Below are 72,089 nucleotides of genomic sequence, written 5' to 3' on the forward strand. Positions count from 1 at the left end.
CATGGAAATATTTTAAGTATAGGAGTTTTTCCCTAGGGGACTAGAAGGGGAATGTTTCTGTGATTTGCTTTACTGCCCTTTCTTGTTTTGCATAGGGAAGCAAGGTACTAGTAATGACTTTAGTCTGATTTCCTGTTTGTACAAGGTCTGGAAAAAACTGTGTTAGGAAATGTAGAATGTGAATGGGCATGGGATTTTCTAGATAAGCAAGTTGCAAGAGACATTCTTTTCATATCATGTCAGTGAGAAAGGTCACAGGCAGTCTGATGATGAGTTTATGATGTGTTGTTACATCATAACTGGATGAACCAAAGCAGTGCCTCCTATTTTCCTTCAGGCCAGGCTCTAACTAGGAGGGCCCTGGAAGAGCCTCAGAATCTCTAGGAGTGATGTTGTAGCAATTGCTAAGTGTCTTATCTCACAAAACTGCACAATGCCAAGGGATCAAAATAATCTTAGTGTTAACTTAAACCAACTTTTGGTTAACTCCTAATCTATTTTGTCTGCATTTCCAATCTTTGTTTTTGTAGGCCTTTCTGTTTTTCTGTATCTTGTGTTTATCTTAGTTACAGTGTCAATGAGATTACAAGCCATTGACCCCAAACTTCTCAAATCGATAATTCTTTAAAGACGACTGCTCATCTGCAAAATAAAAACTCTGGTGAACACTCTTTGAAATTCACAGCCCAACATGAAAATTTCAGTCTAATGTTGGTGGCAAAAGGCAGCTTTTAGAGTCGTATATTACATCTCCTAAAACAGACCGCCAAAGCAAGTACTTCTGATGGAGTGTCAGATGTTCAGTTTAATCACATGGAAAGCTACCTTTGTTGTGGGCAAGAGACGTCTTTGCAGTGATCATTGTTATTCTGATACTTTTTGAGTCCAATTTCTGACACTTGTATTTAAGAGTCCTGTGATCACAGGACCCTTTTTAATTGTAGAAATGGTGCAAAGCTCAGTATCACTGAGATTTCCCCAAACAAATAAAATACTCAGAATGAAGGCTTTGGACACAACTAGCACTGACCCTACTTGTCTTTTCTACATATCTAGCTATGTCTAATGAACCTAACAATTCCAGGCCTTAGTCATATACTACCTCATCCTTAGGGTGTCTGCGTATTCATCTGGCTAGTAAGGATCCGGTGCTCTCTTCTGCATTATTTTGCTGCTGGAAAATACAGGTCTTAGGGCCATTTGGAGGCCCACATTAAGAAGTAGAAGTTTCTCTTTGCCTATGGGAAATCTAGATGAGTGGACAATCAAAGGCAACCAGAGGACACATATGGAAGTAGCTCCAAAGTTGGACTCTGGTAAATTCAGAAAGTAGGAAAAACTTTTCTGTTAGCATTTGCCCAGTTTCCCTTTTGGTGTACTCCTGTCTCTCTAAGATGTACCTAGTGCCCTAAAGCTGTGGTCTGGCTTTCCAGTTGGGCCTTGTAGATTTGCCTACAATGCAAAGTAAGAGTGTGATAAGATGACCACGATGGAGAGTATGTAAAATTGAAATGGTCACAGAGAACCACCCTGGAAGACAAGATCTATGAGGGGAAAGTCTTGTCTGTAGAGTTCACCTCATAATTCTTAGCACCTGACCCAGTGTGTGGCACATAGTAGTTGCCACACAAAATTTGTGGTTTTAGTGAATGAACATATAAAGTCAGGATGTATGGTTCAATACAAATGCCATTCAGCCAGGTACCTCTTATCCTAGTAGGCTATGAGTTAGAAAAGAGTAGATATCTAATGCAGATGACTTAGTGACTGGTAAGAGCTGCAGTGCCTCAGACAAGACCAGGAGGAACTCAGGAGACAGCCACTGATGGAGAATGAGATGACTTAGGGCCTAAAGAAAGGAAAGCACATGTTTGTTGAATACTTGTTTTGCTAACTGCTTTACATACATTATCACTATTGCTTCTTGCAATAGTCTTGAGAAGTAAGTCTTAGACTGTGTGATGGTAAACTAAATTCAGACAGGCAAAGCTGTAGGCTAGGATTTGTACTCAGATCTTTTGGATCCGAAGCTAATCTGGATTATATAAATTGATAATGGAGAAAGGGTTGTGGCACCTCCTTTGTTAAAAGTTTGATTGTAACATGACATGAATTTATGATAGCATCTCCCATGCCCCCAATATGACTCTACAGGACTTTATCCACACCTGTCCACAGCTCCCTGACTCAGTGTTTTAATTCCTAATGATAATCAAATCCCTTATGATTATGCAATGGAAGTGACAAATATATTCAAGGGATTAGATCTGATAGAGTGCCTGAAGAACTGTGGATGGAGGTTCGTGAAATTGTACAGGAGGCAGTGATCAAGACAATCCCCAAGAAAAAGAAATGTAAAAAGGCAAAATGGTTGTCTGAGGAGGCCTTGCAAATAGCTGTGAAAAGAAGAGAAGCGAAAGACAAAGGAGAAATGTAGAGTTCCAAAGAACAGCAAGGAGAGATCAGAAAGCCTTCCTCAGTGATCAGTGCAAAGAAATAGAGGAAAACAATAGAATGGGGAAGACTAGAAATCTCTTCAAGAAAATTAGAGATACCAAGGGAACTTTTCATGCAAAGATGGGCACAGTAAGGGACAGAAACAGTATGGCCCTAACAGAAGCAGAAAATATTAAGAAGAGGTGGCAAGAATACACAGAAGAGCTATACAAAAAAGGTCTTTATGACCCAGATAATCATGATGGTGTGATCACTCACCTAGAGCCAGATATCCGGGAATGTGAAGTCAAGTGGGCCTTAGGAAGCATCACCATGAACAAAGCTAGTGGAGGTGATGGAATTCCAGTTGAGCTATTTCAAATTCTAAAGGATGATGCTGTGAAAGTGCTGCACTCAGTATGGTAACAAATCTGGAAAACTCTGCAGTGGTCACGGGACTGGAGAAGGTCAATTTTCATTCCAATCCCAAAGAAAGGCAATGCCAAGGAATGCTCAAACTACTGCACAACTGCATTCATCTCACATGCTAGCAAAGTAATGCTCAAAATTCTCCAAACCAGGCTTCAACACTACATGAATCATGAACTTCCAGATGTTCAAGCTGGATTTAGAAAGGCAGAGGAACCAGAGATCGAATTGCCAATATCTGCTGGATCATTGAAAAAGCGAGAGTTCCAGAAAACTTCTGCTTTATTGACTGTGCCAAAGCCTTTGACTGTGTGGATCACAACAGACTGTGGATAATTCTGAAAGAGATGGGAATACCAGACTATCTGACCTGCCTCTTGAGAAATCTGTATGCAGGTCCAGAAGCAAGAGTTAGAACTGGACATGGGACAATAGACTGGTTCCAAATCAGGAAAGGAGTACATCAAGGCTGTATATTATCACCCTGCTTATTTAACTTCTGTACAGAGTACATAGTGAGAAATGCTGGACTGGATGAAGTACAAGCTGGAATCAGGATTGCCGGGAGAAATATCAATAACCTCAGATGTGGAGATGACACCACCCTTATGGCAGAAAGTGAAGAAGAACTAAATAAGCCTCTTGATGAAAGTGAAAGTGGAGAGTGAAAAAGTTGGCTTAAAACTCTACATTCAGAAAACAAAGATCATGGCATCTGGTCCCATCACTTCATGGCAAATAGATTGGGAAACAGAGGAAACAGTGGCAGACTTTATTTTTGGGGGCTCCAAAATCACTGCAGATGGTGACTGCAGCCATGAAATTAAAAGATGCTTGCTCCTTGGAAGAAAAGTTATGAACAACCTGGACAGCATATTAAAAAGCAGAGACATTACTTTGTCAACAAAGGTTTGTCTAGTCAAAACTGTGGTTTTTCCAGTGGTCATGTATGGATGTGAGAGTTGGACCATAAAGAAAGCTGAGCACTGAAGAATTAATGCTTTTGAACTGTGGTGTTGGAGAAGACTCTTGAGAGTCCCTTGGACTGCAAGGAGATCCAACCAGTCCATCCTAAAGGCTATCAGTCCTGAATATTCATTGGAAGGACTGATGCTGAAGCTGAAACTCCAATACTTTGGCCACCTGATGTGAAGAACAGATTGAAGGCAGGAGAAGAAGGGGATGACAGAGGATGAGCTGGTTGGATGGTATCACCAACTCAATGGACATGAGTTTGAGTTGGTGATGGACAGGGAGACCTGGCGTGCTGCAGTCCATGGGGTTGCAAAGAGCTGGACATGACTGAGCAACTAAACTGAATTGAACTGAATGATAATCAACTGACCCAGCTAGAAGAGAATATAAAACAATCAGATATGAATGTGGCTTCTCATTATGACTGAAAATGGTACAAGATTCTTTTAGAAGTGAATGATTTAAGAAGACAGTGATCAGCATTTTTAGGACAAGCAGGAGTAACCAACATTCACCTGTAACCTTCTTTCTTCTTTTGTTCTTCCATGAACATCTGTCCCCATTTCCTTGCCAAGAAGAAATGCTTCTACTCTTTTTTCCTGTTGGTAAGCACAGGTTATTTGATTCTTTTGTCAGCTGAGTCATAGGTGACTGATGCATGTGAAATATTACATATATATAAACTGTGCTAACATCTGCTGCCAAAGAAATGACACCTTATGGCAGTTAATGATAAAACATGATAAACTCTTTCTTCATTCATCTTGCCCTCTAACCAAACAAAGGCCACTAGCTTATGAATGAGGAGACTAAGTTCTGGAGCTGGCCTTTACTTTTACTATAGCTGTGCTGAATCAGTCACTGCAAAAGTTAATGGCTCAGTTGTGGCCAACTCTTTGCGATACCATGGACTGTAGCCCTCTATTCATGGGATTCTCCAGGCAAGAATAGTGGAGTGGATAGCCATTCCCTTCTCCAGAGGATCTTCTCAACCCAGGGATCGAACCCAGGTCTCCCACATTACAGGCAGATTCTTTATTATCTGAGCCACCAGGGAAGCCCCATGAGTCATTGCAAGGAACATGGTAAAGGTGAAGGATGTGTGGCAGAGCCTCACTCAGATCTCCCTTCGACAGAGAAGCGGCTAGGAGGATCATCGTGAGCCAATAGCCTCTGCTACACACCTTTACGACCTGCTCTAACACTGGCTCATGCCAAATCCATGATGTTGCCAAGCTACTCCCAGCCAAGGGCCAAAAATGCTAGGTGTATTCAAGCTGGGCTTTCAGTCGGGCTGTCCGGTACTGACTCTTCTGTCTTTGCTCTGGGGGTTCTCACTCACCTGGCCAAAATATCTCAGAGATGTGTTACATTCAATTTTAGGATTTTCCTCCTCAATCCTCCTTCATTCCTTCTTTGCTTTCATAGTGTCTCACCTACTCCATGGTCTGAAGGTGTCCTCTGCTTGCCTCTTCTCACTCTCCCTTCTACTTTCCAGAGTCATTTCTCAATAAATCTCTTTCATGTCTAATTCTGTCTTGATGTCTGCTTCTTAGAGGATCTGAACCGACCGAGGATAAGGGGAAATTCATGGTTCCCAATTATAGCAAGTAGAGCTGAGACTCTCAGGGAAAGACATTTTATTCAAACAGCAATAGAGATAGTTTCTCAGATTCATACTAGTCCCTGAACTTGAACTGTCATTAGTACAGGCTAAGTGACTCTCATGCAGTACCTGTATCCAGTCAATCTCAATCCTAAAGAAAATCAATCCTGAATATTCATTGGAGGGACTGTTGTTGAAGCTGAAGCTCCAGGACTTTGGCCACCTGATGTGAAAAGCTGAGTTATTGGAAAAGACCCTGATGCTGTGAAAGATTGACAGCAAAAGGAGAAGGGGGCAGGAGAGGATGAGGTGGTTATATAGCATCACCAACTCGATGAACATGAATCTGAGCAAACTCTGGGAGATGGTGGAGGACAGAGGAGCCTGGCATGCTATAGTATAGGGGGTCACAAAGAGTCAGACATGACTTAGCAACGGAACAACAAGAAAAAAGTGACTCTCATTTGTAGAGGTCAGAATGACTCTAATCTATACTGTAGAGTTTTAGAATTGATGCCTAGTCAAACAATTATGGGACTAATTACATTTGTAAACTAAATAATTACATTATATATAAAAGAATTAATGGAACTTCCAAAGGTGCCTAACGTAACAAAGATGTTGAGAGAACAGGACAGTTTTAAAAATTAGGTCTCCATATCCTTGACTTAATAAGTTCCTCTAGTCTCAAATGAATGAAAGGCCCCTTTCTAGTAATTTCTTCTGTTGTGGGGGAAAAAAGTCCTTGGGATGTTTAGGCCGAATACAAAGCTCTGCAAAGGGAGCCCTAAACGGCTTTGCCACACCTTGTCCCATGAGACTGGAAGTTTTCTTCTATTTTTCTCCCACTTATAGTTAAGATGGAGATTGAAGGAAAGTTTGTGTGCTCTCAAATTGTGGATTTTTACTGCAGAATGATCTGACTTAATTTCATTAGGGAACACCCAACTGACCGAAGTTTTCTTTCAGGTTGGGGTTTTAGTCTGCTTGTGGCATTGTAGGCTTTTCTAGTATGCATGTTCTTTAAGCCTCTACCCTTTAGCCAGCATCTCACGTTTTAGGTCTTTGTTATAGCAGCACCCTTCTTAGCTGGATCTACTACAACAAAAGTAGCTTAGACTGGGTGGCTTATAAACAACAGAAATTTATTTCTTGCCGTTCTGGGGCCTGGGAATTCCAAGATGGAGGTGCTGGCAGATTCTGTATGTAGTGCAGGCCCCCTTCCTGCTTCCTGGTTCACTGATGACTGACTTCTCACTCTATTCTCACATGGGTAAAGAGGCAAGGGCACTCTTTGTCTTTTTGGTAAGGGCGCTAGTCTCATTCATGCCATCATGATCTAATCAACTTTCAAATGCCCCACCTACAAACACCATCTCACTGGGTTTAGAATTTCAACATATGAATTATGGGGGGAGACAAACTTTCAGTCTATAGCAGATGGTCTATTTTCAATAAAGATGAATCTCTCAGATCTGGGGCATATTCTGAGAGTCATGTGTGGAGATGGGGGGGAAGTTTTCCCATTTCAGTAGTTAGACTTTCACTTAATCCTTTGTTTTCTGTATGGCACACCTTCTCTCAGCTTTGTCTGGTGTTCCTGAATCTGTGTTTCTCTGGTTCATTTCCTGTAATAGCAGAAGTGTAGAGAAAGTTCTCTGTTTTAGTTTTCTGCTCAGATAGGGAAGAGATTGCTGCTTGTAGTAAAGAATGGAAAAAGAGGACCTGTTTGTCTAATTTCGCCTTAAGGAAACTTCAGTGAAATTCATTGTCTACTTTCGATTTCGGAGACATTGCTATCACCCATTCCTTTTAAAATTTTGTTACAGTTAAATCCCCTTCTATTCTCTGTCTGTGTTTATGCCTTCTCTCTCCCCTCACCCCCATTTTATATCAGGTTTAAAGTGGAATGGGAGGTAAATGCATGTGTTCATTCTGTCATGTTTAACTGTAAGGCCCCTCTGAGGAGCTCTGGGGGGTTTGCTTGGCAACAGTTATTCCTTTTGGTGGGGATGGGGAGTTGTAGAGAGGAGTAAGGTTTTAAACTCTATGAATCTTTGCAGGCTTTGGAGATCATACCTAACTCTGTGATTTGACCCTGAAGAGAATGGAGAACCTCTAGAATCTGCAGAGTATGAGTAGAATTAGCTCCAGACAGCTTAGATTTCAAAGCACTTAACCTTTTGTATTGTCACTGAGTTAGTTTTTTGAGTTGCTTAAGGTGAGATTACGTGGAATATATTATAGTAAAATGATCAAGAAGCTATCCTAAAAAAATTGGCTTTTTTTGGGTGTATAAAAATCTCCTGAAAATTCAGTTGTCCTTTAATAATTAGTATCTTACTGATCTAGTTGAGTTGGCAAATTGGTTACATGTGTGGGATTAATCAGGGCTTCCCAGGTGGTGCTAGTGGTAAAGAACTGGCCTGCCAGTTCAGGAGACGTAAGAGACTCAGGTTTGATCTCTGGGTTGAAAAGATCCCCTGGAGGAGGGCATGGAAATGCATTCTAATATTCTTGCCTGGAGAATCCCTTGGACAGAGGAACCTGGTGGGCTGCAGTCCATAGGGTCACATAGAGTAGGCTATGACTGAAGTGACTTAGCAGGCAGACAAGAGATTAATTAAATAAGTAAAAAGTATTGAGAATTAGGGATATATAGAGCAGGAAAGGTAGATTGAATCTTACGATGTTGGATTGGAATTGGCAATACAGGCATGAGTTCATCATGATTGATATACAGAGCTAAATATGTAGGTGCAAATCGATATGCACACTGCAGTAATGTGGAGAACTAAATTTCAGTGTAATTCTCTGGTATGTGTGTATGCTGTGTGCTGTGCTTAGTTGCTCAGCAGCTAACTTAGTCGTGTCCAACTCTTTGCGACTCCATGGACTGTAGCCTGCCAGGCTTCTCTGTCCATGGGCATTCTCCAGGCAAGAATAGTAGAGTGGGTTGCCATGCCCTCCTCCAGAGGATCTTCTTAACCCAGGGATCGAACCCGGTCTCCCACATTGCAGGTGGATTCTTTACCATCTGAGTCACCAGGGAAGCCTGCATATGTGTGTATATATACATATATTTGCTAGCTCTGTTTAATGAAAGGGCCTGGGAGCAGCAACATTGCAGTAGCTAAGGGATACCTTGGACCTGTCTTGGCTTTTTAAATACCATGCTCTGTTAGAAGCAACCAAGTCTCTTTGAGTGAATGGTTGATCACTCATCAGGCAGAGGAAATAAAAGAGTAGCTGTTTTTTGACATCAGAAAGTAAAGAATGTTCAAGAAATACTGGGACGTACAGAAAGGATATGGAAACTGGTTTGAAGTGGCTCTCACTGGCCAACTCTGGGATAATGTGAGCATCAAAATACAGATAATAATAGATTATAACTCATTAAGTAGAACGTGAATCTACATGTTACACTAATGAATAATGAATATATAGATAGGAAAAAAAATCTTACAGTAGAATGGCAACTAATGTAGAAGGAATGACAGAATTAGAATCATACCATTTGGCAGCTATCATAATGATAGTCAACTCAGGCAAGAAGCATCAGTGGATGCTTGAAGTAGTAGATAAAATTTTGATGAGAGAGAGGATATTAGTGTCAGAGTATCTTCCCATAAAATAATTTTAAATTACAAAAGGAAAAAAAATAACTTCAAGTGGAGAATCCTGGGAAGGACCACCTTAATAACAAAGTTAATATCACTAGTAATGAGACAATTTAAGTCATGTACCAACCAACAGGATACAACAAGATGAACATTTTTCTGATATATTCCTGCCAAAAATCATAACCTGATTCTAATCATGAAGAAACATGGGGAAAATTCATGCTAATTGATGGCCTATAGAAAAACTGGCCTTTGTTCTAAAATTGCAAGATCACGTAAGTCAAGGAACAGTAGAAAAATAGTCTCTATATTAAAGAAGACTAAACAGACATGATAATTAAATACCACATATAATCTTAGATTTATACTTTTGCTATAAGGCAGTGGTTTTCGAAGTGTGATCCCAGGACCAGAGCTTCAGCACCACCTGGGAACTTGGTTAGAAATGCAAAACTTTGGATTCTATGCCTAATCCACTGAATCAAAAGCCCTAGGTTTGGGAGCCAGTAATCTATGTTTTTAATGAGACTTTCCATTAATTCTGATGCATACTAGGTTTGAGATGCATTGGATAAAAGCAGATTGTTGGGGCACTTATTAAAACTGTAGAGCAGGTGAATGAAAGATATCCGTATTATTTTTCTGCTTTCATGTCACTGTAGGGACTATATACTAAATTTATTCTTATATAGTTCAAGAATAAAAAGTTCTTTATAATATATATGCAGCTTTTCTGTATGCTTTTAAAAATCTCACAAGTTGTAAAAATGGGAGGGGCTAAGCTATGTATTTATCATATTAGGAAAAAAGTCTGATTCATTCATTCCAACTGCCTTTATTTAATCAAATGTGGCACTAAATACAAAGGATATATATTCCATTACATGTATGGTTAAATCTGCTATGGAAAACAGTTTGTTCTCCAAAGAGCCATCTGTGTTTATTTTCAGGTTGAACCAACCCTAAGGTTGCTAACATTCTTTAAAACCATGTTGATGAATGACACAATCTCTGAATCACATCAAAGCCAATATGGTTTCTTTGGGGATTCCATATCAGTGGAAAAACATTTCTGCTGAATAGCATCTGCCTATCCATATGTAGAAAGAGTCAGTACACAAAACTGAAAAATAATTATTTTCAAATAATTGACTAATGACATATACAGCCCTTCTTTCTCAGCTGCATTACTAATTGCCTGAATATGATCCATGATCTGACTTTTTTTCCCTTGCTGTAGTTCTTTGCAAGACTTTCCATTGTACACAATTAAAACACAGCAAGAGCAAAATATAGCCTGAGACAAGTACGTATGTTGGATTAGATTCAAATATGCAGGGTTTTATCTAGAAGGAAAAATCCTTTTAGAGTTAGAAAGGAAGTGAATCAGGCCCATGGACCTTGGCTAACTGACCAATACACAAACATTAGTGGTTGGTGGTTGTTTTTCTACTTTTGGTTGTCTACTTTGAAGCCATTGTACAACATCCAAATTCCCAACTCTCTTCTTCCTGGCATTTTGGTGGTCACCCATTTGTTCTGAGACTGTGAATGGAGAGTTCTCTTCCAACTAAAAAGTGTTCCTTCCCCAGCCATAATCCTTTAGAAGAACTGAATCTGATCAGTTATGTCACAACTGAAGAAGACTACATTTGTTTTAATGGAGTTTATGTAGAACATCCTGCTGCTAATGTCAGCACACAGATTGGGCAAGTTCCACCAAAATAACTTTCAGACTATTTGTACTCAATTAAATGTTTATTTAAAATTTCCTTTTGGTTTTTACTGTTGTAAATGTATTGTTCATTTTTCACATACCAGGCACTGTTGTTTAGTCTCAAGGGCATTACTTGTTACAAATTTAACAACTGTGACATATTAAGAACAACATTTAGGGAAGAAATTAGGGTTGAGAGGATGTGACCAGATGTTTCCGTGGTGTTTAGCCAAAATGTCACTTAAATGCCAACAAGATTTTAAAAGGAATTTTTCCCCAAAGTCTCTTTACCCACTTGACTGATCCCAAAAGATGTTGCTATCACAGTTGTACTAGAAAATCCATTTAATTTTCTTTTTCATCACAGTTCTATTGAGGATACTTAAAGTCTTTTCACTGTCATTTTTTTCTTTTATAATTTTACTATGACAATAAAGATAATTATGCTATGTCACATGCTACCTTTGTGACTCAAATTTTCTTATGACTGAAATAGGGATGCTGGTACCTACCTTTTATGATTATTGTGGAAAATTAAGTGAAGTAATTTATGTGACACTCTTAGCCCAGGACCTGGCACATAATGACACATTGAATAGTGTTATTATTATTACAAACAGTGCTCATTATTGATATAAGCAAAAACCCCCAATGACTGCCCTGCTGCTAAATTTTTTTTAAAAGAAAGGTTATCTTTTCCTTAAGTTTCAGTCTTCTATTGAGATTGTCAAGTCATAATAGGAAAAAGATCCCATAAAGAGGCAACTTCAAAAGAAAAGTCATTGTTATTTTTAGTTAAATCTGGTGGTAATTAGATTAGACCTCTCTTAGCTGATTTCTAAACTCAAGAGCATTTAGAGAAGAAGCATGCAGGTAAATACAAGAAAACAAAGAGGTTGTATGCACCCAAGCAGAGGATTCTGGGTTTGCTCTCCTTCTGTGGGTGTTCTGTTAGTGTTGGAGGGTTAATAGAGCTTTAGACTTGGGCCCCTAGAGTTTTCATGATATATAAAAATATAAAAGCCAGTGAAGCAAATGCTGTACAACAGAGGTTTTTCAGGGAAAAGGGATAAGCTTGATCCAAAAATATTTTGGAGGGTGGAGACATTCCAAGCATACCATTCCATGACTATGCCAATGGAATGTGGGCACAGCACAGGAACAATGTCCAAGGCTGGAGAGCTTTAGAGGATCAGGGAAATTCTAAGTGAAAAACACAAAGCAGTGAAGAACATCACTGTCTGCTCCCCACCAAGTTTCCCTGTTTACAGACTGAATTGTGAATTCTGAGTGAATTTTATGTCTGTGAACTATGGATTCCAAAATTTGGTGCCAAATAATTATAGATACATTTTGCAAATGTACAGTTCACTCTAGTCTTTCTCTGTTTCTCTCACATACACACACATACAAATTGAATTGGAAGGAGAGATTGTTGAGTAAGTTCCAGTTGTTATATTTAAATCCCAAACTGGAAATAACATTTTCTTTCTTTCCATTATCTTTGACTCAAAGTGAGTAAAGCTACCATAATGGAAATTTATCAATTTAAAACATAAGCATTTATATGGACTGCTTTTCCATATTAATCATGGAAAGGAAGTTATTTCTAGACATGGAGGAACATATCCTTTCCTGTTCTCAAATTCCTTGTATAAAGTTTATTTTTTTGCTGTAATGAGTGTAGATTTTTTTCATCAGTGTTTGTGATCCTTCAAGACATGAGAAGATTTTGTTTTGGGGGGTATTTTATTCTTTTTTTTAAAAATTGAAGTACAGTTGATTTACAGGATTATGTTAATTACTGCTGCATAGCAAAGTGATTCAGATCTATATCTATAGATATAGATATAGATATATACACATTTCTTTCTTTACATTCTTTTCCATTATGGTTTATCATTCAGTTCAGTTCAGCCACTCAGTCGTGTCTGATCTTTGTGACCCCATGGACTGCAGCATGCCAGGCCTTCCTGTCTATCACCAACTCCTGGAGCTTACTTAAACTCATGTCCATTGAGTCGGTGACACCATCCAACCAGCTCATCCTCTGTCATCCCCTTCTCCTCCTGCCTTCAGTCTTTCCCAGCATCAGGGTCTTTTCCAGTGAGTCAGTTCTTCACATCAGGTGGCCAAAGTATTGGAGTTTCAGCTTCAGCATCAGTCCTTCCAATGAATATTCAGGACTGATAGCCTTTAGGATGGACTGGTTGGATCTCCTTACAGTCCAAGGGACTCTCAAGAGTCTTATCCAACACCACAATTCAAAAGCATCAATTATTCGGTGCTCAGCTTTCTTTATAGTCCAACTCTCACATCCATGCATGACTACTGGAAAACCATAGTTTTGACTAGACAAACCTTTGTTGGCAAAGTAATGTCTCTGCTTTTTAATATGCTGTCTAGGTTGGTCATAACTTTTCTTCCAAGGAGCAAGTGTCTTTTAATTTCATGGCTGCAGTCACCATCTGCAGTAATTTTGGAGCCCCCAAAATAAAATCTGTCACTGTTTCCATTGTTTCCCCATATATTTGCCATGAAGTGATCGGACTGATGCCATGATCTTAGTTTTCTGAATGTAGAGTTTTAAGCCAACTTTTTCATTCTCCTCTTTCATTTTCATCAAGAGGCTCTTTAGTTCTTTGATTTCTGCCATAAGGGTGGTGTCATTTTTATATCTGATGTTATTGATATTTCTCCCAGCAATCTTGACTCCAGCTTGTGATTCATCCAGCCCAGTGTTTCTCATGATGTACTCTGCATAAAAGTTAAATAATCAGGGTGACAATATACAGGCTTGACGTACTCCTTTCCTGATTTGGGGTCAGTCTGTTGTTCCACGTTATTTTAATTGTTGCATCATAGGAAATTGAATATAGTTCTCTGTGCTCTACAGTGGGACCTTGCTGTTTACCCATTCTGTATGTAAAAGCTTACATCTGCTAACCCCCAGCTCCCATTGCATCCCTCCCCCAACCCCTTCCCCTTGTCAACCCCAAGTCTGTTCTTTATGTACATGATTCTGTTTTGTAGATAATAGGTTCATTTGTGTCATAGTTTAGATTCCATGTATAGGTGATATCATATAGTATTTGTTTTTTTCTTTCTGACTTACTTCATTTAGTATGGTAATCTCTAGTTGTGTCCATTTTGCTGCAAATAGCATTATTTCTTTTTAATGGCTGAATAGTATTCCATTGTATATATGTACTACGTCTTAGGTTGCTTCCATGTCTTGGCTGTTGTGAATAGTGCTACTATGAACGTAGGGGTGCATGTATCTTTTTGAATTTTAGGTTTGTCTGGATGTATGCCAGTAGTCTGAATTTGGCAATAAGGAGTTCATGATCTGAGGGAAAACACCCTGATGCTGGGAGGGATTGGGGGCAGGAGGAGAATGGGATGACAGAGGATGAGATGGCTGGATGGCATCACTGGCTCAATGGACATGAGTTTGGGTGAACTCTGGGAGTTGGTGATGTGTGGGAGGCCTGGCGTGCTACGATTCATGGGGTCGCAAAGAGTCGGACACCACTGAGCAACTGAACTGAACTCAACTATACTGATGCCCAGTAGTGGGATTGCTGGATCATATGGTAATTCTATGTTTAGTTTTCTAAGAAACCTCCATACTGTTTTCCACAGTGGCTGCACCAACTTACATTCCCACACACAGTGTAGGAGGGTTCCCTTTTCTCCATACCCTCTCCAGCATTTGTTATTTGTTGAGTTTTTAGTGTTGGCCGTTCCAACTGGTGTGAGGTGGTACCTCATTGTAGTTTTGATTGCATTTCAAGACATAAAAAAATTATAATTTGATAAACCTCCATCATTCTCAAGAACTATGTTAGCGCATAGTTTGTGGGTTTAGTTGTATTTGTTTGCAGTAGTTTGTCTTTGTTCTTCTTTGTAGATAAACTGAGCAAATGAGGAGACACATTTGGGTGTCCAAAAAGGACTGAAGATTTTTCAATATAAAGTTTGGTCAAATGTCTTTCAAAAAATACTTTGCAGACTGTTCTACTAAAGAGGCATACCCCCACCCCTTTTATAACCTAATAATCTATTTAACAGAAGAAGAGCAGTGCAGTTTATGGCAAAGAACTGTTCAAGAGGTTGCTTGGAGGTGGGATGGCTTAAGTGTTTCTCAGTGGTGGGGCACAGCTCACCTCTATCAGAATGCCCTGGAGAGCTTTAGAAACTTCACATTCCTAGGCTCCAATCCATCCCTACTGAGTCTGGGTGGGGACCCAGAAGCTGCATATTTAGTGAGCTTTGTAGGTGATTCTTTTGCATCTTCAAATGTAGGTGATCTCTTCAAAGTGGATATTAGTGGTTATGTCATAAAACCCAGTAGTGCCTTCTGCGCTGGTACTTTTCTAGCTTTGAAGAAAGGGTCAGTGGTACATTGCCTTTGAAAAAATTCCAGTCTGAGCCAAAGAGCAAAGCTTTTTCCCTCTTCTCAATGTTTGTTCTTAACTCTGTTTTCCTTCATGGGCTCTGTTGACCAGCCTACTCATGGAGAATAAGAATAGTATTTGGAGTTGAGCAGCTCCCCAAACCTTGTTTTTCTTATTTTTGGTTCTTGTTTGTTCCTAATATCACTGCATTGCTGATAGGTGACCATGATCTGCATTTTTAGGCAAGAAAAGGAACACATACTAGCAGCTGAGTCTCCTGACAGTTACTACGTATGAAGTAGATCCTAGTCTCTGACAACACCTTCTATTGGGAGTGGTCTTAAACTTGTGTACATGTTGGAACTATCTGGGAAAGTTTAAAACTCCTAATGCCTAGGTCATACCCTTGGCCAATGTCATTAGAACCTCTGAAGTAGGACCCAGGCATCAGTACTTTAATAAGCTCCCTTGGTGATGTTAAAGTCACTCAGTCATGTCCGACTCTTTGTGACCCACGGACTGCACAGTCCATGGAATTCTCCAGGCCAGAATACTGGAGTGGGTAGCCGTTCCCTTCTCCAAGGGATCTTCCCAACCCAGGAATTGAACTCAGGCCTCCCGCATTGCAGGCGGATTCTTTACCAGCTGAGCCACCAGGGAAGCCCCATGTCAGGGTACAAATTAGACCAAGAACCACGATTCTGGGGAGATCTGTATAAAGTGCATTGAGGTCTTTAGAGCACCTGAGGCTGATCATCAACATTTTTCTTTACAGATGAAACCTTTTCTATTTGCGGCACATCCTAAAGGGAAGAGAAAAGTTAGGAGATATTTCTTACAGAAATCTCTTCCTGTAATAGAATTTAAACATTTCTTCAGAGTGTTCAGCCACCATTGCAAAAGCTCCAGTGCATGTGCACAGTCCCCCCCACCCCCGAGTGTGCCCTACCAAGTGCACCCATGGGATACCCACACCAGCCTTCACTTGTTTGTTTCAAGATAATCTGTGAGATTTATCAGTTTTTGGCTCTTTGCTGTCTTCTCAAGAGCCAGTAACAGATCTCCAGTGAGCTGAAACAGGGAAAGTTGTTTTAAACCATTGACTGCTTAATAAATTAGCACTGGACGTCTCTTAGCCTAATTTATCTTTGAAAGCCAGTTTCCCAGGGTATCAGAGCAATACCACAAGAAAAATTATTTCCATTAAACACCACAAAAATGTCTTTCCTGTGATACTTCACTGAAAGGGTGACATGTACGAGATTCTCAGTCACAAAACAGGAAAGAAATGTTTGAAAGTTAAATTAAAAAGTAAAGCACAGTTAAGATTTTATTGAGCTTAAACCCCATTCCTACCCCCTAAACATATAAATCTGTTCTGTGTTCTTTGTCTCCCACTCAGATGGGTGATAAATTTTGGATGCTGAATTCTTATGTCTCTAAAAATAACGTTTACCTAAAGTGAAGTGCAACATCTGGGTCCATTGAAGGAGCATGAAGTGGCCTTTCAGGTTAATTATTTGTGTGGCCAGGTTAGGTTTCTCAGCCCTGAAAATGATACGGGTTTTGTTTCTCTTGGCCCCTGCCCACCACAGGTAAAGAATCCTGTCCCAGTGACTTTCCCATAGACCTGCTCCTTCATGCAGAATGTAGCCATCAATGCCCTGACATTGAAGAAATGGAATATTTTCCATCTGCTGCCTTAGCTGAAGGTCTCTTGGTTACACGGTTAGAAATAGGTTGAAGAGAGTCCCCACAACACCCCCCACCCCCCACCCCTGCTGCCATTGCTGTCATAATGGATGCCATCAGAAGAGGTCATGGTTCTCTAGTATTCTTAAAGGAATGTTTCTCTCCGCTATCCCCATCAAAGGGCATGTCTACTTGTCTACTCCAGAAAGTGGATTGAGATGGTCCATATGTCTCTTTAAACACTGTCTGAGTATGCCGGCATTAGATTGATCATACTGGGAACTCTTCATCCCCTGTATAACACTCAAGTCCATCTTCCAAAACAGGCTAATACCATGGAGAAAGAAGCCTTATGAAGGAATGTGCCAAGAGCAACCAGCTGTCCAGGGTGATCCTGCGAAATTATGGTCTTTCTTTCCTTTTCTAAATGGATAACATCACAGTCTTGAAATAAATTTTTAAAATCTCTGAATCTTTGTGTAAATTTGAGTCCAAACATTTTTATCCACAACATAAATTTTTCCGGGCACTGACTCAAGACCTGGGAGTTATCTTTTCATTTTTCCCCCTTTCCCTACCAAGTTATGTTTGTTATTTCTTCTCTTCTTTTCCATTTTCTTGGCCACTACCTCACTGTAAGTCTTATTGCTTCATCTTTGTCTATTATAAAAGACTCCCAAACTCATCCACAAACTTTTAACCTTTCAAAATTAAAGGCCATTCTATACACCACCACCAGAGCAAGCTTCTTGGATTATTGTTGGCTCAAATCACTTTTCTATTTAAACTTTTGTAATGATTCTCCCATTGACTACTGAGTAAAATCATGGCAATTTATCCTGGTGTTCAGGATCTTTTAAAATTTGCTTTCAAATTATGCTTCCTATGTTCCAGCCAAATGACACCTCCATAGCCCTTCATTTTTTAAACTCATCTTTCTCTTGCTTACTTCTGACTCATGTCATCTGGACTGTCACTTCCTCTCATCTGTCCTTGATGAAATATTGTTTTTCCTTCAAATCCAACTCAGAGGCTCCCTCTTTCTTTCATAAAACCTTTTATGGCCACTTTATTCAGAATTTTTCTTTGTTTTCCTGTCTTCAAGCATTTGATTAGGGCTACTCTCAGGGCCCCTAACAGGCATTGTGTTGTGTCATACTGTAGTTATTTGGGTACCTAGTTTAGCTCTCTCAATGGGTTTCAATTTATGGAAGGCATAAACATGCCTTGTACATATTAGATGATGAATGAGTAACTGAAAAGAATCAGTTAAATGCTATCTCCTTCCTTTACTTATCCGTATACTGAAAAAGTGTAGTCTAGAGGACAGGCCCTGGAGAAATCTCTAGTATGTCTAGTTTGAAGATAGTCATTGCACCTAAGGAAGTAGATTCATGGTGAGGAGACCTTGGCACATCTGAATGTAGACTAGTTTCCAGGGATCATCTGTGTATTCAGAGGCTTATCTGACTGAACAGATCCTCCCAGATCTTTGGAATGTCAGGGATGCAAGGAGGCAGAGGTGTGAGCCTTTTAAGTCATAAAATATGTATTTTAAAAAGTTTAACCAGAGATTGCATAACTTTTTGAAATTTTGAGGCTCAAAGCTGGCAAGTATGTGGTGCAGATGGCTTAGAAACTGCTGAGTGGGTTCACCTTTGGCATGCTTTCTCTGGAAACCTGGCTACAAGACTTCGGCAGATCATAAGTTTACAGGCCGAAAGGCAAAAGAACTTAAAAAACACTTCAAAGGATTAAAATGGTGCAACAAATACCCAGTCCTGGTCAGCCTGTTTACATCACAGCATGGCTTAATACCCAAGAATAGTAGACCCTTAAAAATAAACTCCTCTTTATTCGAGTTATTTTTGCAAACAAAGATTCTGGGTGTGAGCCATCACATTTCGTACATATTGTTATGTATAATTGTTTATATATAATAATGGTGTAAATCTGATTCTCTGTTTCTCTTATTTGCCACAGTATTATGACTGTTAACATTAATAAAGTGAAGAAATCATTTAAAGAGCAGAAGTGAAGGTGAATAATACCACACCCCCCTCCCAATTTTTCCCTTTCTTCAATAGCAGGTGTTGAGATCTGAGCTTGCTGATAACTTACGTGTATTATCTCTTCGTTTCACTTTGCTTTGGTACTGTACTGTACTGTACTCTGTTGTATCCAGGTTTTTGTGACCCTTTGGACTGTAGCTCTCTGGGTTGGTCTGTGCATGGGATTTTTCAGGCAAGAATACTCAAGTGGGTTGCCATTTCCTCCTCCAGGGGATTTTTGCAAACTAGGGATCAAACCCATGTCTTCTGTGTCTCCTGCATTGCAGGCAGATTCTATAATGCTGAGCCATCAGAGCTTAGAGATATTCTCAGTTTTTTTGACTTGTAACATGAAAGTAATAGTAATTTTAAATATCCCATGCGATTATAATGAGGATTAAACTACAAACATGAAGAGTATATTTAGAAAGTACTTAGTACCTTCTGAAGCACTGTCCACATGTTTGTGTGTTTTAGGTGTGTATGTGTTATTCAGATAAAGCAGTTGATTACTCTGTGGCCTATATTTAATCCATTGAGCCATACTCCTCTGCAGATCATTTTAAGTTTGAATGGATAGATTAGATATGCAGCCAGATGGATGCATGATGAATGTATGTATATATATTCTATTTTAAATATACATAATTAACAATTATACTTAACCAGATAATAAACAATTTAGAAATAAATCCAAAGGAGGAGATTAGGTTGAATGGATTTTATAAATACTGTTTTTGTGGTTTCAAACATAATTTTAGATTCTTTCAATACTTTAAAAAATGTTCTCTAATGCAATGCTTTCTAAAAGCCCATAGACCCTTGCTGGTACATAACTATTTTTTTCCCAGTAGCAATGGTAATAAGCCTATAGACTAGTTCATTACTTTTTTTCTTCCTAAAAGTTTCTTAGTTTCTATTCTGGCACAAGTTCTTTAAGTTCTCATGAACTGGCAAGTCGACTAATAGTACAGTATAGTACAGCAATAGTACAGTAATATTATCATCAACTGTAGTAGCACAGTTCTCATGATAGGTTTACTATCCATTTATTCATTCAGCAGACATTTATTGAGCAACATATTAGTTAACATAATGGTAGAAGTTATAACCAGTAAGTCCTGAAGTTAATGTAATAGAAACTCATTTTTCTATTTCATAGTCTGTGCAGTTGTTCTTGGTCTGGTGCTCTTCTATAGCTTTTTGGGAAAATGGCTCTTTCCATTTTGTGGCTCACTTTTTTATATTCTGCAAAGTCCTCTTCGTTTAGCTAGCTATGGAAAAAGAGATGGTGGGGGAGGCATAGCCCTTTATTTGTCGTTTCAAGAGTGACATGTATCGCTTCTACTCACATTTTCTTGTGACAGACGCCCTCCCTTACTCCCAGGCAGAGGGACTGGAAAATATATCCCTGGCTTTGTGAATACTTCCAAGCATTAATATTTCATTAGGAAAGAGGAGCAAAAAATTTCAATGGTCACCCAAGCCAGTGTTTCTCAAACTATCTGAGGTGAAGGACAGCTCTGTTTTTAAAAATGTTAAATCTGTCACAGCCTGATACTTGGGGGGAAAAAACCCGTAAAAATGAATTACTGGAAAAGTAAAATTAGCCAAAGCTATACAAAATGTATAAGTCTAGTTTTTAAATTATTAGATTCAGCAAACATAAAATTAGCATACAGCTTCTCTACTTAGCTCATAGATGACTGGTAACACCACACACTGATTGGCACTATCCTTACCACAGTTAAGATGCAAAATTTTAGACTCTGAAGTTAGAATCAATGGGAAATATTTTTTTGTGTGTAAGAAAATATAATAAACCAATTAATAAGTAAAATTTTAGGTAATGATAAGCATTATGATTCTATACAGTCAGCGAAAACAAGACCGGGAGCTGACTGTGGCTTAGATCATGAACTCCTTATTGCAAAATTCAGACTTAAATTGAAGAAAAGTAGGGAAAACTACTAGGCCATTCAGGTGTGACCTAAATCAAATCCCTTAGGATTATACAGTGGAAGTGACAAATAGATTCAAGGGATTAGATCTGATAGACAAAGTCCCTGATGAATTATGGATGGAGGTTTGTGACATTGTACAAGAAGCAGTGATCAAGACCCATCCCCAAGAAAAAGAAATGCAAAAAGACAAAATGGTTGTCTGAGGAGGCCTTATGAATAGCTGAGAAAAGAAGAGAAGCTAAAGGCAAAGGAGTAAAGGAAAGATATACCTATCTGAATGCAGAGTTCCAAAGAGCACCAAGGAGAGATGAGAAAGGCTTCCTAAATGATCAATGCAAAGAAATACAGGAAAACAATAGAATGGGAAAAACTATAGAGATTTCTGCAAGAAAATTAGAGATTCCAAGGGAACATTTCATGCAAAGATGGGGATGGTAAAGGATGGAAATAAATAGCACAAGAGATTCAGAAGAGGTGGCAAGAATACACAGAATTATACAAAGGAAATCTTAATGACCCAGATAATCATGATAGTGTGATCACTCACCTAGAGCCAGACATCCTGGAATGCAAAGTCAAGTGGGCCTTAGAATCATCACTACAAGCAAAGCTAGTGGAGGTGATGGAATCCCAGTTGAGCTATTTCAAATCCTAAAAGATGATGCTGTTAAAAGTGCTGCACTCAATATGCCAACAAACTTGGAAAACTCAAGAGTGGCCACAGGACTCTTTCACAGGATGAAAGATCAGCTTTCATCCCAATTCCAAAGAAAAGCAATGTCAAAGAAAGTTTAAATTACTGTACAGTTATACTCATTTCACATGCTAGCAAGATAATGCTCAAAATCCTTCAAGCTAGGCTTCAACAGTACATGAACCAAGAATTTGCAGATATACAAGCTGGATTTATAAAGGGCAGAGGAACCAGAGAACAAATTGCCAACATCTGCTAGATCATAGAAAAAGGAATGGAATTCCAAAAAAAAAAATCTGCTAATTACCTACACTAAAGCCTTTAACTGTGTGGATCACAACAAATTATGGATAATTATTCAAGAGATGGAAATACCAGACCACCTTACCTGCCTCCTGAGAAATTTGTATGCAAGACAAGAAGCAGCAGTTAGAACTGGACATGAAACAATGAACTGTTTCCAAATTGGGATAGGAGTACATCAAGGCAGTATATTGTTATTCTATTTATTTAACTTATATGTAAACATCATGCGAAATGCTGGGCTGGATGAATCACAAGCTGGAATCAAGATTGCTGGGAGAAATATCAATAACCTCAGGTATGAAGATGATACCACTCTAATGGCATAAAGCAGAGAGAAACTAAAGAGCCTCTTGGTGAGGGTGAAAGAGGAGAGTAAAAAGGCTGATTTAAAACTCAACATCCAGAAAACTAAGATCGTGTCATCCTGTCCCATCACTTCATGGCAAATAGAGGGGGAAAAGTAGAGGCATCAACAGATTTTATTTTCTTGGGTTCCAAAATCACTGTGGATAGTTACTGCAGCCATGAAAGTAAAAGATGCTTGATTCTTGGAAGAAAAGCTATGGCAAATCTAGACAGTGTATTATAAACCAAAGACATCACTTTGTTGACAGAGGTCCATATAGTCAAAGGTATGGTTTTTCCATTAATCATATACGGATTGAGAGTTGGATCATAAAGAAGGCCGAGTACCAAAGAATTGATGCTTTTGAACTGTGGTGTTGGAGAAGATTCTTGAGAGGCCCTTGGACAGCAAGGAGATCAAACCAGTCAATCCTAAAGGAAATCAACCCTGAATATTCATTGGAAGGACTAATGGTAAAGCTGAAGCTCTAATACTTTGGCCACCTGATGAGGCTGACTCATTGAAAAAGATCCCGATGCTGAGAAAGATTGAGAGCAGGAGGAGAAGGGGGCAACAGAGGATGAGATGGTTGGATGGCATCACTGTCTCAATGGACATGAGTTGGAGCAAACTCGGGGAAATAGTGAAGGACAGGGAAGCCTGGTGCTCTGCAGTTCATGGGGTCATGAAGAGTCAGACATGACTTAGCCACTGAACAACAACAAATTGGCTTCATAACAGTGTTAAGTCTTCTGATCCCTGAACCTGGGATATTTCAATTTATTTATATTTTCTTTAACAATGATTCATAATTTTCAGAATATAAATTTTGTAATTTTGTTAAATTTATTCCCAAACATTCTTTTTGATGCTTAGTAAATGAAATTCTTTCAAATTTCACATTTGGATTGTTCATTACAGGTTTTTAGAAGCACAATTGATTTTTGTATATTGATCTTGTATTTTGTAACCTTAATGAATTTATTTATTATTCAAATAATTTTTAGTGGATTCTTTAGGATTTTCTTTATACAGGTTCATGTCATCTGCAAATAAAGATAGTTTTACATTTTCTTTTCTAGTTTAGATGCCTTTTATATCTTTTACTTGCCCAATTACCCTGGTTTGCACCTCCAATATAATGTTGAACAGAAGTGGCAAAAGTGGACATCCTTGTCTTGTTCCTGAACTTCAGGAGAAAGCATCCAGTCTTTTACCATTAAATATGATGTTTGCTATGGGCAGGTTTGAGCCCTGGATCAGGAAGGTCTCCTGGAGAAGGAAATGGCAACTCACTCCAGTATTCTTGCCTGGGAAATCCCATGAACAGAGGAGCCTTGTGGGCTACAGTGCATGGGGTCGCAAAGAGTTGGCCATGACTGGGGTGACTAAACAACAACAAGAACAAAATGGGCTTTTGTAGTTCACTTTGTTCAAGCCAAGAGTTTCCTTCAATTCCTAGTTTATTAAATTTTTTTAATCATAAGTGCGTTCTCGATTTTGTCAAATGCTTTTATATCATCTATTGAGATGATTAAGTGGTTTTTGTTTTTTTATCCTACTGATATGGTGTGTAATATAAATTGATTTTCAGATGTTAAACCAACTTTGCATCCTGGGATAGGTCCCAATTGATCATGGCTTATAATTCTTTTCATATGGTGCTGGATTTTGTTTGCCAGTAGTTTTTTGAGAATTTTTATGTGTCAACTGAACTGAACTGAACTGAACTGATTCATAAGAGATACTGGTGTGTAGTTGTCTTTTCTGTGATATTTCTGTCTAGTTTTTGTTTCATAGTAATATTTGCTTCATAGAGTAAGTTGGAAAATGTTCCCTTATCTTGTACTTTTTGAAGAATTGATGTTAATTCTTCTATAAGTGTTTTGAAGAATTCACCAGTGAAGTTCCCTGGGGCTTGGCTTTTCTTTGTGCATAGGTTTTGATTATTAATCTCTTCTCTTGCTGTAGGCATATTCAGATTTTATATTTCTTCTTGAGTCAATTGCAGTAGTTTTCTGTCTTTCTAGAAGTTTTTCCATTTCATATAAATTGTCTAATTTATTGGCATACAGTTGTTCATTCCTTTATACTCTTTTCTATTACTGTGTGTTCAGTAGTAATGCTCTTTCTTTCATTTCTGAATCTAGTAATTGAGTCTTTTTTCCTCAATTAATCTAGTTAAAAATTTGTCAATTGTGTTTGTCTTTTCAAAGAACCATTTTGTCATGTTATTGATTTTCTCTGTTATTTTTCTACTCCCTATTTCATTAGTCTTCACACTAATCTTTATTATTTCCTTCTTTCTGCTTGCTTTGGGTATAGTTTGCTCATCTTTTTCAGTATCAGGAGTTGGAAGTTGAAGTTATTGATTTGAGATCTTTCTTGTTTTTTAATTTAGGTATTTGCAGCTGTAAATTTCTCTTTAAGCACTGGTTTATCTGTATCCCACAAGTTTTAGTATGTTGTATCTCCATTTTCCTTCATCCCAAAGTATTTTCTGTTTGCCCTTTGAATCCATCCTTGAACCGTCAATGGTTTGGAGTTTGTTAGTTTTCACATATTGTGAGTTTCTAGGTTTTTTCTATTTTGATTTATAATTTCATTCCATTATGGTCAGAGATCATATTAATACTATTTTAACTCTTAAATTTTCAAGGTTTGTTTTATGGCCTAACATATAGCCTATGTGGGAAAATGTTCCATGTCCACCCAAGAAAAATGTATATTCTGCTGTTGTTTGGTGGAGTGTTCTACAGATGTATGTTAGATATTATTGATTTATAGTATTGTTCAAATCTTCTATTTCCTTGATCTTCTGATTTTGTTCTATCATTATTTAAGTGGAGTATTGATGTCTCTGGCTACTCTTTTTGAATTGTCTCTCTTTTTTTATTTGATTTATGATTTTGGTACTCTTTTTTTCTTTTTTGGGGTTATATGAAAGAAAGAAAGTGAAATTGCTCAGTCGTGTCCGACTGTTTGCAACCCCATGGACTGTAGCCTACCAGGCTCCTCTATCCATGGTATTCTCCAAGAAAGTATACTGGGGTGGATTTCCATTTCCTTCTCCAAGGGATCTTCCCAACCCAGGGATCGAACCTGGGTATCCCGTATTACAAGCAGACACTTTACCATCTGAGCCACCAGGGAAGCCCATATATATGTTTGTAATATCTTCCTCATACAATATCCCTCTTTGTTGATGGTAATGTTTTTTTTTGTTTGTTTTAAAGTATCTTTTGTTTATTAGTATAATTTCCCAGTTTTCCTATTGTTTCTATTTGCATGATATATTATTTTACATCCTTTCAGTTTATTTGTATTTTTGAATATATAATGGGACTTCCCTGATAGCTCAGTTGGTAAAGAATTTGCCTGCAGTGCAGGAGACACTGGTTTGATTCTTGGGTTGGGAAAATCTGGAGAAGGGATAGGCTACCCACTCCAGTATTCTTGGGCTTCCACTGTGGCTCAGATGGTAAAGAATCCACCTGCAATGAGGGAGACCTGGGTTTCATCCCTGGGTTGGAAAGATCCCCTGGAGAAGGGAAAGGCTACCTGCTCCAATATTTCAGCCTGGAGAATTCCAGGGACTCTATATTAAAAAGCAGAGACATTACTTTGCCAACAAAGGTCTGTCTAGTCAAGGCTATGGTTTTTCCTGTGGTCATGTATGGATGTGAGAGTTGGACTGTGAAGAAAGCTGAGCACCAAAGAATTGATACTTTTGAACTATGGTGTTGGAGAAGACTCTTGAGAGTCCCTTGGACTGCAAGGAGATCCAACAAGTCTTTTCTAAAGGAGACCAGTCCTGGGTGTTCTTTGCAAGAAATGATGCTAAAGCTGAAACTCCAGTACTTTGGCTACCTCATGCGAAGAGTTGACTCATTGGAAAAGACTGTGATGCTGGGAGGGGTTGGGGACAGGAGGAGAAGGGGATGACAGAGGATGAGATGGCTGGATGGCATCACCGACTCAATGGACGTGAGTCTGAGTGAACTTCGGGAGTTGGCGATGGACAAGGAGGCCTAGTGTGCTGCGATTCATGGGGTTGCAAAGAGTCGGACACGACTGAATGACTGAACTGAACTGATAGTCCATAGGGTCGCAAAGAGTCGGACACAACTGAGCGACTTGCCTTGCCTTGAATATATAATGTGTCTCCCCTAAAGAAAGCATATAGTTGGATCCTATTTTTTAATTTAGTATGCCAGTTTCTGCCTTTTTCTTGGGTTGTTATACCATTCACATTTAATGTTATTATTGATGTAGTTGGATTTGTGTCTGCCATTTTACTTTGTTCTTTATATGTCTTGTTATCTTTTTTGTTCCATTGTTCTTCCTTTACTGCTTTCTATTGCATTAAATGAATATTTTTTTTAATGTAGCATTTAAACTTCATGGTTTTTTTCACTGTTTTTGAGTTATTTCCTTGGAGGTTGCTCTAGTGCTTATCAAATACATCTGAGCTTATCAGAATTAATTTCATGTTTCCACAAACTTAATTTTAGTAAGATATAGAAATGTTATTTCTATAGAGCCAATTCTGTTTTCCCTTTTTTATTGTACATATTATTTTACATGTACAAAATAATACATATATATTATATATTATTATGTGCATGTATAACAAATACATGTTATATATATTGTTTTGGACATATGTTCTGTAAATATTACAAACCCAACAGTATACTTTTATAACTCTCATTATATATAATTTCATAACTTTTAAAGAAGCTAGAGGAGAAATGAGAACAGATACATATTTATAACTTTTGTTATATTAACCTTATTTATAATTTTTTATTCTTTTCATGGATCTAGGTTTACATCTGGAGTCATTTCTTAGACCAATAGAGTTTTGCTTTTACTCACCTCCTTTGTGCTTTTATTAGCGTGCATGCGTGCTCAGTCACTTCAGTTGTGTCCGACTCTCTGTGACCTCATGGACCATGGCCCGCCAGGCTTCTCTGTCCATGGGATTCTGCAGGCGAGAATACTAGAGTGGGTTGCCATTTCCTTCTCCAGTGATGAAGTATGAAGTGAGTGAAGTGAAGTCACTCAGTCATGTCCGACTCTTTGTGACCGCATGGACTGTAGGCTACCAGGCTCCTCTGTCCATTGGATTTCCCAGGCCAGAGTACTGGAGTGGGTTGCCATTTCCTTCTCCACTTTTATTGCAAATACATTTTATTTCTGTATGCATTGGTATAATATTATATACATATTATTTTATACAGTTGATTTTTAAATCAATTAAGAGAGAGAAAATATGCATTTTACTTTCTTTTGTAATTACATGATTACCTTTAATGATGTTGTTGTTTTTTTCCTGGCATGGCTCTGAATTTCTGTCTGGGGCTTTTAGCCTGGAGAATTTTTATTTTTAGCATTTCTTATATGGCATGTCTGCTAGCAACACATTTTCTTAGTTTTTGTATATCTGGAAATTTTTTCTATCTCTAGTTTTTAAAGATAGCTTTGCAGGATACAGGTCTCTTAGCTGACAGATTTTTTTTGCATATTTTAAATATTATTTCCTAGAATCCATTGTTTTGACTGTAAGTCAGTTGTTAATCATATTGAGGTTTCCTTGTAAGTGATTAATTATTTTCCATTTTCTACTTTTAGGATTTTCTGTCTTTCAGCATTTTTATTGTAATATGTCTATTTGTGAATCTCACTGTGTTTATCTTACTTGGAATTTGTTGAGCTACCTGGATGTGAAGATGAATGCTTTTCAATAAATTTGGTAACTTTTCAGCCATTATTTCTTTGAATTTTTTCTGCCCTTTATATTCTCCTTTCTTTCCAGTATTCACATATGCATATATTGGTATTTTTCATGCCATCTCACATTTCTCTGAGGAACTTTTCACTTGTCTTTATTCTTTCTTCTCTCTGTTGCTAGGGTTATATAATCTCTATTAATTATTTCAAGTTTGCTAATTATTTCTTCTGCCAGTTTGAATCTACTGTTGAGCTCCCCTATTTTTAATTTTAGTTGTACTTTTCATCTCTAGAATTTTCATGTTTCCTGTAATTTTTATCTTTATTGATATTCTCTGTTTGATGCAATGATGTCATCATGGCTTCCTTTACTTCTTTAATTATGATTGCCTTTAGTTCCTTGAACATATTTATAATGGCTACTTTGAAGTCATTTTCTGTTAAATCCAACATCAGGTCACTCTTACAGACAGCTTGTTTCCTGCTCTTTTTTTCCCCTGGTGTAAAGAACATACTTTCTTGTTTCTTTGTCTCATAATTTTAAAATGGAAACTGGACATTTTAGATAATATGTTAGAGCATCTCTGGATATTGGTTCCCAAATCTAGAGCTTATTTTTGTTAATTTGTTTTGTTAACTTTCTGGATTACTTTAGGAAGTCTGTTTTCTCCTGACAGTGTGAAATCTCTGACTTTACTACTTTGGCGGCACAGCATTGGGTATGCCCATTCACCTTGGGATGAACATAGTTCTTAGATGTCTCCTTCCCTGACCACTCTCATCCACTAAGTGTCACTAATTGCCTTCTGATTACTATATTGTTTTCAACAATATACTAGGGGCATAAATTGCTTATAAATTAATTCAGTCAAATTCAGGCTCCTTTGAAGATATAGTTGCAGCAGTCAGTATTTGAGATCTGTTCTGAACCTAACTGTTTTCCCCAGTTCTCTTTTGTAAATTAAACATCCTGCAGCTTAGCATTTATCTCCAATGACTCTGTCAATCTCCTCCCAATATCCTTTCACCACAACATCCACTGTTTTTGAGAATTTCTATAGGAACCTCTCACTTAGCTTGCAAATGAAGTTAACTTCTTAGGGAGGGATTTGGACTACTTCTCCTCCCAGGGCAAATCTCTGATCCTTAGCAGTGTGCTTGGGGCAGGAATACTTGCACACATCTGAGTAATACCTCCCAGCTCTCTTTTGGAACTGAGTGCTCAGTGAATGGTGGGAGCAGTCCCAGATGTTCTCAGTTTTCCTCCCTTGACATGGGATCCTTGCCCCCACAAACAACAGCAAGGATATTCAGGGCCCCCATATTCTCAGTGGTGTCATCCCCAAGATAAAAATCTCCATCCCATAAGCGAAGACTGGGCAGAAGAAGGAGGGGGCCCCTATTCTTGGATACATTCTCTTGGAACTTTGCCCTCACAATAGACAGCTTGGGGCAGGATGACATCTGCTGGTTTTTTTCCCCTCTTGAGAGGATAGCCCTCTGGGAGTTTAGGGGAAAGGGAGCCATGTGTTCTTCATTGTATCAATCTGGAGCAAAATTTCTGTCTCACTGCTGTCTCACTGTTCTTTGAATGAAGATATGATTCTTCATTCAAATCCCATAAACTCTTGAATTTTTTATTGAGTCTTAGGAAATTTTCTTGAGTAAGTATTTCTTCATTGCTCTATGCCCTTCAGACCATTTCTAGAGTTTTTAGTGTTTTTTCCCTAATTATAATATTTTACCAGTTTTATTAGGGAATGTGTCTGTGGAGCTTCTTGCACTGTCATGCCAGAAGTGGAATCTTATACATTAATTCTTTCATCCTCTCACTCATACACCCAGTTTTATTGGGTGTATCTTATTATATGTCTGTTGCTGTGGTAGGAGCTAGATATATAAGGTGAATGAAACAAACCTGGCACCTGCTATATAGGAGGCTGCTGCTAAGTCGCTTCAGTCATGTCTGACTCTGTGCAACCCCATAGACGGCAGCCCACCAGGCTCCCCCATCCCTGGGATTCTCCAGGCAAGAACACTGGAGTGGGGTGCCATTTCCTTCTCCGATGCGTGAAAGTGAAAAGTGAAAGTGAAGTCGCTCAGTCATGTCTGACTCTTAGCGACCCCAAGGACTGCAGCCTACCAGGCTCCTCTGTCCATGGGATTTTCCAGGCAAGAGTACTGGAGTGGGGTGCCATTGCCTTCTCCAGCTATATAGGAGGCCAGAGAAAGACAAAACAAAAGAGGATTCGAAACTTTGACAAAGGTGCATTACATCTGAATTAATGATTTAATGAATAAATCATATTAAATAATCTAAAAGAAAGCACGGAACTGGGAAAGGCCTGTTGAATTTTGCTGTAAATAGGTCACCTTTGAGAAAGTGATTTTAATACAATACCAGAATGGAGCTCATGTCAGCAAGCTAAAGAGTGAATCTGAAGTAAGCAAACCGGCAAAGAATGTGTAGCTATTCTTTGAGAAACTCACTTTTAAAGAAAAGGAAGGAAACCTTAGCTAGAGAGTAAACAGATTTTTTTCTTTCACCAATTCTATTTAGCATTGTACTCTAGAATTTTCAAGAAAAGGGATAGATGTCTGTTACTTCCAGTGAAACTTGACCTTTGTGGGTTTGGTTAGAATGAGCTGACCCCCGCTAGGTCTTATCACCTCTAGACATCCTGACAAAACTGGTCTGGTTTTCAGAGCTAAGCTCAGACCTGGAGCAGAGTTTCTGCTTGCCACCTGGTCATGTAGCCTACCTTTCCCAAACCCAAACCATGCCTTGTATTCTTCCTGGACCTTGCTAACTAAAGCATTTACATTGTGTTTTCATCAAAGAATTTATCACGGAAGCCTTAGGCTTATTTGAATTTTACCTACTATTATATAATGGGGTCAGTTTTCATTCCAATCCCCAAGAAAGAAAATGCCAAAGAATGCTCAAACTACCGCACAATTGCACTCATCTCACATGCTAGTAAAGTAATGCTCAAAATTCTCCAAGCCAGGCTTCAGCAATATGTGAACCGTGAACTTCCTGATGTTCAAGCTGGTTTTAGAAAAGGCAGAGGAACCAGAGATCGAATTGCCAACATCTGCTGGATCATGGAAAAGGCAAGAGAGTTCCAGAAAAAACATCTATTTCTGCTGTATGGTTGTGAGAACTGGACTGTGAAGAAGGCTGAGTGCCAAAGAATTGATGCTTTTGAACTGTGGTGTTGGAGAAGACTCTTGAGAGTCCCTTGGACTGCAAGGAGATCCAACCAGTACATTCTGAAGGAGATTAACCCTGGGATTTCTTTGGAAGGAATGATGCTAAAGATGAAACTCCAATACTTTGGCCACCTTATGCGAAGAGTTGACTCATTGGAAAATACTCTGATGCTGGGAAGGACTAGGGGCAGGAGAAGGGGACGACAGAGGATGAGATGGCTGGATGGCATCACTGACTTGATGGACTTGAGTCTGAGTGAACTCCGGGAGATGGTGATGGACAGGGAGGCCTGGCGTGCTGCGATTCATGGGGTTGCAAAGAGTCAGACACGACTGAGCAACTGAATTGAACTGAACTGAACTGATATAATGGGGTTATCTACAATCTCTTCGACAGACATTTTCAGATGTAAGGGAACTGGGACTTCTCTAGCAGTTGTTGAGAATGTACCCTTCTAAAGTTAGAAAGAAATGTGAAAAGAATAACAAAGGATGGAAATTAAACATGTGAAGGTCAGAATGTATTTACTGTCTTAGATATTAGGTAGTGGTTTAAAGATAGCTAAAGACAATAATGACCAAAAGAGTAGAGATATCCTAAAAGGAAGAGGAGCATAAATGGAGGTGAAGAGAAATTACAAGAAAAGACCAAATTGATGCTCCTTTCCCCAATTCCCTCCAGCTACAAATGGGTTCTCTGAGCCTTAACAAATACTGAAAGTCAGTTTTGATAAGGGGGCACTTCTAGGCAGTAGAGCTAAAGCACTTTTTCTCATTAAGTTGGGTTTCTAACCTAGATGAAAGGAGACTAATTTATTCATTCAAATGTTTATTGAACTTACTGTTTACAAGTCAGGGTGCCAGGAACTAGGGACATGACCGTGAGCAAGATGGGCAGAGAGGTGGCTGATGTCAAGGTAACAGTCAGTTTTTATTCTGTGTAATAAGTATGAGGAAATGCAATATGCACAGGGTATCATGGGAGCAAAGAAGAGAGGCATCTAACCCAGAATTGGCAGCTAAGAATGAGGCTGCACAAGCAAGGTTCCCTGTTAGACTAGAATCTCTAGAACAGGACCTCATTGCTCTTGTTCACTTTAACATCCCTAGAACCTAGCACAATGCTCAGTATGTGAGAGAAACTCAATAAAAGTAGGTTGAATGATTGAGTTAAGCAAGACTTCTCTTTACTTCATTTGCTTGGTGTGGAAATTGTCTCAATGGAAGATACTATCCCAAATCCTCTTCTTTGATTCTGAGAGTTTTCTTATAAGAAGAGGAAAAAACATTTCTGGAAACACTGATTAATTAATCTGGCACTTATTTGCTCTTAAACTTTCATGAATATAAAAATTTTAGGATGAATTTCCAAATAAGAAATTCAGTGTGATATCATGAAGGTATCAGATATAGCTTGAAAAACATAAGGGAAAAAATCAATATGTAATGCCAATGGAAACATTGCAGTACAACATAATTTGAATCTTAACAACTCGATAAAGCAAGTACATGCTTCTGTTTAAGCTCTTTCAGAATGTGTCTGGATATTTACAGATAGTTGAAATACCTAAGAATTACTTGATTATTATTTGCAATTACTTCTGTGCACCACAAAGAAATTAGCTGCCAACTCTATTTAGTTGCTAACATTTGGAAAACAGACAAAACAAATAGCTTCAAAGGAATATCTTCATTAAAACTCATGCAAATAATGTGATATGGGGCAAAGAAAATCAATTTCAAATGAGAAGATTTACCACTTAGTAGTTTTGTGATCTGGGATATGTCAGTTAATCTCTCTGAGCTTGGTTCCTAATCTATGAAATGTAGATAGGATGTTACCTAACTTCATGGCATTGCTATGAAGATCAAAGGAGATCATGCAAGTGAAGGAACTTTGAAAACTATAAAAAGCAATATGTGTTAACTATTAAAACAATATTATGAATAGCAAATGGAATTAAAATTGCTAAAGATGAATGTGGCCCATGAGGGAGAATCTTTAATGTTCCATATTTAGCTTCAGAGTCCTTCACCTGTTAGCAGTTCATCACTTAAAGTATGGAAAAAATATTATGCTGGGTGAAAGATTTAGGAATTGTATAAAACAGTTAAAAAAGCAAAAATATTCTCTGATCAATCTCACAAGCCAAGTAGTGAGCATCTGCACATGTCCTTTTAAAGAATATCCTTTTAATCATTTGGGAAGCTTTTCAGATTCCCTGGAGTTCTCACTGAAGCTGATATGGAAAACTTGCTGGAGTGACTAATTAGACAGTCTACATTAATTTGATGGTTCTAACTGTTCAAATAAAATCCGCCTTGATAGTGGAAGACTCCAAGCAAGGCTGGAAGGGACAGGATCTGGGACAAGAATCACGTCCAGGGAAGATAGCTGAGCTGGCTGCTTCCCTAAGCCAGTGTCTGAGAAGCAACATCTTTATAAGACTGAAAGGGTTTGTTTTCACTATAACTAAAAGAAACTAAGTATCAGTCACCACTAGCAAGAGTGATCTTTATCTGTCTTTGTTGGCTTGAGAGAAAGGGAAGGAATCTTAAAAGGTTCCAGCAGCTGCAGGCTCCTCACCAAGGACATCTCCCTCACATTGCTGACATGTCTTAGATTTTTCCAACCTTACCTTGTGTTAGAAGAAATTACCTCAGAGGTCAAATGTCCTCCTACACATGTGACCCCACATAGGTGTTATCAAGTACCCCTCTCACAGAAGAACCAGAATTCCCTAGTCTGTTTCTCGGAAAGGCCAGTGATGGCTTTGCGAAAGATTTTGTGATCCCCTCCTGGCTTGGAAGGCGCTCTCCCAGCACCTGTGAGCCCTCACCCTAGAGAGACGGCTAATGTGCTAATTACCCCAAACCCAAAAATGTAAGCTGTAAACAAATGAGAGCTGTGTTTATAATCAATCAGTTTTATGACCTTCTGATGGTGATGATATCAGTGGCGTTTACACTGGAAGACCGCACAGCGTTCTCCAGCAGCTGGCCGCTTCTGTTGCTTGAGAGCAGAGAATGATGTGGCCCATTAATTGTAGTCTTTCCACTGAAGGGCATGTTACTTTGGCCAAATGTCCAATCTAGCTCTTGGAATTGCCAAATAAATTATTTTCAAAAATTCAAAGTCAGCTTGGATGGTTTTTAAATAATCTGTGATTTGGGGCCTACACTCCCTCTGTGCCAACTGCCAATCTCTGTCTTTCATGAGTTCCACCCCCAGGATCTCATGAAAAACTGAAAATGCATTCTTTCTGAGCTGTAATTTGATATATACATTATTTGAAGACAGCAGAGCGACACTTTAATCCCAGAGAGAGACTTGGCCTGGATGCATGTGGAGTTCACCCCCTCTGATTTAGGACTGACCTTTGCTGGTCACTCTCTCTGCCCTGAAGCTGTTTCTCCACCTGAAGGCTGAGGTGGGGATGACTCCACAGCAGATGCCTGCAGAGCACTTTGCATCATCAGACCAGGAGGATCCATGCAAAGTGTAAATATCATAAAACATGGTCAGAGAAATGTTTACACCAACCTGTGGTTTCTGATCAAAGCCCAAAATTCTGGGTTCTTGAATGAAAACTTCTACATATGTCAGGTCTGCAGCTGCCTTTGGCACCTATGAAATACAATTTTTGAGGTCCCCAACAGTGTCTTGGGGTCTCTAGAACCTCCTTTCATGTTGAGTCTATCCAGCTTGTGGAGATGCACCAGGAGAACTTTGGCTGCGTTTTGTATTTGTTAGCAGTGCAGAGCACTTGCCAGTGAAGCCCCACATGCATTTTGCCCCCAAGCACCTTGCCCTTCAGTTATAGACCCCTGGGAAAACCAGGCCCATCTGCTTCTCATTCATTTACACTTTACTCATCAAAATGTTGGTTTTGGTTGGATTCCTTTGTTTTTGTTTCAAGAAACCCTTAAGAATGCAGAGTAGGGAAAAGATGGGTGATTAACAAGGAGTGCTGATGACCCTAAGCTCTCTGTCCTTTTTCTAGCATTACTTTTGGTCAATTGTCTGGTGACAAGCATTGTTGTTTCCCCATTTATCCCATGTACCAAGCTCCCTAAATTATTATTTTTTTAAAGAATATAGTGTTTTGCTGCTGCCCCACTTCAAGAGATTTGAAAACAAGCTGGAATCTGTAAGGATTTTATGAAGGGAAACTCATGGGATCTTTTTCTTTCTTTCATTTTAAAAGAGCTGACTGCTATTTCTTACATTCATGAAAATGAGTGAGTGACTGAGAACTGTTTATCCCACTGACTTTAGGGAATAGAAAAAAAGAAGTCTTGCATTCTATTCTTCCCCTCCCCTTTCTTTGTCAAATACTCTTGAAACTATGAATATTTGTGAGCTGCAAGAAAAACAAATGCAGTATTTTCTGGTCTTATGAATTGTTTTTTATCGTCTCAAAGTAGCTTCCCATCCCCCCCCCCAACCCCCCCAGCTTTTGGACAAAATCAGTAGTTGGAGGCATCTTAAGTGGGGCCAAATTCCTTCCTTGCTTACAGTTGTAAACTTGCTGATCTTTGGAAGTAGAAATAAGGTTAGATTACATCCTGTTTCCCCCACCACCAGAAATAGAATAGATACTTCCCTCCCAATCCTTAGTTTACACATTCCTGAATAACAACCATAATCTAAACTTTGTAGGAACATGATGAGAAATATCTCATTTAAAGGATGCATTACTGTTGATTATGTATTGTACAACCTTAAACAAGGTTCTTATTTAAAGATTTAAGGGATTTACATGCTTGGGTTATCAAGTTTTGATAGTAGTAACCCTATTATGAAGTACCTCAGTGTAACATCTATAACATGTATTGATTTTAATGATGTGGCAATCAGGCACCTATACAGTTTGGCAAATTCATTTCCATTTTATGTGGTAATAGATTTACTTTTTGTTATGTATGCCAGATGGTAGAAGATCAATGTAACCTGTGACAGTGAAGTAATTGGGCAAAGGAGACCTAGCTGCTTTTATGGGACTTAAGAAGTTCCAAAATTACCACTACAACAACAACTTTATATTAAATATCATTTGAGAGGGTGGCAGCCTAAGACAGGCATTCAGAATTTATGCTGTGGAACTAGATAAACCCAAAGTTGAAATCTGAGCTCTGCACTTAGCACTAACTAGGGCAAGCTAATGAGCCTCTCTGATTCCTCACTGATATGATAGTAGTAATAATAGTGCCCAGTCCAGTGGTATGTTGGTAATAGTTCATTTCCACAGTATGAATATTTCCATTTGGTTGATTTCAAGTTGTCAACTGGAGTTGGGAGAGACCGCACAATCATTTCTCATGAGCTGGTGCAAGCCATCGTTAGCGCTCCATTAGGTAGCTTAGACAGTAAAGAATCCACCCTCAATGCGGGAGACCTGGATTTGATTCCCGTGTTGGAAAGATTCCCTGGAGGAGGGCATGGCAGTCCACTCCAGTATTCTTGCCTGGAGAATCCCATGAACAGAGGAGCCTGGCAGGTTACAGTCCATAGGGTTGCAAAGAGTTGGACATGACTGAGCAACTAAGCACAGCACAGCACAAAGTACCTAAACCTTATGGTTGTTGGGAACATTAAATGAGATACAACATGTGAACTACTTAATTTTGTTCTTATATACATTTATTTCCTTGACTTTAGGATGCCATCAATTTTAAGAAAAACCACAATTTAAAAATAGATTTTAATGGAAAATATGTTTATTAGTAGTATATATATATCCTGTGTTTTTGTTCAGTTGCTAAATTATGTCCAACTCTTTGTGACCCTATTGACTACAGGGCACCAGGCTTCCCTGTCCTTTATTATCTCCCAAAGTTTGCTCAAACTCATGTCCATTGAGGTCAGAAATGAAAACAAAAAAGCTTGTGATAGAATTGAGAAAATAGTGTTTACTCTACACTGTGCACACTATGCTAAGCATTTATCATGGGTAAGAAACCCTCAAGAACCATGTTCTTGATTTATGACTAAATTTGTTCATTTATTAAATTAGAAGTACTCTATCAAATGCTAATACTCTGGGCCTTCTAGTTCTTTCATTAGAATTTCTTACCTGTAGAAAGTCTCTGTGTCACACCTTGTATTAACCTACGAGTGCTATCACGATAAAATATCACAGACTGGGTAGCTTAGTGAACAGAAAGTTCTCACAGTTCTGGAGGCTGAAAGACCAAGATTAAGGTGTGAATAGGGTTGGTTTCTCCTGAGGCTTCTCTCTTTGGCTTGCAGATGGCCATCTTGCTATGTCCTCACCTGGCATTTTGTCTGATCAGTGGGGTCCTTCTTTTTATAGTCCTGTTTAGTTAGAGATTCAGCATACAGTTGTGGTGGCATGAGGGACATAGTTCAGTCCATAACATACCTCTTTAGACTGTGTATTAGTTTCCTAGAGTTGCTATAACAAATGACCAGTTAGTGCTTAAAACAACAGCAATTTAGTCTCTAACAGATCTGGAGACCAGAAGTCAAAACTGAGGCGTCAGCAGGACCACATTCTCTCAGAGGGCTCTTGGGGAGAATCCTTTTTCACCTCCTCTAACTTGTAGTAATTGCTCCAGGCATTTCTTGGCTTTATGTGGCCTAACTCCAGTTTCTGCCTTCATCTTCACATGGTCATCTTCTTTTCTGTCTTTTTCATCTGTCTTGAAATGACAGGTGTCATTGGATTTAGGGTCCACCCAGCTAATCCAAGGCTTCCATGGTGGCTCAGTTGGTAAAGAATCTGCCTGCAATGGCAGGGGATTGCCTGCAATGTGGGAGACCCAGGTTTGATCCCTGGGTTGGGAAGATCCCCTGCAGAAGGAAATGGCTACCCACTATATCATTCTTGCCTAGGAAATGCCATGAACAGAGGAGCCTGGTGGGCTACAGTCCATGAGGTCCCTAGAAGTCGGACACGACTTAGCAGCTAAACTGCCTCCACTACCTCAGTTAATCCAGGTTCCCATCTCAAGATCCTTAGCTCAGTCACACCTATAAAGACCCATTTTCAAATGAGGTCACATTTGCAGATTCTAGGTGGATATACCTTTTTTGATGGTGGTGGTGGTAGTGGGGCATTCAATCTACTGTAAGCAGATTAATTCATCTGATCAAATGCATGGTGCAAAATATTGATTTATATCATAGCTAGATATATAATGGTGTCAAGTAAAGAAACTATTTGAAAAACCTTATTTAAAAAAATCTTTTCACTCTACTGTATGCTCTGTGGTAACCTAAGTGGGAAGTAAATCTAAAAAGGTGGGATATATGTATATGTATAACTGATTCAGTTTGCTGTATAGCAGAAGCTAACACCCCCTTCATGGATCACAGCCTTGTCTTGGTGAAGGGGCTTGCATAACTCAGTGAAACTATGAGCCATGCCATGCAGAGCCACCCAAGATGGATGGGTCATAGTGGAGAGTTCTGACAAAATGTGGTCCACTGGAGGAGGGAATGGCAACCCCCTCTAGTATTCTTGCCCCAAGAACCCCATGAACAGTATGAAAGGCAAAAAGATATCACAGAAGAAGATGAGCTTCCCCCCACCCCGCCAGGTCCAATATGTTACTCGGGAAGAGTGGAGGGCAATTACTAATAGCTCCAGAAAGAATGAAGCAAGTGGGCCAAAGCAGAAATGACACTCGGTTGTGGATATTTCTGGTGGTGAAAATAAAATCTGATGCTATAAAGAGCAATATTGCATAGAAACCTGGAATGTTAGGTCCATGAATCAAGGTAGATTGGATATGGTCAAGCAGGAGATGACATCAATATCTTAGGAATCAGTGAACTAAAATGGATGGGAATAGGCAAATTTAATTCAGATGACCATTATATCTCCTAGAGTGGGCAAGAATACCTTAGAAGAAATGGAGAAGCCTTCATAATCAACAGAAGAGCCTGAAATGCCATATTTGGGCATACTCTTAAAAATTACAGAATGATCTCAGTTCATTTCCAAGGCAAACCATTCAACATCACAGTAATACAAGTTTATGCCCCAACCACTGATGCTGAAAAAGCTGAATTTGACTCTATGAAGACATTTAAAACTTTATAGACCTTAACATCATAAAAAGGTGTCCTTTTCATGATAGGGGATTGGAATGCAAAAGTAGGAAATCAAGAAATACCTGGAGTATCAGGCAAGTTTGAAAATGAAGCAGGGAAAAGGCTAATAGTTTTGTCAAGAGAACAAAACTGGTTCTGTTCATCAAAACCGTGAAGACTGGTTCTGTTCATCAATGTTGGTCATAGGAAACACTCTTTTCCAACAACACAAGAGATGACTATACACATGTACATCACCAATGGTCACAAAATCAGATCGATTATATTCTTTTCAGCTGAAGATGGAGAAGCTCTATATAGTCAGCAAAAACAAGACCTGAATCTGACTGAGGTTCAGATCATGAGCTCCTTATTGCAAAATTTAGATGTAAATTGAAGAAAATAAGGAAAATCACTAGTCCATTCAGGTATGACCTAAATCAAATCCCTTATGATTATACAGTGGAGGTGACAGATATATTCCAGGGATTAGATCTGGTAGACAGAGTGCTGAAAACTATGGACAGAGGTTCATAACATTGTACAGGAAGCAGTGACCAAAACCATCCCAAAGAAAAAGAAATGCAAGAAGACAAAGTGGTTATCTGAGGACACTTAACAAAAAGTTGAGAAAAGAAGAGAAGCATAAAGCAAGGGAGAAAGGGAAAGATATAGCTAACTGAATGCCGAGTTCCAGAGAATAGCAAGGAGAGATAAGAAGGGCTTCTTCAATAAACAATGCTAGGGGAAACAATAGAATGGGAAAGAACAGAGATCTCTTCAAGGAACTTGAAGATATCAAGGGAATATTTCATGCATGGATGGGCATGATAAAGGAGAGAAATGGTAAGGACCTAACACAGGCAGAAGAGATTAGGAGGAGGTGACCAAGAATACATAGAAGAACTATACAAAACAGGTCTTAATGACCAAGATCTCCATGGTCGTGTGATCACTCACCTAGAGCCAGATATCCTGGAGAGTGAAGTTAAGTGGGCCTTAGGAAGCATTACTATGAACAAAGCTAGTGGAAGTAATGAGATTCCAGCTGAGCTATTTCTCATCCTAAAAGATGATGCTGTTAAAGTGCTGCACTCAATATGCCAGCAAACCTGGAAAACTCAGCAGTGGCCACAGGACTGGAAAAGGTCAGTTTTCATTCCAATCTAAAAGAAGGGCACGCAATGCCAAAGAATGTTCAAACTACTGTACAGTTGCACTTGTTTCACATACTAGTAAGGTTTTGATCAAAATCCTTCAAGCTAGGCTTCAGCAGTATATGGAATGAGAACTTCCAGATGTACAAGCTGGCTTTAGAAAAGGCAGAGAAATCAGAGATCAAATTACCAACATTCTTGGGATCATAGGAAAAGCAAGGGGATTCCAGAAAAAAAGATCTACTTCTGCTTCATTGAGTACACTAAACCCATTGGCCGTGTGGATCACAACAAACTGTAGAAAATTCTTAAAGAGATGGGAATGCCTGACCACCTTGCCTGTTTCCTGAGAAACCTATATACAGGTCAAGAAGAAACAGTTAGAACTTCACATGGAACAACTGACTGGTTCAAAATTGGGAAAGGAGAATGTCAAGGCTTATATTGTCACCCTGTTTATTTAACTTATGTGCAGAGTACATCATGTGAAATGCTGGGCTGGACGAATCACAAGCTGGAATCGAGATTTCTGGGTGAAATCTCAACAGTCTCAGATAAGGAGATGATACCACTTTAATGGCAGAAAATTAAGAGGAACTAAGGACCTCTGATGAAGGTGAAAGAGGACAGTGGAAAAGCTGACTTAAACATTAAAAAAACTAAGATCACGGCATCTGGTCCCAGCACTTCACAGCAAATAAAAGGGGAAAAATAGATGCAGTGACAGATTTTATTTTCTCAGGCTCCAAAATCACTGCAGATGGTGTCTGCAGCCATGAAATTAAAAGGCACTTGCTCTTTGGAAGAAAAGCCATGACAAAACTAGACACCATATTAAAGAGCAAAGACATCAGTTTGCCAGCAAAGATCCATATAGTCAAAGCTGTGGTTTTCCCAGTAGTCATGTACAGATGTAAGAGTTGGACCATGAAGAAGGCTGAGTGCTGAAGAACTGATACTTTTGAATTGTGGTGCTGGAGAAGACTCTTGAGAGTTCCTTGGACAGCAAGGAGGTCAAACCAGTCAATGCTAAAGGAATCAACCCTGAATATTCACTGGAAGAACTGACGCTGAAGCTGAAGCTCCAATACTTTGGCCACCTGATGTGAAGAGCCATTTCATTGGAAGAGACCCTGATGCTGGGAAAGATTAAAGGCAAAAGGGCAAAGAGAGTGGCAGAATATGAGAGGATTGGATGGCATCATTTTCTCAGTGAACATAAATTTGAGCAAACTCAGGGAGATAGTGAAGGACAGAGAAGGCTGGCGTGCTGCAGCTCATGGGGTCACAAAGAGTCGGACAGGACTTAGAGACTGAAAAACAACAGCAACAGAAGCTAGCACAGCATTGAAAAGCATCTATACTCCAATAAAAATTAGTTTAAAAGAATAAATAAAAGCTTGTCACAAGCTCAAACCAGTTGACACCAGCTGTGGCAGAAAGAGGTGCCTGACCAGATTCTCTTTCTACAATGTATTGTTGTGCCTAAGTTGCAGCTATCTAACTGGGACCTCTGCTTTCCAGCTCCTTTGAATTTTAGTGTGTCCATGACAAGTTCAGATCAATGGATTGTGAATAGAAATGATGCATAACACTTCCTAAGACCAGGGTGGTGAAGTATTCTGTGTGCCTTGCCCACATTTTCTTTGCCTTTCATGTCAACGTTAGAAAGGCTGCATGAAGATGGCATCTTCACAAGATTAAAGTGAACTAACTACTTGAGTCATCACTTTCAAGAATAGCTGCTCAGGAGAGATGCCCCATTAGAAATAACCTCATAAAAAAAATTCTGTCATAAAAATTTTGCATGAACGATAAACTTTTACTTTGCTAAGCCACTGAGATTTGGGGATTATTTGTTATAGCAGTTAGCTTATCCTAATACTACAACTGATTCTATACAATATATGCACAATAAAGTCCACTTTATAGTGAAATTGTAACACTGCTTCATTAAACATCCACTACATTATCTAAAATAGCCACCACAGTATCTTAACATGCTAAGAATCAGTCACAAAATAACTTTGGCTAGAAGAAAGATTTGGCTGTGTAAAATTTATTCTGATCAGAAAGTGCTATTAAAAATGTTAAAAATTCCATATAACTGAACCTAACTTTCCAAAGTACTTGTTTTTCTTGGGGGATAACCAAGAATCAATAGCAATATTGAAGGATTATTTCATGGGGAGAACATCATAATTTTGGGAGTGGTTATAATACAGTGGGAAAGAACCCAGCTTTTAGAGTCAGATGAATTCATTTTTAAATATGCCACTTTTACTCTATGAATTGGGAAAATTGTTTAATATTTCTATGTCTTATTCCTTATTTATAAGAATGATTACACCTATTTCACACATGGGGTTATTGTGAGCATTAGATAAAAATAATTTTTTTTGTGTTTAGAACATGGCTCAGTTAAGACTATGGCTATTTTATTGCTATTATTGCTATTATTGTTATTGATTATAATCTATAATTTCTGAAAATACTCCAGAAAACTGTCTCCACCACCAACTTGTGCTTTGGCTTGATGTTTCAGACATCATCACTTCCACTTGTGTGTGACCGAGTTTAAACCATTTGAAAGTATCTCATTAAATTAACCACCCCTGGTCCTTTTCACCTTCAGGAAAAATGGTCAGCCTGTATGCAGATATCTAGCCATGTTCTAAAGCAGATGGTAGAAGAGAGTGATCAACAAGACCTTCCAGTGTTCTCAGAACTTGGCATATTAGAACAGATAGAACCATAAGAATCAGGCTGAGTTTCTGATTGGGTAATGTTTTAGGTTTGCCTTCAACTTTTCTATTTTGACTTTAGTTGAAACTCTGGGACCAGTATAGACCTTTATGAATCTTAACTTGGTGGTAAAATGACTGCAAACTGATGAGGATAGAGACTGCATGTTTTATCCGCTGCTGTAGCACCAATGCCAACCACAGTGCCTGGCACGTAGTAGGTACTCAATGAAAGTATGAAAAATGAATAGATACCACTAGAGAATATGGAGGTGGACTAAAGACTGCTACAGGGTGTTCTTAAGAGTTTTGTCCATGCATGTTAGAGTCCCCAGGGGCTTGATATGACCTTGCTAGGTTAATCAACTAAAAGATATTCCTCCTAGCATGTCTTGATACCCTCAGAACTATGCAGTGCACCTTTCCCTCAGCATTGTCTGTCATTTTAAACTATGTACCTTTAGAACTTACTTAAGCAAATAATTATTTTCTGGTCATCAGAATTACTCAAATGGAGTCAACAGTTTTGCCTATATCTTGTAGAGGAATACAAAACCTAGCAAAGGTATTTCTTCTCTAGTAAAAGAGTGAGTTAAATTCAACAGCTATTTCTTGATTAACTTTTATTCAGGAAGGGATAAGTGATATGCACTAAATGGAGAATTGCTGTATATAGAGTTCTGTGTTTGAGGAATTTTGAGGTTGTTTATAACTACAGAGGTTTCAGGGAAGAGGGAGCATTTTTCTAGATTACAATTAGTCATTTGAACAAATAGACTGGGGCCTTGCACAATATAATGAATGTTCAACAAGTGTTGTGCTTGTGTTCTAATTAGAGATATTAATATCATTGCTGCTGTGGATATGATGGTCCTCCACCCAGATCTTCCCTTAAGGATGAGGACACTAACTCTCCCAGGTCCAGAAGTTTTGATTGATGATAGCTCAAAGATGAATCTGTCTCTAAAAATTGCCTTTGGCTGAAAGGAGCTTGTTATGGACTTAATTGTGTCCTCCAAAATTCAGATGTTGAAACCTTAACTTCCATAACCTCAGAATGTGACTGTATTTGGAGATAGGCATGTTGAAGAGGTAGTGAGGTTAAAATGAGGCCATTAATGTGGGCCCTAATCCAATGTGACTGTTGCCTTTATCAAAAATGATTAAGACATAGAGAGAGACACTGCAGGCATGCATGCATGCATGCGCAGAGGGACAGGAGATCCTGTGGTGCTGTGGATCCTGTGGGTGCTGTGAAGAGGCAGTAAGAGGGCAGCCATCTGTGACTCAAGGAGAGAAAGCTCAGGAGAAGCCAGCCCTGCTGGCACCTCGATCTTGAACTTCCAGCTTCCAGCATGTAAGAAAATAAATATATGTTAAGTCACCCAGTCTGTTTGTTGTGACAGTCCTAGCAAATTAATGCAGAGTTGCTTCCTGAAAGTTACCCCTAAAGAGGGGCAGCCTGCATCTGATCACTGTGGGGATGTAATTCCCAGAATCCTAGCCTCAGTTTGGGATAGTTCTAAAGGCCATCCCATCTCTGAGCACCCCTGCAGTACTTGCTGAGGCCCCTGATGTTCAGCTTCTTTCTCTGCTCAATCTTCGTTACTTTAGATGTGTTGTCATTGAGAGAGTTTTGCGGAGAACTTCCTGCACAATAATGTCAGAGTCTGTTTCCTAGGGAATATAACCTATGACAATTAGTATCAGGAATGACTTTAGGAAGCAAACTCTAAAATGGGATTTGGGAGTGAGATCATTCCTGGCTGGTTATCAATTAGAACCCATTCATTGGTGGTAGGGAGTATGCTGGCAAGCTGTTGCAGTACAGTTATTATAACTTTCACTAGTGGTAAACTGGGGTGAAATGATAAAAAGTAAAGCAATGGTGGTGTGATATCTTAAACATTTAAGAAGTTTAGAAAAAATAGTAATAAGAGCAATGGAATTGAATGTCTCTTGCTGAGGGCTATCAATGCATCGAGAAAGAGTGAAAGGCTGAGGGGAATTAGCCATGTGTTTAAGTGTAAAAGTCAGAGGGCTTCTTCACAGAATATAAAGAGACTATCTTATGCAGCCAGAGGATAGAAAAACCTGAGGATTAAGCTCAGGATTTACTTATCAGAACAACAGAGCTTCAAAGAAGGTTGGATTCTAAACCTTGGCAAGTCTTCTATACTAAGATCAGGGCTCTGGCTGGGAAGGAGTATCATTCTAGGTTGATGCACTCAATCTTGAAAACTGAGGTCCTTTTGAACCCTCTGAGCCTGCAAACATGGCTCACTCTGCTCTATTAAGCCTAGAGTTATTCCATTGCCTAAAGCTGAGCCAGAGGTCTCTGCCTTGAAAGATTTGTATCCCACCTAGTATCTATATATACCTCTACTCCTGGCTACTAGATTATAACTATGATTAGGCCACAGTCCAATCTCACCAGGAAAGTGCTGGGCTTGTAAAGGAATGAGACAGCCGTAGGAACTAATCACCATGCATTGATTATTTCAAGAGCCAGGGGAGTTTCCTGGGTCTGGTTGCTGGGGGTGGTGAGTCAAATGAGGAGTGGAAGAAAAAGTCGGACCTAGGAGAGCTTATCAATATGGGAGCACCTCCCTGTGATACAAGATTTAACACTCAGGCAAGTATTCTAGGAAATGGAGTCTTTGCAGACAGTGATGGCCCTAAGTGAGTTGGAAAAAAGAAAGGGTCAAAAGCTTAGAGAAGGGGTTATTCTGGAAAAGATATATCGCATAATGCTGGAAAATGAACCAACAGACTGTGTTACACAGGAGGGTGCGTAAAACCCTCCATATACCAACATGAGATGGAATGCGCTGGTGAGAAGGATACTAGCTGTTGAGTTCAGTTGGTTGTCTTTTGTGAGTTGAGTCTGACAGTAGCTATTTTTCCAAAACTAAGCTCACAGATAGCAATGGGGATAATAGGGCCCTTAGATAAATAGATTGGAGAAGGAAATGGCAACCCACTCCAGTATTCTTGCCTGGAGGATCCTATAGATGGAGGAGCCTGGTAGGCTACAGTCCACGGGGTCACAAAGAGTCGGACACGACTGAGCAACTTCACTTACTCACTTAGATAAATAGAGATCAGGTGGTGGTACTTACCTGTCAGAAGTGATACTTACTTCTGACAGGAATTGAGTAGAGTTACCATAATGAGTGTCTGCCAAAAGAATCTGACCGACAAAGAACTATGGACGTGGTGAAAGGACACAGCATTACATATAGGTAGTTGGGCAGTTAAAAGGGGGTATTGCTCAGTTTCTAAGGCTCACATTCCAGGATGTCTGGCTGTAGGTGAGTGATAATACCATCGTGGTTATCTAGGTCATTAAGATATTTTTTGTATAGTTCTGTGTATTTTTGCTACCTCTTCTTAATATCTTTTGCTTCTCTTAGGTCCATACCGTTTCTGTCCTTTATTGTGCCCATCTTTGCATGAAATGTTCCCTTGGTTCCCTCTGATCTTCTTGAAGAGATCTCTAGTCTTTACCATGAAAGAGAGTGAAAAAGTTGGCTTAAAACTCAACTAATTCAAAAAACTAAGATCATGGCATCCTGTCCCATCACTTCATGTCAAATAGATGGGCAAACAATGGACACAATGAGAGACTTTATTTTCTTGGGCTCCAAAATCACTGCAGCTGGTGACTGCAGCCATGAAATTAGAAGACGCTTGCTCCTTGGAAGAAAAGCTATGACCAGCCTAGAGAGCATATTAAAAAGCAGAGACATTACTTTGCCAACAATGGTCCAACTAGTCAAGGCTATGGTTTTTCCAGTAGTCATGTATGGATGTGAGAGTTGGACCATAATGAAAGCTGAGTGCTGAAGAATTGATACTTTTGAACTGTGGTGTTGGAGAAGACTCTTGAGAATCCCCTGGACTGCAAGATCAAACCTGTCAATCCTAAAGGAAATCAGTCCTGAATATTCATTGGAAGGACTGATGCTGAAGCTGAGACTCCAATACTTTGGCCACCAGCTGTGAAGAACTGACTTATTGAAAAGGACCCTGGTGCTGGGAAGGATTGAAAGCAGGAAGAGAAGGGGACGACAGAGGATGAAATGGTTGGATGTCATCACTGACTCAATGGACATGAGTTTGAGCAGCCTCCAGGGGTTGCTGATGGACAGGGAGGTCTGATGTGCTGCAGTCCATGGGGTTGCAAAGAGTTGGATACAACTGAGTAACTTAAGTGACTGATTGATTGCTCAATTTATAAAATTAAAACAAATAAAAGATGGAGAATCAGAAATTTGAGAGTACCTGACCTCAATAAAAAGTCACAGTTGTTTTAAAGAAATTGTGCTGGAGCAATTGAATAGTCATATGAAAAAGAAAATGAAACTAGACCCTTATCTCATGCCATATACAAAATTAACTTGAAATGCATCACAGACCTAAACATTAAAGCAAAATCTGTCAGATTTCTAGATTAAAAAAAACGAAATCTCTGTGACTTTGAATCAAGCAAAGATTTTTCAGGTAGAACACACAATGCATGAGTCATAGAAAAAAAATTGGTAATGGCTTTTTCAAATTAAAAGCCCTTGCTTTTCAAAAAAAAAAGAATACTATTGAGAAATTATAAAAAAGGCCAGACTGGGAGAAAATATTTGCAAAACATATATGTGATAAAGGACTTGTATTCAGAATACAGAAAGTACTCTTGCAACTCAAAAAGAAGACAGATTCAAATCAACTCACACTTATACGGGCAATTAAAAAATCTATGACAGTATAGGCAAGAATATACAGTGAGGAAAAGACAGCCTCTTCAATAAATGGTATTGGGAAAATTATACAGTTCCATGTAAAAGAATCAAGCTTGGACTACTTTCTCACCCCATGTAAAAAAATAAATTAAAAATGAATTAAAGATGTAGAACTGAAACCATAGACCTTCTAGAAGAAAAAAACATTTGACACTCTTTGACAAACAGAGAAGATACTTTTTGACAAACAGTACACTTTGACATTTCTCTTAGTAATTTTTTGGGATATGTCACCTCAGACAAGGAAAACAAAGGCAAAAATGAACAAATAGGACTATATCAAACTAAAAATCTTTTGCATAGCAAAGGAAACTATCGACAAAGCAAAAAGACTGCCTACTGACTGGGAGAAGATATTTGCAAATGATTTATCAAATAAGTAGTTAATATCCAAGATATACAAACAAACTCATACAATTCAATATTAGAAAAACAAACAATCCAACTAAAAAATTTGCAGGAGATCTGAATGGACATTTCTCCAAAGAAGACATGGAAATGGCCAACAAGCATATTAAAAGATGCTCAACATAGCTAATCATCAGGGAAATGCAAATCAAAACCACAGTGAGATGTCACCCACACCTATCAGAATGGTCCTCATCAAAAAGATAGTAAATAACAAAGACGTGTTTGTGAGGATATGGAGAAAAGGGTACCCTCATGCACTGTGCTGGGAATATAAATTGGTGTAGCTGTTATTGGTGCAGTGGTCAAGAACCCACATGCCAATGCAAAAGATGCAGGTTCTATCCCTGGGTTGTGAAGATCCCCTGGGGTAGGGAATGACTACCCGCTCTAGTATTCTTGCCTGGAAAATCCCCTGGACAGAGGAGCCTGGTGGGCTATAGTTCAAAGGGTCGCAGGTCTCCCTAGAACACTTCATTTTAATCTTGGCAGACACCCCATGCGACAGCTCCAGGGAATGGAGGGAGAGGAACTCAGGCAGCACATACTTCCTCCCCTTCAAACATCAAACCCGGCAGGTGTGGGAGAGAAGCCCTCCTTTCCCATCCTCTCAAAGCTGGTACATCAGGTACCCCTCTCAAGAAGATTCGTATAATACCTTCTCCTATCTTGTTATCAGAGGTCAAAGAGTCAAACACAATGGAGCACACACACACATTATGAAAAATAGTATGGGGATTTTCTCCAAAAAGTAAAAAATAGAACTACCATATTATCCAGCAGTTCTCCTGGGTATTTGTCAAAAGAAAGTGAAAATACTAATTTGAAAAGAAATAAGTATCCTTGTATTAACTGCAGCTTTGTTTTATAATAGCCAAGAAATGGAAGCAACCCAAATGTCCATCAATGAATGAATAAAGATGTGATATATTTGCTATATATATGTGTATATGTATAATAATATAATGGAGTGTTTTATATATTTATAGTGTTTTATTTATACATTGTTTTTATATACATATATATATATAGTGGAATGTTGCTGAGCCATCGAAATCTTGCCATTTGTGACAATAAGGGTGGACCTAGAGGGTAGATTATGCTCAGTGAAATAAATCAGGCAGGGAAAGACAAACACTGTATGATTTTACTTACATATGGAATCTAAAAAACAAAACAAATTAACATAAAACAGAAGCAGGGTAATAGATACAAAGAGCAAACAACTGTTTGCCAGGGGGAGGAAGGAAAAGAGAAATAGGTGAGGGAGATTTAAAGGCATAGACTAACAGTTGCAAAATAAATGAGTCATGGGTATGAACTGTAAAGTGTGGGGAAAATAGTAAAAATTATGTAACAACTTTGTATGGTGGCAAATCATAACTACACCTTTCATGGTGATCATTTTGAAATGATGTGGACATCTGCCCATCCACAGACCATTTGCATTCAGCAAATGATCATGGAAAGAATATTTATAATAGCCCCAAACTGACTTTATTTTTGGGGGCCCCAAAATAACTGCAGATGGTGATTGCAGCCATGAAATTAAAAGATGTTTATTCCTTGGAAGGAAAGTTATGACCAACCTAGACAGCATATTAAAAAGCAGAGACATTACTTTGTCAACAAAGGTCCATATAGTCAAGGCTATGGTTTTTCCAGTGGTCATGTATGGATGTGAGAGTAATTGATGCTTTTGAACTGTGGTGTTGGAGAAGACTCTTCAGAGTCTCTTGGACTGCAAGGCGATCCAACCAGTCCATCCTAAAGGAGATCAGTCTTGGGTGTTCACTGGAAGGACTGATGTTGAAGCTGAAACTCCAATACTTTGGCCACCTGACATGAAGAGCTGACTCATTTGAGAAGACCCTGATGCTGGGAAAGATTGAGGGCAGGAGGAGAAGGGGATGACAGAGGAGGAGATGGTTGGATGGCATCACTGACTCAATGGACATGGGTTTGGGTAAACTCCAGGAGTTGGTGATGAACAGGGAGGCCTGGCGTGCTGCAATTCATGGGGTCGCAAAGAGTCGGACACGACTGAGCGACTGAACTGAAATGAAACTGGGAACAACCCCAAATGCCCACCAAGTGATGAACTGTAAACATATTGTGGTATGTCTGTATGGTACAATGAAAAAGTGAAAATGTTATTTGCTCAGTCCGTGTCTGATTCTAATGACCCCATGTAACCTGCTGGGTTCCTCTGTTCATGGAATTCTCTAGGCAAGGATACTGGAGTGGGTAGCCATTCCCTTCTCCAGGGAATCTTCCTGACCCAGGGATTGAACCCATGTCTCCTGCATTGCAGGCAGATTCTTTACTGTCTGAGCCACCAGAAGCCCATATAATATACTACTACTCTGCAATAAAATGAAGTACTGATACATACAACCACATGAAATTATTATATTAAGAGAAGGACACAAAAGATTATATACTGTGTAATTCCATATAAATGACCTTCTAGACAGAAAGCAGACAAGTGGTTGACAGGGGATGGAGGAGAGGAGGTTGGAATTGGTTATAAAGGGCACAGGGAAACTTTGGGAGATGATAGAAATTTTCTGTATTTTCATTACAGTGATATGATGAAAATATACTCATGTCACAACTCATTGAATTTTATATGGAAAAATGGGTGAACTTTATTTAATAAAATTTATCTCAGTTAAAGCTGACTATGCTCCCTCTCCTGCTTCCAGATTTGAGCAAGTATGTAGACCTGGAATTTACAGCCAGAGGGAAAGGTGTGGTTCTCAGGAAGAAGAATCCCATAGCCTGTATCCAAGCAAGGGTAAACAGTTTGATTCCTATAGTCCTTCTCCAAAGAGATCTATGGCTATTTCATCGAGTAACCATGCAGTGATACATTGGAAGATGGCTGAACAAAGGATTTAGATTGAAGTTGATAACTAAGTCTTGAAGGGTCATCACAGTCCCTCTGTAAGAGAGGTGATGTGTGAAGACCAGTGAAGCTCTGGCCCATATTTAGCTCACAGTGAGGTCACTGGGACTGTGGAGTCACTCCCTAGCTGTTTCCCCAACCTCTGAATCCATAATCGGGAGTGTACATACATGGTAGTTAGCTGAACCCCATGTTAATGCCTTGACCTCTGAGTAAGAGCTATTGTAGTTTGGGAGCACCAAGCAAAAGTCTCTCAAATCCCTGCTTCCAGTCAAGACAGTAACTAAAGCAGTTGCGTACCAGAGGAAATAGTAGAGATTAGTGCCAGTCTTAAAGATCTGAAGGATACACAGGTCATGATTTCCACATATCTCTGCTTAGTTTACCAGTCCAGTCCATGAAAAGCCAGACTGATCCTGGAAGTTAAGGGTAAACTATCACAAGCTCAACCAAATGGTAGTCCCAATTATAGCTGCCATGCCAGATGTGGTGTTTTTGCTAGAACAGATTAACATGATCTCAAGTATCTGGCAGATGTATTTTTTCATCTTCATCAGGAAGGACGACCAGAAGCACTTTGCATTCACCTGAGATTAACATTGGTATATACTTACAGTCTTGTCCCATGGCTGTGTTTAACTCTGCCATCAGTTGTCTGTCATAGTCTGAAGAGCACTGGACTCTCTATAGATAGTCCATTGAACATTGTATTGATCCATGATATTGTTTACATTGTGTTAATCAGACTGGATGATTATGAAGCAGAGAATATGTTGAAGGACTTGGTATGGTACACATACTATGAAAGGTAAGAGATAAGCCTCATGAATGTTCAGGGGCCTGGCATATCAGTAACATTTTCAGAAATCTAGTGATCTAGACAAATTGTTTCCTTTTTCTCTTTCTACCACTAATAAGGAAGCAGAATGCCTGGTAGGCTCTTCAGATTCTGGAGAAGAGTATATGACATGACTGGGAACCAGGTGATGTAAAAGGTTTTCAGCTTTACTGTTGTTCAGTTGCTCAGTTGTGTTCAACTCTTTGTAACCCCATGAACTGCAGCACGCCTGTCTGTCTTGTCCTACACTGTCTCTCGGAGCTTGCTCAGATTCATGTCCATTGAGTTGGTGATGCCATCTAACCACCTCATCCTCTGACGTCCCCTTCTTCTCCTGCCTTCAGTCTTTCTCAGCATCAGGGTCTTTTCTAATTAATTGGTTGTTCATATCAGGTGGCCAAAGTATTGGAGCTTCAGCTTCAGCATAAGTCCTTCCAATGAATATTCAGGGTTGATTTCCTTTAAGATTGGCTGGTTTGATCTTGTAGTTCAAGGGACTCTGAATAATCTTCTCCAACACCACAGTTCAAAAGCATCAATTCTTCAGCCCTCAGCCTTCTTTATGGTCCACCTCTCACATCCATACATAACTACTAGAAAAACCATAGCTTTGACTATCCAGCTTTGAGTAGGGCTCAATGCAGGAAAGAGATATATGTAGCACATGCAAGCCATTGTGTGAACAGCCCTGCTTCCTTGGCCACATGATCTGAAAGGCCCTATGGTGTTGTCTTCAGTGAAGAGTGATATTGTATGGAGTTTATGGCAAGCCCCAGTAGGAGAATCACGATGTGAACACCTATAGCAATGCTGTTCCATCTACAGTGGAGAATTCTATGTTAATTGAAAATTAGGTCCTGCTATATTTCTGGGCTCTAGTAGACAGAGCACCTAATCATGGAACTTGAGTGGCCATGTGTCCAAACTGCTCATCATTCCCTAAATTCTGTAAGACCCACCAAGTCATAAGTTGGGATATCCTAATAGCAATCCTACATCACTACATCACTACAAACAAAGCTAGTGGAGGTGATGGAATTCCAGTTGAGCTATTTCAAATCCTGAAAGATGATGCTGTGAAAGTGTTGCACTCAATATGCCAGCAAATTTGGAAAACTCAACAGAGGCCACAGGACTGGAAAAGATCAGTTTTCATTCCAATCCCAAAGAAAGGCAATGCCAAAGAATGCTCAAACTACCGCACAATCGCACTCCTCTCACACGCTAGTAAAGTAATGCTCAATATTCTCCAAGCAAGGCTACAGCAATACGTGAACAGTGAACTCCCAGATGTTCAAGCTGGTTTTAGAAAAGGCAGAGGAACCAGAGATCAAATTGCCAACATCCGCTGGATCATGGAAAAAGCAAGAGAGTTCCAGAGAGACATCTATTTCTGCTTTATTGACTATGCCAAAGCCTTTGACTGTGTGAATCACAATAAACTGTGGAAAATTCTGAAAGAGCTGGGAATACCAGACCACCTGACCTGCCTCTTGAGAAACCTATATGCAGGTCAGGAAGCAACAGTTAGAATTGGACATGGAACAACAGACTGGGTCCAAATAGGAAAAGGAGTACGTCAGGCTGTATATTGTCACCCTGCTTATTTAACTTATATGCAGAGTACATCATGAGAAATGCTGGACTGGATGAAGCACAGCTGGAATCAAGATTGCCAGGAGAAATATCAACAGCCTCAGATATGCAGATGATACCACCCTTATGGCAGAAAATGAAGAGGAACTAAAGAGCCTCTTGATGAGAGTGAAAGAGGAAAGTGAAAAAGTTGGCTTGAAGCTCAACATTCAGAAAATAAAGATCATGGCATCTGGTCCCATCACTTCATGGCAAATAGATGGGGAAACAGTGGAAACAGTGTCAGACTTAATTTTTTTGGGCTCCAAAATCAGTGCAGATGGTGACTGCAGCCATGAAATTAAAAGATGCTTACTCCTTGGAAGAAAAGTTATGACCAACCTAGATAGTATATTCAAAAGCAGAGACATTACTTTGCCGACTAAGGTCCATCTAGTCAAGGCTATGGTTTTTCCAGTGGTCATGTATGGATGTGAAAGTTGGACTGTGAAGAAAACTGAGCACCGAAGAACTGATGCTTTTGAACTGTGGTATTGGAGAAGGCTCTTGAGTGTCCCCTGGACTGCAAAGAGATCCAACCAGTCCATTCTAAAGGAGATCGGACCTGGGTGTTCACTGGAAGGACTGATGCTGAGGCTGAAACTCCAGTACTTCGGGCACCTCATGTGAAGAGTTGACTCACTGGAAAAGACCCTGATGCTGGGAGGGATTGCAGGCAGGAGGAGAAGGGGACAACAGAGAATGAGATGGCTGGATGGCATCACCAACTCGATGGACATGAGTTTGAGTGAACTCTGGGTGTTGGTGACAGACAGGGAGGCCTTGTGTGCTGCAATTCATGGGGTTGCAAAGAGTCGGACATGACTGAGTGACTGAACTGAATTGAATAGCAATCCATCATAACATAGAAGTGGTACATCCAGGATTGGGCACTGCCATGACCAGAGGGCACAAATAGACTGCATAAGCAAATGGCCCAGACTCTCATGTCATTATGACTATTATCGCAGCTTCCTCTCCCTCATTTTATACCCTTGGCCACATATATAGTGTTTTAGGACCAGCTGACAAAGGAGGCTAGAGGCCAAACTAAGTTGTGGATGTGTTGGTATGTGGCTTGATGAGGAGAAATTCTTCCAGTGAACACACCTTTGAGCAGTATAGAACATCATCCACCTTATGCTGTAGGAGAAGTGGCCAAAGGAAGAACGTATATCAATCTTGTAGGCCTTTTCGATAGCTTGACTGAATGGTCAAGGGTCTGGAGGAGAACAGTTGGATTAAGGATGAGCAGATATGGATAAGAGTAATGTGGATGGAACTATGCCACTGAGCACTAAATGTGAAGATCTTTGTATTACATGTTAATACTCTAATGGCAGGATCAAGACCGTCCCCAAGAAAAAGAAATGAAAAAAGGCAAAATGGTTGTCTGAGGAGGCCTTACAAACAGCTATGAAAAGAAGAGAAGCAAAAGGCAAAGGAGAAAAGGAAAGATATACCCACTTGAATGCAGAGTTCCAAAGAATAGCAAGGAGAGATAAGAAAGCCTTCCTCAGTGATCAATGCAAAGAAACAGAGGAAAACAGTAGAATGGGAAAGAGATCTCTTCAAGAAAACTAGAGATACCAAGGGAACTTTTTAGGCAAAGATGGGCACAATAAAGGACAGAAATGGTGTGGACCTAACAGAAGCAGAAGATATTAACAAGAGGTGGCAAAAATACACAGAAGAACTATAAAAAAAAGATCCTCATGACCCAGATAACCATGATGGTGTGATCACTCACCTAGAGCCAGACATCCTGGAATGTGAAGTCAAGTGGGCCTTAGGAAGCATCACCATGAGCAAAGCTAGTGGAGGTGATGGAATTCCAGTTGAGCTATTTCAAATCCTAAAAGATGATGCTGTGAAAGTGCTGCACTCAGTATGGCAGCAAATTTGAAAAACTCCACAGTGGCCATAGGATTGGAAAAGGTCAGTTTTCATTCCAATCCCAAAGAAAGGCAATGCCAAAGAATGCTCACACTGCCACACAATTGCACTATCTCACATGCTAGCAAAGTAATGCTCAAAATTCTCTAAGCCAGGCTTCAACAGTACCTGAACTGTGAACTTCCAAATGTTCAAGCTGGACTTAGAAAAGGCAGAGGAACCAGAGGTCAAATTGCCAACATCCGCTGGATCTTGGAAAAAGCAAGAGAGTTCCAGAAAACTTTTGCTTTATTGACTATGCCAAAGCCTTTGACTGTGTGGATCACAATAAACTGTGAAAAATTCTTCAAGAGATAGGAATACCAGACCACCTGACCTGCCTCCTGAGAAATCCGTATGCAGGTCAAGAAGCAAGAGTTAGAACTGGACATGGAACAACAGACTGGTTCCAAATTAGGAAAGGAGTATGTCAAGGCTATATGTTGTCACCTGGCTTATTTAACTTTTATGCAGAGTACATCATGAGAAATGCTGGACTGGATGAAGCACAAGCTGGAATCAAGATTTCTGGAATAAATATCAATAACCTCAGATATGCAGATGACACCAGCCTTATGGCAGAAAGCAAAGAACTAAAGAGCCCCTTGAGGAAAGTGAAAGTGGAGAATGAAAAGGTTGGCTTAAAACTCAACATTCAGGAAACTAAGATCATGGCATCTGGTCCCATCACTTAATGGCAAATAGATGGGGAAACAGTGAAAACAATGACAGACTTTATTTTGGGGGGCTCCAAAATCAGTGCAGATGGTGACTGCAAGCATGAAATTAAAAGACGCTTGCTCCTTGGAAGAAAAGTTATGACCAACCTAGACAGCATATTAAAAAGCAGAGATATTACTTTGCCAACAAAGGTCCGTCTAGTCAAAGCTATGGTTATTTCCTTTATTTCTGAATGTAGAATTGTTGACCAAAAGTTATGGACAACTATATAAAATCAAAACTATCCTCCAAGTAGATTATATGATTGATTCTTTAAAATATGATATGTCTTGATTCTCAGTCCTCTAGTATTGGCATGGTGGGTGTTGACAAAGATGATTTTGCCAGAGATTTATCCTTTTTAATCTTTATAAGAGTATGTAGGCCTTGTTTTAGGCTTCCCAGGTGGTACTAGTAGTAGAAAACCCACCTGCCAATGTAGGAGACATAAGAGGGACAGGTTCGATTTCTGGGTTGAAAAGATCCCTGGAGGAGGGCATGGCAACCCACTCCAGTATTTTTGCTTGGAAAATCCCATGGACAGAGGAGTCTGGTGGGCTACAGTCCATGGGGTCACAAAGAGTTGGGCATGACTGAAGTGACTGAGCATGGCACGGCCCAGGCCATGTTTTATATATGTAGGTTTACTTCCGGGATTTTATTCCTGATGTCTCGTCCAGTATGTGGGAGGATATGAAGGTGCATAGATTTCTCTCCATTTTTCAATTGTTTGTTTTAAACAGGAGAAGGGAGGGCAGATAAGACCCTATCCTTTTGTATCATATGTTAACTCCTAGTCCCCTTCAATACCCTTTACCTCTTTATCGAAATAATTTCTAAATATGAAAAGAATTGCCTGGAACTACACTACTGTTCCTCAGAAGGGACAATTATGCAACATTAAAGAGTGGAGAGGGTACTCTCAGCCAGAGGCAGAGCCCTCGTTCCAATTAATGAACTTCTTGGAGGAGAGCATAAGTAATTGGTTTGAGGTGTTTCCACTGCCTTTAAAGGACAATTGAAGGGCTCATAAAGATGTGCCAAATGTTTATAGAGTGCTTCTTTGGATGAGTATCTGCTTTAAATAAGTGAATTTAAAGGGGTCTTTAACTCACTTAAATTACACCAAGATGGGAGACTGGAGACAGGATATAACTTCCAGTTGAAATTCCTTGATCTCTGGTTTAGTCTTAATTTTATAGATAACAAAAGCCATCATTGGAAGAACTTTAACCAGTTATGTTCAAATGGTATTCAGATGGAACACAGGCTGCAGGCTATCTGCGAGCTTGTTGGTCCAGATCTATTTTCTTCTTAATGCAAAAGTTTGGCATTTGTTGGCCCACTGAGCACATACAGTTTGTAAATTGAAAAGTCTCCAGCCCTTCCCTGGACAGAAGGAAAGCAGGATTAAGAGAATGCCATACCTTTGTCACTGGCCCCTGAAAACCATGGTGTTGTTGTCTGGTGAGTCTGAGGAAGTCAGCTGCAGGATTTGAGAGAGGCTCATCCTATAATTCCCCTTCCTTCCTTCTGGGTGAAGCTCCATCAGTAATTTCCTAATTCTGGGCTCTGGACCCAGCCTAGTGCACTGAAAGCTTCAGTAAAGTACACACTTGGCTGAAGAACTGGGAGAAGCTGTGTGAGATACTGTACTGAGAGATAGCAAGGGGGATTCATTATAGAAGATGGGAGTCATGGAACAGGGCTCAGAAATGCTCAGAGAGAGGCAGGCTTAAACCTACAATAAGACAAATAGACCAGCCTGAAACTTCATTGTACCCGGCCAGTAAAAGATGATGGGAAGACTAGTGTGGATGAAGACAGAGAACTGACATCTAGGTTTGTCTCTGCCTCTAGCTGTGTGAACTGGACATGGAACAACAGACTGGTTCCAAATAGGAAAAGGAGTACATCAAGGCTGTATATTGTCACCCTGCTTATTTAACTTATATGCAGAGTACATCATGAGAAATGCTGGACTGGAAGAAACACAAGCTGGAATCAAGATTGCCGGGAGAAATATCAATAACCTCAGATATGCAGATGACACCACCCTTATGGCAGAAAATGAAGAGGAACTAAAAAGCCTCTTGATGAAAGTGAAAGAGGAAAGTGAAAAAGTTGGCTTAAAGCTCAACATTCAGGAAACGAAGATCATGGCATCCAGTCCCATCACTTCATGGGAAATAGATGGGGAAACAGTGGAAACAGTGTCAGACTTTATTTTTGGGGGCTCCAAAATCACTGCAGATGGTGATTGCAGCCATGAAATTAAAAGACGCTTACTCCTTGGAAGAAAAGTTATGACCAACCTAGATAGCATATTGAAAAGCAGAGACATTACTTTGCCGACTAAGGTCCGTCTAGTCAAGGCTATGGTTTTTCCAGTAGTCATGTATGGATGTGAGAGCTGGCCTGTGAAGAAGGCTGAGAATCGAAGAATTGATGCTTTTGAACTGTGGTGTTGGAGAAGACTCTTGAGAGTCCCTTGGACTGCATGGAGATCCAACCAGTCCATTCTGAAGATCAGCCCTGGGATTTCTTTGGAAGGAATGATGCTAAAGCTGAAACTCCAGTACTCTAGCCACCTCATGTGAAGAGTTGACTCATTGGAAAAGACTTTGATGCTGGGAGGGATTGAAGGCAGGAGGAGAAGGGGACGACAGAGGATGAGATGGCTGGGTGGCATCACTTGATGGACACAAATCTGAGTGAACTCTGGGAGTTGGTGATGGACAGGGAGGCCTGGCGTGCTGCAATTCATGGGTCGCAAAGAGTCGGACATGACTGAGCTTCTGAACTGAACTGAACTAGCTGTGTAGCCTTGGGAAAGTCATTTAATTTTCTAGGCCCTTGGTTTCAAATGTTATAAAATGAAGGATTCAGACAAGAAGATCACTTGGATCATTTTTAATTTTAATCTCTAAAATTCTCCGATTTTATTTCTAAGAATATGTTCCAATTATATCTAATTGCCTTTAAGATTCCATGCACTTTTCATTTTTGAACTGTGGACCTGTTTGCTTCTCTGTCTTAAAGCTTAGTGAGTTAGCTGACTTTGAAATTACTGCTCACTTCTCTCCCCTTTACTCTGAACCCTTATGGACATCATCCTTTTCACCACAGTGTTCAAATGCACAGCAGGAAGATGACCCTTGACCTTATGTGGGCTCAGTCCTGCCCAGGGATCCTATTGCATTTCCCTACTCTGATCTTTCCCCTACTTTCTTAGGTAACTATTTCACATTTTTCCATCTTCCTTCAAACCATTCAAACTTTTCCCCTTCTCTTGACTCTCAAATAATAAATCTGTGTCCTATTTTCCTGAGAAAAACAAAGGAGAAGAGGATTTGTACAAGAGCCTCATCTACCCACTTATCTGTACCTTTGCCTTTATATTCTGCCTCTTCTTCAGTTAGAGTATATGAGTGATTGATATATTAATCTAAGGCTGACTCCTGTGCTTGTGACTAGACCCCATCTCCTCTTGCCTACTCAAGAGCACTGTTGTTCAGTCACTCAGTTGCGTTTGACTCTTTGTGACCCCATGGACTGAGTGCACCAGGCTTCCCTGTCCTTCCCCATCCCCCGGAGCTTGCTCAAACTCAAGACCATTGAGTCAGTGATACCACCCAACCATCTTGTCCTCTGTCATACCCTTCTCCTCTTGACTTCAATCTTTCCCAGCATCGGGGTCTTGTCTTTTCTGAGAGTCAGCTCTTCACATCAGGTGGCCAAAGTATTGGAGCTTCAGCTTCAGCATCAGTCCTTCTAATGAATATTCAGGATTCAAAAACATTACTCCAGCAATTGTCCCCTCCCCCTTTCACATCAGTTTTCTCTTTGTAATGGATCATTTCAATAGCATACAAATGTGCTGAAATACCATCCAGCTTAAATTTCTCTCTTGTTCCCACATGTCTTTTAAATATTGCTCCAACTCTCTATTTCTTCATACTATAAAATCCTTGAAAAAGTTGTCTCTACTCACTGTGTAGGACTTATTCCCTCCTTTTTTATACCCACTCCAGTGACTTCTGTGTAGCTATATCTAGTTGTTAATTATTAGTCCTCATCTTACTTATCTCAGCATTTGATCTAATTAGCTATTCTTTATTGAAAAAATATTTTTGCACTTAGCTTTTACCTTTTGGTTATCATCCTACCTTATTCGCTATTCATCTTTCTTTCAGCATTGAGATGCTGCTCAAGGTTATAGTCCTTAGAACTATTCTCTTCTGTATGGACCCAGTACCTAGCTGATCTCAGCCATCCCCATGACTTTTAAGTTCATATGTACTCTGATGGCTCCCAAATACTTTGTCTCCAGCCCAGAAATTTCCTTTTACCTTCAGACTCATTTAGCTCACTATCTATTCTAGATAGGTATCCGACAGGCATCTCAAAGTTAATATATCTAAACCACATTCTTCCACCATTCTGAATCTGTGCTTCTCAAACAGCCATTGTCTCAAAGTACCTGGCATCTCCATCTCTCTAGTTGCTTAGACTAGGAGATAGTTATGAAATCTAAGCATCTCTCTAATTGCTTAGCCTATGGCGATATACTTATGAAAACTTCTGCTTAAATTCTATCCTGTTGGTGGTTCTACCTTCAAAATATATTCAGAGTTCAACTATATCTTATCACCTCCACTCCCATTTTCATGGTCTCCCTAATTGGCTTGCTAGTTCCTTGCTTCTGTTCTCAACATGGCAGATAGAACAGTCATTAAAACTTTGAGTCAGGTTATGTGACTCCTTTGCTCACAGCTACCCTGGGAGTTCTTATCTAGTTCATAACATAAAGCTTAAAATTCTTTTTTTTTTTGGCTACATTGTGGCCCTTGCAGGATCTTAGATCACGGACCAGGGGTTGGACCTGTGCCCCTTGCATTGGGATCATGGATCCCCGGCCCACCAGGGAAGTCCCCTAAAACCTCAGATTCTTATAATGGTCTATGAGGTCTCTAAATTTTCTCCATCACACCTTTCCTCACTAACACTCCTCTCACCTTGCCTGCTACCACACTCTCATTCCCTCCACTTCAGCCACATTGGCTCCCTACCTATTCCTGCTTCAGTGCCTTGCATGTATAGTTTTCTTGGCTTGGCAGTGTCTTTTTGCAGACATCACATATGAAATAGATGCCCACCCTGCATTCCTATCCTTTTTACCCTATTTAATCTTTCATCATAACATTTTATGGCTATCTGACATATATCGACTTTAAAATGTTTCTGTCTTCCTTCTCTAGAGTGGAAGCTTCACAAGGGCAGGGCTTTGTTCTTTTGTCATTGCTGAGTTCCCAGGGCCTGTGCCTGGGCGTGGCACATAGTAAGTGCCCACTACTGATTTGTTGAGTAAATATGTGAATGAATGGGGGAGGTTCAGGTCATTCCCATACACTTGCCAAAAGATTGCCTTATGCAGGTGCTTCTCCGTTAGCTTATGCATATGTGCATGTTCCCAATAGCATGCCAGAAGACAGAAATTCAGAAAGCACCATCCCAGTTGAAATCCATGGTCCTTTCGACACAGTATTCTCTAGCCAACAACAATGCAACGGAATTAGGTCAAAGCAGATATGTACACTTGATAGCACATTGTCATTGTTAGGCTAGCTCTGCAATTCAAACTAGCTTGAACAAATAAACCAAGAAAGGAATATATTGGTTCCAGTAATTTGGAAGTATAATGGGTATTTTTAGGTATAGCTGGATTGTGAGACTCCAATGAAATAATAACTTTGTATATATCTCTTGGATTCTTCTTTCCTGGATTGGCTTCATTCTCAATCAGGCTCTGTACAGATGATGGCAAAGAGAGCCTTAGGCAGTTGGTTCCAAGCTTATGTGGTCCCCAGCCCTACCACAATTCTTTGAAGTTGGCAGGCGCAGGCCATAAAAGGAAGCAAATCAGAGTAAACAAAAAAATGACATTGCTGCTCTGCTCCTCATGGCCATTTGTAAAGTTGATTTATTCAAAATTTTAAAATGTATTTTCATTTCCTTGAAGTCATTGACACAGAGTTGTCATTTTAGATTCAGCTGTCTTTGATTATTATGTTTGTTAGAGCCCCATGTTTGTTTCCTCTGCAACTCTTTCTGGCATAATGTTATTGTTCCTAATAGCATTGATGAGTCTTTGGAAACTTTAGACCAAACACAGTTCAAATGCTAGTTAGCCCCTTTGGTGCTGTTGTCATGACCTGATGAAAATTTTATAGACTGGGGCAATGTCTATGGGATCTGATGCAAGTGGTGTGGTCCTTGCCACCAAAATAGGCCTCATACCACCCTTATCCAGAGGCAAAGATTAGTCAAATTCTGCTCCAAAGTAGATGCAGCTTGAGAACAAACTTTTAGCTTAGGAAATCAATAGGTTCTACAGGCATTTCAGTCAAGAGATTTGGGACTGGTCAGGCTGAGTCCTTTTAACATGAACCTGGGCTATCATTTGCTCAGTCTGCTTGATCCAGGGAGTGGAATGGGCATCTTACCTTATTCCTAAGATAGAAGGCCTTTGCCATTATAAAGTCACAGTTCAACTCATCCTTAGAGAGCTCTGGGTGGAGAATTTCAGAAGGGAGGTGAGGAAAATAGAGGGAGAGATTAGACAGGTCAAGATTCAAAATGGGGGAGCTACAACACTAGTTCTGCTGATTTAAATAAGAAAAGAGTTTATAAGAAAATATTGTGAGGTGGCCCACAAGACAACTAGAATGGCTGGAGATCCAGGCCCAGGAAATCAACAGGAACATAGATTTTGTGCATTGAATTGTGTTCCTCTAAAAGACATGTTGAAGTCCTAATCCCCAATACCTGTGAAGGTGACCTTTATCGGAAATAAGGTCATTGTAGATGTAATCAAGTTTAAAATGTGGTTGTATTGGGTTATGGTGGTCTCTGACCAGTGACTGGCATCTTTTTAAGAGAAAGGAAGAGACCAGGTAAGAAGGCCATTGGAAGATAGATGTGCAGACTGGAGTGATGCAACCACAACCAAGGGACACCAAAGATTGTCAGCAGTCCTTGGGTAGTTTGAAGCTATCCAGTTTGTTGTACTTTGTTTTGGCAGCCCAAGGAAACTAACACAGTCAGGAAGCATTGTAGTGGGAGCCTCAGCCAGAATCATGCTGAGTCTGCAGATGTGATACGAGAGCTGCTGCTGGTTGCTCATGCTGGTGCCCCTGGCAGTAGTGCCCTCTTCTCTGGTCCAGGATGAATGCTCCATTCTCCTTGTTTGCTTGTATTCAAGTTCTAGGTAGGATTGTCTGACTGGATAAAGTCTGGGGCACATGTGCCTACCCAAGGTGACCAGAGGAGAGAAAACAAGACTCTGGAAATTCGGAAAGTTACACAGTGGGTCTTTCTCAGAGATAAGACAGAACTTCAGATGCTAGGTAACCAAAAAAAGTCACTGTAACATGTATATGAAAGAAGGCAGCTATTTTTAAATGTTGTTCAGTCACCCAATTGTATCCAACTCTTTGTGACCCTGGGGACTGTAGCCCACCTCCCTGTCCCTCACCATCTCCTGAAATTTGCCCAAGTTCATGTCCATTGCATCAGTGATGCCATCCAGCCATCTCATCCTCGGACACACTTCTCCTTCTGCCCTCAATCTTTCCCAGCCTCAGGGACTTTTCCAATGAGTTGGCTGTTTGCATCAGATAACCAAAATACTGGAGTTTCAGCTTCAGCATCGATCCTTCCAATGAGTATTCAGGATTGATTTCCCTTAAGATTGACTAGTTTGATCTCCTTTCTGTCCAGGGGACTCTCAGGAGTCTTCTCCAGCACCACAGTTCGAAGGCATCAATTCTTTGGCACTCTGCCTTTATGGTCCAGGTCTCACAACTGTGCATGACCACTGGGAAGACCATAGCCTTGACTACACAGACCTTTGTTGGCAAAGAAATGTCTCTGCTTTTCAACACACTGTCTAGGTTTGTCATAGCTTTCCTGCCAAGAAGTAACCACCTTCTGATTTCATGGCTGCAGTCACCATCCACAGTGATTTTAGAGCCCAAGAAGAGGAAGTCTGTCACTACTTCCACCTTTACTCCTTCTATTTGCCATAAAGTAATGGGCCGGATGCCATGATGTTAGGTTTATTGATATTTAGTTTTAAGCCAGCTCTTTCACTCTCCTCCTTCACTCTCATCAAGAGGTTCCTTAGTTCCTCTTCACTTTCTGCCATTATAGAGTGGTATCATCTGCATATCTGAAGTTGTTGATGTTTCTCTCGCCTATCTTGATTCTAGCTCAAAACTCATCCAGTCCGGCATTTCTCATGATGTGCTTAGCATATAGCTTAAATAAACAGGGTGACAGCAGACAGCCCTGTCATACTCCTTTCTCAATCTTGAACCAATCAGTTGTTCCATACAGGGTTCTAACTGTTGCTTATTGACCCGTATACAGGTTTCTCAGGAGACAAGTAGGATGGTCTGGTATTCCCATGTCTAAATATCAATAACCTCAGATATGCAGATGACACCACCCTATGGCAGAAAGTGAAGAGGAACTAAAAAGCCTCTTGATGAAAGTGAAAGAGGAGAGTGAAAAAGTTGGCCTAAAGCTCAGCATTCAGAAAACTAAGATCATGGCATCTGGTCCCATCACTTCATGGGAAATAGATGGAGAAACAGTGGAAACAGTGTCAGATTTTATTTTGGGGGGCTCCAAAATCATTGCAGATGGTGATTGCAGCCATGAAATTAAAAGACGCTTACTCCTTGGAAGGAAAGTTATGACCAACCTAGACAGCATATTAAAAAGCAGAGACATTACTTTGCCAACTAAGGTCCGTCTAGTCAAGTGGTCAAGTATGGATATGAGAGTTGGGCTGTGAAGAAAGCTGAGCACCGAAGAATTGATGCTTTTGAACTGTGGTGTTGGAGAAGACTCTTGAGAGTCCCTTGAACTGCAAGGAGATCCAACCAGTCCATTCTAAAGGAGATCAGTCCTGGGTGTTCATTGGAAGAGCTGATGCTGAGGCTGAAACTCCAATACTTTGGCTGCCTCATGCAAAGGGTTGACTCACTGGAAAAGACCCTGATGCTGGGAGGGATTGGGGGCGGGAGGAGAAGGGGATGATAGAGGATGAGATGGCTGGATGGCATCACCGACTCGATGGACGTGAGTCTGAGTGAACTCCGGGAGTTGGTGATGGACAGGGAGGCCTGGCATGCTGCAGTTCATGGGGTTGCAAAAAGTTGGACACGACTGAGTGACTGAACTGAACTGAACTGAACTGATAAGAGCTTTCCACAGTTTGTTTTGATCCACATAGTCAAAGGCTTTATCGTAGTTGACAAAACAGAAGTAGATGTTTTTTCTGGAATTCCCTTGCTTTCTCTATGATCCGCCAAATGTTGGCAATTTGATCTCTGGTTCCTTTTCTTTTTCTAAACCCAGCTTGGATATCTGGAAGTTCTTGGTTCACATAATGCTGAAGCCTAGCATGCAAGATTCTAAGCATGACCTTACTAGCATGGGAGATGAGTGCAACTGTCTGATGGTTAGCACATTCTTGTTACTACCCTTCTTGGGAACTGGGATGAGGATTGACCTTTTCCAGTCCTGTGGCCACTGCTGGGTCTTCCAGATTTGCTGACATATTGAATGCAACATCTTGATGGCATCATCCTTTACGGTTTTTTTGAACAGCTCTACTGGAATTCCATCCCATCCACTGGCTTTATTAACAGCAGTGCTTCCTAAGGCTCATCTGACTTTGCACTCCAGAATGTCTCACTCTGGGTGACTGGCCACACCATCGTAGTAATCCAGTTCATTAAGATCTTTTTTGTACAGTTCTTCTGTGTATTCTTTCCATCTTTTCTTGATCTCTTCAGTGTCTACTAAGTGTATACCATTTCTGTCCTTTATTGTGTACACATTCTGTCCTTTAAAATGTGTACATTTTAAAATGTAGTAAGTTGCAAATAATAATAACACTGAAATTTGTGAATAATTTGCATTTTGACATAAACTGGAGGGACTGCAAGTTTATCTTTTAATTTCGTTTTAGGTTCCTGCTAGAAGTTTGGATATATCGTATATATCTTCATGGCATATACTTGAGAATGTCACATCTGAAAATGCCATTTGCTGGGCATTTCTGCAAAAAACAATACAGGTGTATGTTGAAGTAGATGTTGTGTCACCACAAATTTGAGCAGATTGTGAAGAAGGCCAGAGGTGCTGTACACTGTGGAGGAGTATAGGCTCTGAAGCAGGCCTCTGGGACTTGAGCCCTGGCTCTCCCACTTACTAACTGTGTGATTTGACAGTGTTTTAACCTCTTAAAGCTCAGGCTTCCCTGTTTGCCAAATTGGGATGATAATACCATTGTAAGGATTAAATGAGTTAAGTCACAAACAGTGCTGGTATATAATAAGAACTAAAGGTTAGCTACTATCTTCTTACCAAGTTCTGAGCTTTGGAGAGGTTCTCTTTATCCTTTTGGGGATAGCATTTCTTAGCACAAAATTTAACAAAAACCAAAAATAGTATTCAGATAGCAAAAATATTAGTATTTTGCTTATACCAGCTGCATGAAACTATGTGTCTGGGTGCTTTACCTCTCCAGTCCAGAACCAAGATCAGTAGATGGTCGCAGGCCTCCAGGGACAGGGACTACAATGTATGCTTTGCAGTTATTAGTTGTTCAGTAAATATTTGCTAAGTGTACTGGGCAAGGCAAGCAAGGTGCTTGGCAGTTTCACTACCCATCCTAGAAAACCTCATTGCCTTCCATATCCCCATCTCTTTCTGAAGGTTTTGTACATTTAGCTTGTCTTAAACTGTAGCTGTCATGCGTGCTAAGTTGCTTCAGTCATGTTCAACTCTTTGTGACCCTATGGACTGTAGCCCACCAAGCTCATACAGTGCTGGTATATAATAAGAACTGTCCATGGGACTTCTCAGGCAAGAATACTGGAGTGGGTTGCCATGCCCTCTTCCAGGAGATCTTCCTAACCCAGAGATCTCTTGCAGCTCCTGCACTGGGAGGCAGGTTCTTTACCACTAGCACCACCTGGGAGGCCCTAGTCTGAGTCAAATCCTGATTGTGGAAGTCAATCCACAAGTTTCTCTAATCTATCTTAGAGGAGACTTTGTGCAAACAGAGAGTCTTCCTTGAAGAGGTCTAGTGGATCGTGACTAACTGACCCAATCAAAGCCACTTTTGGAATGTACTAATTGGAACTTGTAGAGAGAGCCAGAAGTTGGTAGTGGAAGCAGAGTTCAAGAAGTACACAGAGCAAAACAAGCAAAACCGCGAGTTAGCTGAATCCAGAAACAGACGCTTGAGGGAAAGAGAGAGAATTAGTGAATTGCTTTTTGCTGGCAGCAGAAATAAAGACAGGCATGCATAATGGCAGGCATACCAGTGCTGCACATGATTATCTCATTTAAAATTTATGGTAACCCAATGAAATAGTTGCCATGCTTATTCTCCATTTTACACATAAGGTCATTGAGGCCTAGGGAATTGAGTGTCTTGTTAACAGTCGTAAAATTAGAGAAGCTAAGTTGGATTGATACCTAAGTCCAGCCTATAAGCAGAAGCAGAGCAGCTGAAGCCACATCGGGCAGAGTAATGAACACCTGCCACTGAGGCCAGTTGTGTCCCAAGTCCTTGGCCAGGCCTGCTTCACTGGGAAGCCCAACTATGAATTCACTTTCACTGACTGTGTGTATAATAAATCTCCACTGAGGAAGGGGAGAAGGAAACTTGAAAGGCTTTTGTTTGCTAAAGGCTCACTACTCAAGGTAGGGTTCAGGAACAGCAGATTTGGCATTACTTTGACTTATTAGAAATGCAGTGTCCGGGTGCTTCCTCCAGCCCTCCTAAATCAGCCTTCCTTTTAATAATCAACACAATCTCTACATATTTGGTATGCCCATTAAAGATGGAGAAGCACTTCTCTAAAACATTTTTTGTCACACGTAGCTGCACATTGGTAGTTGAAAAAGATACAGTTGCCTGGGTCTCTAGCCCTGGTCCTACTGATGTGAGCTGTGGCCTGGACATGGTGCCTTTTGGCTCCCTACGTGATTCTAGTGTACAGCAGAAATTGAGAACTCCTAACTCTAAAACCTCTAATCATGGTGTAAATACCTGATATGCAAGGGGCTGAGGCATAATTTGAATGATGACTGTGAAATCATGAATATCAGTTAAAGTCAATACAGATCTGTTCACCTAATCAGAGGTGAAGAGAAATGCTTGAAGCTATAGAAGGATTAACCATAAAATGAGTGTGATGAAATTAAAATTACTGTGGATGACTACTTCCAACTTTTCCCCTTCTCCTGCATGCTATGGAAGACCTCACTTGCTCTTGTGTTTTCCTCTTCCTGCTCTCAAGTGAGGGTTCTATCTCTTGAATGCTTAAATGATATGGGCTCATAAGGAAAAGGAGGAGAGGTGGAAGACAGAACGTAGTGGCCAGAATAGAGTTTTAAGAAGTTTGGTGGTGGGTTTGAAGGAGTGATGTTGGTAAGTGTGGGTTTTGAGAAAACTGGGGAGAGGATTAAAAATATATGGTAAGTGTGGAAATTTTACTGATTAGAGTCTCGTGAGCATTTTTAAGAGATGTAAGGAAAGCACTGAATATCTTTCATAAAAAGTTCTTGTATGGAAATATACATAACACAATTTACCATTTTAATTTTTTAAGTATACTGTTCAGTGGCGTTAAGAATATTCACTTGTAGTGCAACCATCACCACTGCCCATTTCCAGAATTCTTTCATCATCCAAACAAACTTGACCCATTAAATAAGAACTCTTCATTTCCACTCCTCCCCCACCAGCCCCTGGTAACTGCTACTATACTTTCTGTCTCCATGAATGATTATTCTTGGTACCTCATACAAGTGGAATCATGCAGTATTTGTCCGTTTGTGTCTGGTTTATTTCACATAGCATGTGAATTTCTTTTATAATTTTTTTTAACCTCTTAGACTATTTGGTATAAATTATGACTTATTTGGGAACTGAAGCATGTGTGACTTCGGTTTTTTAGTGCTGCATTAGTGTAGTGCTGCTTTTCTTGATAGGGCTTGAACTTAGATGATTATACTAAGAGGTAAGCCAAGCTAAAAGTAAAAATAGTTTCAGGAAAGGTTGAGATAACCTTGTTGATGACAGAGCATGCAGGCTTTTAAGGAAGACCGATATCTAAGATTGACAGTCTGTGATACTGCTTATAATTGCTTCATCCAGTTCACTAACAAAGGCTTTTTGGTATTTCTGGTTGAGAGTGGATCACATGCTCTTTACCTACTCCTGTTTTCAACTTCTTCCCAAACTACAATGCTGTTTTAACAATTATCGCTCCCTTTTTTTGGCTGTGGAGACGTTGGTTGATTTGGCTTGTGTGAACAAAGATATTAATGTGATGAGAGCAGGGTGGGGTTTTTTGGTTTTGTTTTTAGAAAAGTATGCTTTAAATCTCGTGGGTAAGCCTTAGAACACATCAATCATTTCTGAAGTGATCACTTGGGCTTTATCCCACAACTGTTGAAGAACAGGAAGTTAGAAGGACATCACTATTTTCTCTCAGAGTATTTTAGAACATTTATGATCAACCTGTGAAACCTTTACAGGAAATACTCAAAATAAATTGTCATGTACTAGTTATCTGATTTTTCACAGATTTTTCAACATTGTTGACTCAATTTTTTAAAATTTTGTCACTGTGAGTGGTTGTGCCTGCCTAGAATTCAAGGAGCTAGCATCTACGTGGAAAGCTCTCAGTAAATTATAGTTGCCTGTGTTGATTCTGTACCATGATAATATGTCCTTTTCAGACATCTACACTTTAGGTAGAATATGAAATTTCATTGGCAAAGAAGTCCGTAGGTATTGTTATATAATACTTCTTTATTAATAAGATAATAGTATACTGTTGTCTTCAGTTGGCCTCACTAAAAGCAGAGCCTGAGATAAGGCTTCAACTGCTCTTTGGTAAGAATCTGTAAGGTAATGAGGGAGACAGGCTAGGAAGGTGAAGGGCTCAATTAAAGATATGGCTTAAGATAAAATCAAGCCTTGTAGCTTGATGTTGGAGCATGAGGGGGAACTGCTGGCATATAAATGCTACCACAGAATCATCCCAGGCAGCAGTTCAGGCTCTCATTATGTAGTGGGACCACTTTAGGACTCTAAAACTTTTATGGAAAGCTTGTGGAACCATCAAGAATAGCTATTTGCTGTGACATCTGTGTCCACTAACTTTAAAATGCCTATGCAGTAGAGCCTCTTAACCAACTGTTAGTGATGAATCAAGCCAAAATTGCTTCACAATGGAAAACAAAACATTTATTTGTTCATGAATTTAACTTCTATTTCTTAAACATCTGTTAGATGCATAGAAATGTACTACGCACAAAAATCATGGTCAAAACAATAAGAATTATCAATGGAGATTTTTTAATTACTTAAAGAATAGCTTGTTGAAATAGGACAGCAATAACCATTTCTTCCAGGACTTTCAATCAAGTACCTAGGCTGATAAAGGTAACGTGGTGTTTAAACTGTATTTTTGAAAAAGGATGCTACAACTTGTTTAAATTAGTTCTTTACATGACTGGTTAAACTTGGAAAGTTGAAACATTAGCAGCAAAAGTGGTACCTGTTTCTGCTTCAAGCGATTGCACATAAAAATCGAGGAAATTCGTGGTAGCTGAGGTAGGGCTTTGGAAATTGGTAAATTTAAAATGGATGAATGGATAAGAAAGCTGTGGTACATATACACAATGGAGTATTACTCAGCTGTTAAAAAAAATTCATTTGAATCAGTTCTGATGAGATGGATGAAACTGGAGCCGATTATACAGAGTGAAGTAAGCCAGAAAGAAAAACACCAATACAGTATACTAACACATATATATGGAATTTAGAAAGATGGCAATGATGACCCTGTATGCAAGACAGGAAAAAAGACACAGCTTTTGGACTCAGAGGGAGAGGGAGAGGGTGGGATGATTTGGGAGAATGGCATTCTATCACGTATACTATCATGTAAGAATTGAATCGCCAGTCTATGTCTGACGCAGGATACAGCATGCTTGGGGCTGGTGCATGGGGATGACCCACAGAGATGTTATGGGGAGGGAGGTGGGAGGGGGGTTCATGTTTGGGAACACATGTAAGAATTAAAGATTTTAAAATTAAAAAAATAAAAAAATTAAAAAAAAATTAAAAAAAAATTAAAAAAAAATAACAAAAAAAAAGATTCAGTCAAAAAAAATTAAAATAAAATAAAATGCACCCTTTGAAATTAATCTAGAAATCAGTGGGTTTTTTTTAACATAAAAACATGTAACTCTGTCTAATATCTACTGAACAATAAGTACTTTTAGATACAGTAATAAAGGGTTCTTATGGAGTAGGCAAAGAACTAAATGTTTTCATTTCGACTCAAGTTCTTGCCCTTACATATATTTGGTGAGCTCAACCAGACATATGGAAACAAAAGGAGAAAAAAATCCACAAACTTCCTCTAACCTTCTTACTGTATGTATGTGGTGTGCTGCGCTCAGTTCTGTCCAACTCTTCATGACCCCATGGATTGTAGCCTGCCAGGCACCTCTGTCCATGGAATTTTCTAGGCAAGAATACTGGAGTAGGTTGCCATTTCCTACTCCAGGGGATCTTCCTGACC

Source organism: Capricornis sumatraensis, chromosome 2, assembly GCF_032405125.1.
Source record: "Capricornis sumatraensis isolate serow.1 chromosome 2, serow.2, whole genome shotgun sequence".
Taxonomy (NCBI): Eukaryota; Metazoa; Chordata; class Mammalia; order Artiodactyla; family Bovidae; genus Capricornis; species Capricornis sumatraensis.